The 63,999-nt window shown below is 35.6% G+C and overlaps 2 protein-coding genes and 1 pseudogene across 8 annotated transcripts; 1 reads left to right on the forward strand and 2 right to left on the reverse strand.

The window, feature by feature from the left end:
• Positions 1-31,129: 31,129 nt before the first annotated feature.
• On the reverse strand, positions 31,130-46,607 carry LOC105038957 (uncharacterized). Of its 7 annotated transcripts, none has more exons than XM_073242902.1 (9): positions 46,361-46,535; positions 44,858-44,954; positions 44,138-44,779; positions 43,956-44,050; positions 43,795-43,885; positions 43,261-43,692; positions 41,351-43,177; positions 36,897-38,351; positions 31,130-32,036 (listed from the first exon to the last, which is right to left on the reverse strand). In XM_073242902.1, the coding sequence occupies exons 2-7, from the start codon at positions 44,945-44,947 to the stop codon at positions 41,702-41,704; spliced, it is 2,826 nt and encodes a 941-aa protein (XP_073099003.1). In that variant the 5' UTR covers positions 44,948-44,954; positions 46,361-46,535; the 3' UTR covers positions 31,130-32,036; positions 36,897-38,351; positions 41,351-41,701. The 7 variants fall into 7 exon arrangements, with proteins under 7 accessions (XP_073099003.1, XP_073099000.1, XP_019704184.1 ...); XM_073242899.1 differs by having other exon boundaries at positions 36,897-37,125; positions 37,306-43,177; XM_019848625.3 differs by having other exon boundaries at positions 36,897-43,177; positions 44,858-44,947; positions 46,361-46,607.
• Positions 31,400-35,487, reverse strand: LOC105038956 (uncharacterized). Its single transcript, XM_073254561.1, has 5 exons — positions 35,287-35,487; positions 34,871-34,939; positions 34,590-34,677; positions 31,610-31,782; positions 31,400-31,513 (listed from the first exon to the last, which is right to left on the reverse strand). Exons 1-5 carry the CDS (start codon positions 35,485-35,487, stop codon positions 31,400-31,402), a joined length of 645 nt encoding a protein of 214 aa, XP_073110662.1.
• Positions 46,568-50,727, forward strand: LOC140856618 (uncharacterized; annotated as a pseudogene).
• The last annotated feature ends 13,272 nt before the right edge of the window (positions 50,728-63,999 follow it).

Here is a 63,999-nt window from a genome sequence, read left to right on the forward strand (position 1 = left end):
GATTCAAAATTTAATTCAAATTTGATTTGAATTGATAATAAGGATCCACATTTGAAATTGAACTGAAATTACCTTTCTTATCCTTATCTTCCATGGGATGCCACCCCTAAGAAGGGATCAGTTTTATGCGAGAAAAAGAGTGACTTTTGATATGAGAAACCTTAGAGTTAAGGCATGAAAAGCTGAAAGTGGATTGGGCTTCTGTGCATGAGAAACAGAGGAAGTGATCTTCCTATCGAACGTGAGATGTAGGATGGATTCTAGGGTTTCAACTCTAGATTTTATGAGAAGAAAAATATAAAAATGAGTCTTATTCAATCTCCCACACCACTATCTCCTTGTAAAGCTTCATCTTCTGATACAGAATAGTCTGAAAGATTCAAAGAAAGGAGCTTGGATCAGCCATCCAGAGCCTTCGATGCGAGTTAGCACTCCTATGAAGGAAGATCCGATCAGGACTTCGAGTAGACGATCTATAGAGGTCGGATAATCTGTGCGGCTACTCAGCATTAGTAAGAGCTTTGTACCATACTTACCAGCAGTGAAGATTATCGATCCATGAAAAGATGATGAGTTCTGAACTCAATCAATGTGATCTAAAGATTAGATCATATTCAGGACATCGATGTGATCGATGTAGTTTTTTATTTTATATTAAATTTTATATATAAATTTTTTATATCATAGATCCTTAATGATAGTTTAGATCTAATCCAAGATATATTTAGAAAATTAAAGTATTTAATCTTTTATTTTTTGCAGTAAAATTTTAAAAATACATGCTTTAAACTATCCATTGTTCCTTCAAATGATATCGGAACCCAATTTTATATGACATAATATTATTTGCATTTAGATCTATAGTTTAATTTAGATTAGATCTGATATATGATATTTAGGTCTAAAATTAATTATAAATCTGATCGTACAAACTGATATAAGGTTGTCCTACTGTAAGATTTATCTCTTACAGTACAAAAGTTATCTTAATTTGTGCTGATCTTTATAAAATTTAATTTTAATTATTTAGATTAGATATAAATAATTAATTTAGAATCTGAGTAGTATAATAATTTGATTGGATAGATCTCCATAGCCATCCGATCATAGGAGAAATTAAAATTTCATAACCCTATTTATCCATTTGATGGGATCTCCTATGGCGTGTAGGAGTGCTGCATGATCTTTTCCATGATGATGAACAATGAAAAAATTTTAAAATTTTATTTTAGATCTAAAATAATATATATTAGATCAAAAATTAAGATTTTAATTATTAGATGATTGATTGTAAAAATATTTTATAAAATTAAAAATTATTTTCAAATATCGAATCTGAATCCATGTCAGTCCAAAACTTAATTGAGAAGTAAGTGATCTAGATTTGAGAATCAAAGATCTAAAACATTAATTTCATAATTCATGGGTTAATGGGTTAGTTCGAGTCAAATCCATTTAACTGGGTTAGACCTAAGGTTAGAAATTATTGATAATGGACCATATTAGTAATTGATCAAATCTAATTAAAAGTTAATTCTGATTAGATCAATTTCTTCTCTTGATCAATTTTTAATAGTTGTAGTTGGTCAAGTCCATGTCTTTGATTAGATCAATATGGATCTTGATCGTAGCTAAGTGGTCGAACTCAAGTCTATAAGTTGATCAAATTGAAAATGACTAACCAGTTGGTGTCTAAGGTAAGTATGGCTGCTTTGATCGGTGGTCATTAATTGGGAGCTACTCGCATAAGTTGAATCTATATCGAGTTAATGGCATATCTCTCCCATCGATCTCATTTACCTGGCCAACATGGTGAATTATGTTTTGATTAGATCGCTTAATGATTGGGGTTGACCCATGCTAATTAGAAAATCAATATGACTGATTTAGATGCTTCTAATTCAACTTATCTTGAGTCCTTTTCACGGCTTGATGAAGTCAATGGAAGGATTTATGACTGGTTCGCTAGACCAGCTTATGTCTAATCTTCTTTAATCTGACTTGGTGAAGTCAGTGAAATGATTAAGATTAACTGGTCAAGTCTTTTCTCATCTCTCAATTCAACTAATTAAATCTTTTAAAATTATTAGATCTCTAAAATAAAATAGTTATGGTAATAACTAAATCATAGCCTCCCGTTAAGTTGGATGATAATGAGTCCAACAGTTTAGATGATCATTAGAGATGCCATACACCTAGTCCTCATCTGGCTGTCGGAATTATCATTCATAATATGTTGATTTAGTTGTCTTTCTGATGATGGTCAGGTTGGCTGAGCTATATTCGGACCTGATCCCTCATTTGTTAAATACACAAAATTCTAACATATTAATAGTTGGACCTAACCAGAACTTTCAGTAGAGGTACCACACACCTGCTAAAGAGGTGTTTGGGACAAAATTGAATGTTAGAAATTGTTTGGTGAAATAATTGGTTAACAACCTATCCATAGGTGCGCAGGGGTTGGTCGAACTACACTCGAGTCCGTGTGTAGTCCATGTGGATTCCAGTACCTACTAAAGAATTAGTGTAATCTTCAAATTAGAGGTAAAAGCTACTAATTCGAATAAAATAGTGAGAAAATCTTTAGACTAAAATTTATATTTTTAGGCTTAATCAATTTACATACTAATTAGATTTTAATTTTTTTTTTACAGTTATGGCCACTACCTTGTCGCTCCGATCACTGTTAGATAGTGATAAATTGATGGGATCGAATTTTGATAGCAGGTATCGAAAGCTCAAAATAGTCCTGGAGCACGAACGGATCTTGTATGTTGTGACAGATCTGACATTCGAGAAGCTAGCTCCGAACGCACGTAGTACGATCAAAGACACTTATCAAAAATAGCTCAACGATCGAACTACGATTCACTGTATTATGCTGGCGGTAATGAATGATTAGTTCAGCCATCGTTTCGAGAATGCTCAGCCACAGGACATGTTGCAAATGTTGAACAAGTTCTTTAGCATATCCGACGATGTTGAAAGGTACAAGACTAATTGTGCCATCTTCAATGCTCGAATGAGGAAAGGAGCGTCAATCACTGATCATGTACTGTATATGATCAAGATGATTAAGCGCTTATGCAAGCTCGATTTTCTCTTGCATGAGCAGCTAGGAAAAGTGTTATTCTGAACTCTCTATCCAAGTCCTACCTCTCTTTTTTTACTCATTTTTTATGACAAAGTCTGTGGTTAACTATCATAATTTGCTGGGATTGCTGCAGAACTTTGAGAAGGATCATCAAATCCATAAGAAGTCGGTGAATATTATGGGAGGGTCTTCTTTTGGACATCGATCCTTTAAGAAAGAAAAGAAGAATAAGAAAAACAAGAAAAGGATGCAAAGTGCTGGGGCACCCAAACTTAGTCAGACCAAAAAATTCAAATTTGATCAGAGTCAGACGGAATGCTTCTACTGCAAGAAGCAGAGGCACTGGAAGAGAAATTATTTTCAGTACATTACCTCTCTGGATCCGAATAGATCAAAAAAGAAGTAAGTTGTTGCTAGATAAGGTAATTATATGATAACACCTTGTAATTTCTCAATTTGTGATTCTACTATCTGGATATTAGATACCGAAAGTCCTTTTCATATTTATAATTTATTGCAAGTGTAGCTCTATGAATTGATTTTGATGATTACAAAATATTTGAGGGGGTTACTAATATTTTTGGCTTGAAAAAAGATTTATTATATTTTATGGGCAAAATCATAATTTTATCAAGTTCTGATTTGAAAGCCTCAAGAGGAAGAACAGAAGATTTGTGATCTATTGGAAGTAATTTTATATTTTTTGGATGTATATTTTGAGAGAAAATTAAGTTTAAAAAAAAGGATCGATCCCTAAGTTGACACCTATCAAAAGGGGCTGAACGGCATGCTATTTTTGGTTGGCGCACCCAAAGGGGATGACCCTAGGGTCGACCGCTGTTGTTTGTGTAAATCAAAGATACAGAACAGTCACTTTTTGTTCTACGCCACAAAGATCGACTCCTGGGGTCGACCCTTGTGCAGGGGACGACCCCTAGGGTCGATCTCTGTGACGAAAAATCTCCGTAACGACTAGTTTTCAGCTTATTTTGATCGCATTTAATGCTCATTTAAAGCTCTCCAATAGCAAATCTGTCCAAATATCTCTCTAGCATCTATTGAAGATATAAAGACACTTAAAGGAGAAAAAAAGAGAAGAGATTCAAGCATTCATTTCAGCCCTAAGCAAAAAGCCCTCTTCAAGCAAAAGAAGCTTCATTTTAAGTTCACCAACCCCTCAAGAGCTCATTCAAGTCTTCAACAATTTTGAGAAAAATCAGAAAAGCTTCCTCCTTATTGTGTAAAGTGTACTTAAAATTTTATTTGCTCATTAAAGGAGCTAAACTTGTATTTCTTTATCATTAACTCTTGTACTCTATTTTTATCTTGATTTTTAGTTTTGTAAGGGTTCCAAAATTTGGATAGGTTGATCTGAATCTTGAATCGAATTGTATTGGGTTGGCTTGTATCCAAGAAACAAGTGTTCTAGCTTGGGATAGCTAGAGTCGGAGGTACTGTCGTTGTATTCTTGTTTAATACGTTTTAGTGGATTTAAATTTCCAAGTAGGAGCTTAGGGAGTAGATGTAGGTGTAAGGTTGGCATCGAACGACTATAAACCTTGATTATTTATGATGTGCTTACTTGCTCTCTATCTAAATTTTTTTATTTTCTTGCATTCTTGCATCTCATTTCTATACTTTACTTAAATCACTTACTACATATAACTTGCTTATTATTACTTAATCTTTGTAGTTCTAAATTAACTTTAAAATTTTAAAAATCTAATTCACCCCCCCTCCTCTTGGGTTGCATAGCTAGGCAATAAGTAGTATAAGAGCTCAGTGCTCTAGTCCTACTTTGATTTAACTATTAAAAAGCTAAAGATCTATAGTAGCTCAAGTTGGTGCTTCACTAGCCGAGGGGCAGTCCACAAACCGACCTCTACTTTTCAATGGATCAAACTACACCTATTGAAAAGCTCGGATGAAAATTTTTATTCAAGCACTTGACTATGATATGTAGAGTATCATAGTTAATGGACCACACACACTCACTAAGATAATTGATGGTGTAGAATCAACCAAATCCAAAAAAGAATGGGATGAGGTTGACAAGAAAATGGCTCAACTCAATGCTAAAGCCATGAATGTTTTATATTGTGCTTTAGATACTAATGAATTTAATCGCATTTCAATATGCATGTCGACTAAGAAAATATGGGATAGGTTAGAAGTAACACATGAAGGCACTAATCAAGTTAAGGAATCAAAAATTAACATGCTTGTGCATAAATATAAACTCTTTAAAATGAAGCATGATGAATCAATAACTAAAATATTTACTCATTTTATAGATATTATTAATGGTCTAAAAAGTCTTGGTAAGTCTTATTCTAACAGCGATCTTGTAAGAAAGATTCTTAGGCTTTATCGAAGATTTGGGAGGCCAAAGTGACTGCAATCTAAGAAGCCAAAGATTTGAATATTTTATCCTTGGAGGAGCTTCTAGGATCGCTAATGACACACGAGCTAAGTATGAAACAACATCAAGAAGAAGATGTCCAAAAGAAGAGGACAATCATCCTCAAATTCACTGCTCAACTCGATGAGAAATCTGATAGAACAGAAAATGAAGAGTAAGATGAAGAAATAGCCCTCATTACTAGAAAATTTAAAAGATTTTTGAAGATAAGAAAACAAAGGATGATGAAGAGACCACCTACAAAAGGAGAGCATAGCAAGAAGAAGGATAAGGAACAGCCCCTTATTTGTTATGAATGTAAGAAACCGGAGCACTTTAGGTCTGAATATCCACAACTTAAGAAGGGCCCCAAGAAGTACAAGAAAAAGGCTATGGTGGCTACATGGAGTGATAGTGATGAGTGAAGCTCCGAAAAAGAAGATTCATCTAAACAAGCCAACTTGTACCTTATGGCACATGAAAATGAGGTAAATGCTGAAACTCCTAATGATTTTACTTTTGAAGAACTTCAAGAGGTATTTTATGATCTAGTTGATGATCTAAAGAAGTTAGGAGTAAAGAACAAAGAATTAAAATCAAAGAATCAATATTTACTAAAAGAAAATGAAATTATTTTAAATAAAAAATTGATCTTGACACAAAAAAATCTGAACTTAAAAAATAAAATTGCTAAGTTAAAACCTATGGTAGAAAAGTTCACTCTAAATTTAAATAAACTTCAAATGATACTTGATAATCAAAAGGCCGTTTATGATAAAGTCGGTCTTGGCTATAGCCCTTTAAAGAAATAAAAATTTTTAAAAAATATCTTTGTGAACTCATCAAGTAACAAGTTTTTAAATATTACTTGCTTTAAATGTGATAAAGTAGGATACAAATTCTATACATATTTCTCTAACAAATCTGAAAATTCTAATGTGAAGAAAATATGGGTTTCAAAAAGAATCATTGTGACTAACCAAAAAAGATCCAAAAAAATTTTGGTACCTAAAGTCAAAACTTGATTTTTATATATAGGTGTGTTTTGCATCCCAAGAAACAAATCGAAAATGATATCTTGATCGCGGATGCTCAAGACACATGATCGGTGATGAATCCCAATTCATCACACTTGATGCAAAAGATGGAGGGATGGTCACCTTTGGAGACAATAGCAAAAAAAAAATCATCAATATAGGTAACATTGGTATCACTCCCTCCAAGTATTTTAAAAATATTTTATTAGTAGATGGTTTGAAACATAATCTATTAAGTATTAGTCAATTTTGTGATAAAGGGTACAAAGTTATTTTTGAATCTTCATTATGCATAGTAACTAGTCCCAATGATGAAGGCATTAAATTTGTTGGGCATAGATATAGTAATGTTTATATGATAGATTTGTATGATCTTTTCAAGATAAACATGCAATGCCTAGTAGCTTTGAATATCAAAATTAATGAGACTAGTTGGCTTTGACACCATAGGCTTGCAAATATTAGCATGCATTCACTTTCAAAACTTATTAAAAAGGAATTGGTTACCGGTTTACCTAAATTAAAGTTTGAAAAGAATAGAATTTGTGATGCATGCCAACTAGGTAAACAAACTAAAGTCTCATTCAAATCTAAAAATATTATTTCAACTTCTAGGCCATTAAAATTATTGCATATGGATTTATTTGGACCCATTGAAACTACTAGTTTAGGTGGAAAATGATATGACTTTGTAATTATTGATGATTTCTCTCATTTTATATGGATTTTCTTTTTGGCACATAAGGATGAAACCTTTCATATATTCTCAAAATTTTATCGAAAAGTTATTAATAAAAAAAAAATTTAATTCAAAATATTTGAAGTGATCATGAAACCGAATTTGAAAATCAAGATTTTGAAAAATTTTATGATGAAAAAAGTATTGATCATAATTTTTCAGTACCTAGGACATCCTAATAAAATGGAGTAGTAGAAAGAAAAAATAGAACCTTTAAAAAAATGGTCCGTACCATGCTATGTCAAGCAACCTCCCAAGATACTTTTGGGCGGAAGTAATTAACACGGCATGTTATATTTTAAATCATGCTTTAATTAGATCAATTCTAAAGAAAATACCCTATGAGCTTTGGAAAGGAAGAAAACCAAACATTATATTTTTTCATATTTTTGGTTGTGGATGTTTTGTTTTGAGCAATGGTAAAGAGAGAATAAAAAAATTTGATGCAAAATTCGATGAAGCTATTTTTTTTTAGTTACTCTTCTTCTAGCAAAGCTTTTAGAATTTTTAACAAAAGAACTTTAGTAGTAGAGGAGTCAATACATGTTGTTTTTGATGAAACTAATGATCTTCCTTCAAGAAAGAGTGAAGGTATTAATGATGCAGATCCTCTTATAGAAGAGATGAAGGAGCTCACCCTAAAGGACTCAACAATTCAAAATGAAGAAGAACATGAAAATAAATAAGAGGATGAAGGTGAAGAATAACAAGAACAACCTTAAGGTACAAATGATTTACCCAAAAAATAGAGGTATGATCACAATCACTCCAAAGAATTAATCATTGGTGATCCTACACATTGAGTAAGAACTCATTTTTCACTTAGAGATGCATACAATCATTTTGCATTTGTTTCTCATTTTGAACCTAAAATCATAGATGAAGCTGAAAAGATTATAATTGGATAAATGCAATGCAAGAGAAACTTAATCAATTCGAAAGAAATAATGTATGAACTTTAGTATCAAGACCTAAAAATTATCCAGTAATTGGCACAAAATGGGTACATAGGAATAAATTGGATGAACATGAAAATATAATTAAGAATAAAGCAAGATTGGTTGCAAAGGATTATAATCAAGAAGAGAGAATTGATTTTGATAAGATCTTTACACCTGTTGCTAGATTAGAAGCAATTAGGCTTTTACTTGCATATGCATGCTTTATGAATTTTAAGTTATTCTAAATAGATGTCAAAAGTATTTTTCTAAATGATTATATTGCTGAAGAAGTATATGTAGAACAACCCCTGATTTTAAAAATCATACTTTTTCTAATCATATTTTTAAATTAAACAAAGCATTATATAGTTTAAAACAAGCACCTAGGGTTTGGAATGAAAGGTTAAGTAAATTCTTGCTTAATAATGATTTTTCAAGAGGAAATATAGATACAACCATTTTCATTAAAAGAAATCATGATGATATCTTAGTTATACAAATATACATTGATGACATTATATTTGGATCTACTAATGAAACTCTTTGTCAAGATTTTGCTAAGCTCATGCAGGGGGAGTTCGAGATGAGTATGATGGGAGAACTTACATTCTTCCTCAGACTCTAAATCAAATAAACAAAAGAAGGGATCTCCATCACCCAAAGCAAGTACACAAGAGAACTACTCAAAAGAATTAGAATGAAGGGCTCCAAAGCAATTGGTACCCCTATGAGCCCATCATGTAAGCTTGACAAGAATGAAGGAGGTAAAAATGTAGACTCAAAACTTTATAGAGGCATGATTGGTTCTTTATTATATTTAACTGCTAGTAGATCAGATATTATGTTTAGTGTTTGTCTATGTGCTCACTTTTAGTCAAATCCAAAAGAATCACATTTTAATACAGTTAAAAAAAATTTTAAATATTTAAAAGGTACACAAACTCTAGGATTATGATATTCTAAGGATTCATCAATTGACTTAATAGGATATTCAGATTTTAATTTTGCTGGATGTAGATTAGATAGAAAAAGTACTAGTGAAACTTGTCAATTTTTAGGAGTTAACTTAATCTCTTGGTTTAGCAAGAAGCAAAATTCGATGGCACTGTCTACGGTCAAGATCGAATACATTGCAGCTGAAAGTTGCTGTACTCAAATCTTGTGGATTAAGTAACAACTTGAAGATTTTGGCATCAAACTCGATGAAACTCCCATAAGATGTGATAACACTAACGTTATTAATCTAACTAAAAATCCAATTCAGCACTCTAGATCAAAGCATATTGAAATTAGACATCATTTTATAAGAGAATATATCCAAAACAATGATATAATTTTTGATTATGTATGTACTGAAAAATAATTAGCTGATATCTGTACCAAGATCTTAAGTGGAGATAGATTTTATGAAATTAGGAGAGAACTAGAAATTCTTGAATCTTCAGCTTAAGTATCTTTCTGATTCCAAGTTTTTTTTGTTAAAATTTTATTGAACCAAATTTTGAGCTCAACTCTCATTTTTTCTTTATTAAAAGCTCAAAACTATCCTTCATATGATCAATCTCTTAAATAGACACCCTTCTCTCAAGTTTTAAATTTTTTTTAAATTTTTTTATTATTTTTTTAAATTTTTCTAGCTATGAGTCAACCCTATGAGTCGATCCTAGGATAAACTTGTAATTTTTATTAAAATCCATCGGGCGCTCTGTTTTATTGGAAAATCTCTGTTTGTTAAGGGGTCACCCTTTTGCCTTTCGTCTTCCTCATCCTATCGAACAAAAATCCTCTCCCGCTCCACTCTCTCAGCCACAAAAATTTTCCAAAAATCCCTCTTTCCATTGGGTTTTCCCCTTCAAATCATCTTTTTAGGAACTAAATCTCTTTTCTTTTTCTTCTTCGTTTGGGCGGATCAAGCTTACCCTAGCTTCAAATTCTCTTCTCCAAACCGACGGTCTATCTCTCCAAAATCTTTGTTTTTTCTCTAAAATCTTTTTCATCCTATCTCTCATTAGGTCTTCTAAGGTGTTTGCAAGTCTCTCTTGTCCGAAATGGCTCCCAAATTGAAGCTACCACAGAGAAGAAAATCTGCTTATGGGTTAGAGGAGGAAGTGCACAGAAAAAGAATGGCAGCCGAGCCCTCTCCTGCTCCAACCCCAGTTTCAGATCCTGCTTCAGCTTCTTCACAGTCTCCATTTAGTCCAAGTAAGGTACCACTCTTCAATCGAAAAGTAGAACCCGGGAAGAATATAGATTTTAAGTTTTTTGAAAAAGAGGGGTTCTCAATTGGATCAAAAATTAAAAATCAATGATAGAAGTTTTACTGTCTTTTGAAGAAAAATACTTATGTTGATTTGGTCAGAGAGTTCTATTTGAATTTAAGTTACTACAATGGAACAGTAAAGTCTTTAGTGAAAGGTATTAACATTATTCTTAATCCATTGTATTTGAGACAAATCTTGCACTTGCCTTACAAAGATTATACTCATATGGGGCTCCCAATCAAAAAAGAGGGACTAAGTGTTATTTTAGGGATAGTATTTACTGAAAATTTAAATAAATTAGAAGCAAGGATACTTTCAGTAGAGATGAGACTTTTGCATCACATGGTGATCAAACTTTTTGTTCCTAGGAGTGACAGGCATGACCTCTTATTTGGTAGGGATATATGTATCATGTACTATGTGATCACCGAGAACCCCTTGAACCTTCCTACTCTGACGTTTGAGGCCATAAGGGAGATCCTAAATAGGTCTAAGGCTCACTTGCCTTATGGTATGGCACTCACCCTGATCTTTAGGAGGTTCGAAGTTTGTTTTGAGGAGGAGGCAGTCACTAGATTATCACATTCTGACACCATCAACTGTCACGCACTACACCGCATGGGTCTTTCAAATATTGATGGCGGTTGGTCGAAGGATGTTGAGGAGAGAGCAGAGGAGGAGGAACCATCTTCACCTCGTCGTGATTACAGAGCATCTCCTGATATTCAGTTCATGCCTGATCACGAGACTGGTCCCTCAGAGTCAGTGAGGAGGGATGCTTCTGTACCACAATCAGAGAGCAGAGTAGATCCTTCAGTGATCAGACTTGCAAACGATCAGATTTAGTTGATTTTTCAGCAGGTTGCTTTCTTCTTATCCCAGTAGTTTGCCACCTCAGATTTTACTCAGAGGATGATATCTCAGACTGTTTCAGACCAGACTATGATCCCTCATGTCTCTACTGTCTTTCAGATGCTTACAGCTCAGTCCGCATGACTTGAGAAGCTTAAGGGATGTATTCTGAGACTGACGGGCAGAGTTTTAGATTTACAGAGACAAGTATTAGTCTTAACCCATCTCCAGCCGCAAGAGGATATCACGGAGGTCTCCAACCTGTCTGCAGAGGCGGTTAGGCTTCGAGGTGTTCTGAAGAGTGGCTTTGATTTTTTGAAGAGAGAAATCAGGGACTCTAGTGAGGCTGTCTCTACTCAGATTGGTATCCTGATACAGTCTATGTCGAGAGCTTTAGAATAATTAGACAACATCAGACTTGCTCTCCGTGCACAGTCCATATTTTTCTAGGCTCCAGGACCTTCTCGCCTTTCTGCTCGTGCTGGTACTTCTACCCGTGGCCAAGGTAGATGTGGTCGAAGACGTGCCCATGGCTTTGATCCTGAGTCTCCTCATCATATCTCTGACTCTTCTGATTCTGATGCCTCTAGCTATGATATTTATTAGATCTAGCATAGTTAGTCTTTTATGTCTAGGATCTAACTTATGGCCTTTGTATTTGTTGGCTGATTGACTCATGGATAGTTGTATTTTTTGTTACCCATGACTTTTGTATGGCCTATGTATTTTGACTTGACTCTTATGTATTATGATACTTATGTATCTGATAACTCTTCAGTCATATTTTGGATATATATATATATATATGCTTTTAACTTCTATGAATGTCATTTGGATTAATTTTTATGAATGATATCAATTGAAATGTCTTAATTATGTGATATGAAAAATACCTCATATATGTGCTATGAAATATTATGAATGGTAATATCTTCTATATGAGCAAATTGAAATGTCCTTTATGATTGCTATAGTGAGAGAGAGTCTTTTGCATTTTTCTTTAAAAATTCTTTAAGATCTTAATTGATGTTATCAAAAAGAGAGAGTAGAGAAATAAAATCGGACAATAAGCAAATTTATCAAAGAGAATAATCTTATAAAAAAAATTTAAACTAATCTTCAAACTACTCATGATGTATTTTATTCAAATAATTAGCTATAATATTTAAAATGATGCATCTTCATAAATTTGAAATTCTTAGTCAATACTTTATATATGTTACATTTTATTTTTGCTCAAGTATTTTATCATCATCAAAAAGGAGGAGATTGTTGCTCCATGAATTGATTTTAATGATTACAAAATATTTGAGGGGTTTACTAATATTTTTGGCTTAAAAAAAAATTTATTGTATTTCAGAGGCAAAATCATAATTTTACTAAGTTCTGATTCGAAAATCTCAAGAGCAAGAACAGAAGATTTGTGATCTATTGGAGGTAATTTCATATTTTTTAGATGTATATTTTGAGAAAAAATTAAGTTTAAAGAAAAAGATCGACTCCTGTCAAAAGAGGATGAACGGCACGCTATTTTTGGCTGGCACACCCAAAGGGGACGACCCCAGGATCGACCCCTATTGTCTGTGAAAGCTAAAGATACAGAACGGTCGACCCCAGGGTCGACCTCTATTGTCTGTGCAAGTCAAAGATACAGAACAGTCACTTTTTGTTCTATGCCACAGAGGACCCCTGCGCAGGGGACGATCCCTAAGGTCGACCCCTGTGATGAAAAATCTCCATAACGGATAGTTTTCAGCTCATTTTGGCCGTATTTAATGCTCATTTAAAGCTCTCCAATGGCTCTAAATCTGTCCAGATATCTCTCTAGCATCCATTGAAGATATAAAGGCACTTAAAGGAGAAAAAAAGAGAAGAGATTCAAGCATTCATTTCAGCCCTAAGCAAAAAGTCCTCTTCAAGCAAAAGAAGCTTTCATTTCAAGTTCACCAACCCCTCAAGAGCTTATTCAAGTCTTCAACAACTTTGAGAAAAATCAGAAAAGCTTCCTCCTTGTTGCGTAAAGTATACTTAAAATTTTATTTGCTCATTAAAGGAGCTAAACTTATATTTCTTTGTCATTAACTCTTATACTCTATTTTTGTCTTGATCTTTAGTTTTGGAAGGATTTCAAAACTTATATAGGTTGATCCGAACCTTAAATCAGATTGTATTGGATTGACTTGTATCCGAAAAATAAGTGTTCTAGTTTGGGATAGCTAGAGTCGGAGGTACTGACATTGTATTCTTATTGAATATATTTTAGTAGATTTAAATTCTCAAGTAAGAGCTTAGAAAGTGGATGTAGGTGCAAGGTTGGCACCAAACCACTATAAATCTTGATTGTTTATGGTGTGCTTACTTGCTCTCTATCTAAATTTCTTTATTTTCTTGCATTCTTACATCTCATTTATATACTTTGCTTAAATCACTTACTACATATAACTTACTTATTATTACTTAATCTTTGTGGTTCTAAATTAACTTTAAAATTTTAAAAACCTAATTCACCCTCCCCCCCTTTTGGGTTGCATAGCTGGGCAACAACAGGGTCTGCAGGTCAGTAGAAGATTTGAAAAAGGTGAAAGATTTCTCAATGTTGGAGATGAAAGACTAGTTCTAGTTCTAGCGTTAAGGATTATTAAGCTTGTATTCAAGTCCAATGTAATTGTTCTTAGTGAATGTCGCTTTTGTCCTTCATTTTTATTGAACATTATTTCTGTAGGCCTCTTGACCATGTATGGTTATAAAATTTTAATAAAAAAAATAATTTTAATATCATTATGAATGATGTTAATGTGATGAATGGATAGCTGAACAATAATATTTACATATTGTCACAACCTGTTAGTATAATGTACACGTCTAGTAAATATCCTAAAATTAGTGATGTCTCCGATATCTACCTTTGGTACTATAGGTTAGGTCATGTTAATAAGAATAGAATAAACAGGTTGACACAAGAGAGAATCCTCGAAGTCAGTGATTGTGAATCACTTCTAACTTATGAGTCCTATTTTCTTGAAAAAAATGACCAAGTCATCTTTTACTAGAAAAGATGAGTGAGCCAGTGAAGTTCTAGGTCTGATACATACTGATGTATGTGGATCGATGAACACCAATACCAGAGGTGGATATTATTATTTCATTATATTTACGGATGATCTATTGAGGTATGGGCATATCTATTTAATGATGCATAAGTCAGAATCATTTGAAATGTTCAAACGATTATGTAATGAAGTAGAAAAATAAACTGAAAAGAGTATTAAAACTCTTCGGTTCGATCGAAGAGGAGAATACCTCTCCAGTAAATTTTTGACATACTTAGAAGAGAATAAGATTCTCTCACAATGGATCCCTCCTGGAACACAGCATAATGGTGTATCGAAAATGAGGAATCGAACCCTATTAAATATGGTTCAGTCCATGATGGGCTTTGTAAGTCTGTCGATCTCTTTTTGAGGATATGCACTCGAGTCGATTTATTATATTTTAAATAAAATTTTGAGTAAGTCCGTAAGTAAAACACCACATGAGATGTGAACAGGACGTAAGCCAGCACTCTCTCACCTTAGGATTTGGAGATGTCCGACTTATATCAAACATTTGAAAACTGACAAGCTTGGATCTAGATCTGATAAGTGTTTATTTGTAAGATACTCAAAAGAGATCAAAAGATATTACTTCTACCATACTGATGAACAGAAGGTGTTCGTCAGCACTAGGATAGTCTTTCTAGAAAAAGAGTTCCTTGAAGAAGAAACTAATGTCTCAAAGATTGAACTTGATGAAGTTAAATCGGTAGAAGAATCGACACAATCTAGTAAACTCATAGAGTCAGACTTGATTAGATCAAATCCAGAACCTGTTGTAGAAACATCTTTAAGGAGATCTGGTAGAGTACTACATCAATCGGATAGATACTACAGTTTCTTGATCTAAGATGGTGATCCAATTGAACTCGATAAGAACAATAAGAATCCAATTACCTATATGGATGCAATGCAGAGGGCTACTCCGATAAGTTGCTGGCATCCACGAAATTTGAAATAAAATCCATGAAAGTCAACTATGTATGGATATTAGTTGACTCACCTGAAAGGGTAAAATCTATAGGGTGTAAGTGGATCTTCAAAAAGAAGAGAGGTGCAGACGGAAAGATGGAGACCTATAAAATCTGTCTGATTGTCAAAGATTACCGTCAGTATTATGGTATTAACTATGACAAATATTTTTTTCTATGGCAATGCTCAAGTCCATTCGAATCATGCATACGATTACAGCACATCTGGACTATGAAATCTGACAAATGAATGTAAAAACAGTCTTTCTAAATGGAGAACTGAAAGAAGAGATGTATATGACACAACCTGAAGGTTTCATATCCACAGATGAATTTAAGGTGTGTAAGCTTCAGAGGTCTATTTATGGACTTAAGCAGGCATCTCAGAGTTGGAACATGTATTTTGATAAAGTGATTAGAATGTATAGCTTCATTAAGAATGAAGAGAAACCATGCATGTACGAGTGAGTTAATAACTTTTTTATAGTATTTTTTATTTTGTATGTGGATGATATTATCTTAATCGAAAATGACATCCCTGCATTATAGGGAATAAAAGTTTGGTTGTCATCACAGTTTTTCATGAAAGACTTAGGAGAAGCATCATACATTTTAAAGATGAAGATCTATAGAGATAGATTTAAAAGATTGCTTAGATTATTCCAATCGATGTACATTGATACTGTGCTGAAAATGTTCAGTATGGAGAATTTCAAGAAAGACTATCTTCGATAGGCCAAAGAATTTTTCTCTCAAAGAGTGATTGTCCGATAACTTCTCAAGAGAGAGAACGTATAAGTAGAATTTTATATGCTTCGGTAGTGGGATCTATTATGTATACCATAACATGTACGTGATTGGATGTGGCATACTCATTAGGGGTAGTGAGTAGATACCAGTCCAATCGAGGTAAAAATCACTGGAAGGTCATAAAGACCATCCTTAAGTATTTGAGAAATACTAAAGATCAATGGCTTATATATGGAGAATCTAACTTAAAACTTATGGGGTTTACAGACTTCAATTTTCAGTCAGATCATAACGACAGCAAGAACGTATCGGGATATATTTATATCCTGAACGATGGAGAAATCTGCTGGAAGAGTTTCAAGCAGCACACTGTGGCTGACTCTATTTATGAGGCAGAATATATCGCTGTATTCGATGCTGCAAAGGAAGCTGCATGATTATGAAAATTCATCAACAAGCTCAGAGTAGCACCCTTCCTTGATGGCCTCATCTTGTTGTATTGCGACAGCTCTGGCACCATTGCTCAAGTGAAGAAATCGAAGTTACATCAGTAGATCAAGCACATTCTGTACCATTATCATCTGGTCTGAAAGATCATGGATCGAGGTGATGTCGAACTTCAAAAGATTGATGGAAAGGAGAGCATGACCGATCCATTTACTAAAGAACTTGATGTCAAGGAGTTCAAAGACTATAAATAAAAAATGGATATACGATACTGTACCGATTGGCTTTAGTTCAAATAGGAGTTATTGGAAATTATGTCCTAAAGTCAATCGTCAGTCTGATGATGGTTGAGCTTATTATTATAATTATATATAAATTATTAAATTAATAAATATTATTTAATTTTTTCATCACTGTGTACATCTTATTTTGAACTCCTGTTATATGATAAAGTCTTTAAGACTATTTGATTTGATATAAGAGGATATATCATTTAGTCCTTAAATCTTAAGTAGTTCACGACCAAATGATATACTATTATTAGGACAATAGCTATATCAAGTATAGGTCATTGTGTGCCATGTACATTGATTGTCCTCTTAACCAAAGAGTGTGAAGATACTGGCATTGCATGCAAATGAGACGTAGGAGTATATCTCACTGAACGTGATCTACTATTGAGCACTCTGCTGTCAAAAGTAGCTCGCGAAGGATATGGATATAAGTGTCCCTCCGATATGAAATTGCCATAGTGACTTGCAAGCAACTCACTGTGCTTTGATACCGGACTATCTGAATTTTTAATTTAGTGATGAAAAATTTTTAGGCACAATCAAGTACTTATGAAGTCAGTGTGTGAGTCAAGATGAAATTGACCCCTCCAAATAAGTAGGAGTTAATGTATCAATATGTTTCAATTCAGTAAAATCTCGATTGAAATAATCCATGTGATAGATTTAAAAAATTAAAATATAATGTAGATAACCATATCAAGGTTGACAGTTAAACCCTAGGTCTCTTTGAGTATTTGGGTCAAAGGGATGAATTATACCATAACTATATGCCAATAGATTTTTGAATGATGCTTTGCAATCTTTCGACCTATCCGGACGTCAGATATCATTACTAGATGGTCACTTTGATTCATATAGAAAGATTATTCCTATACTACCGACTTAGGTTCGAACCTATGGGGTCACACTCAAAAGATATTTTTGACTGATCATATGGCTGATCGATGATTAAAAATTATTCTAGAATAAAACAGTCAATTCGATTGATGATTAACCCTATGCAAAAGTTATAATAAATTAATTTGCTAATTCTTGATGAATTGTAGGAGGATTGATTAGTAATTAGATTGCTAATTAGCTTAATTTGATTGAGCATTGAGGTTTGAATTAAATCTCATTGAATTGGATTCAATTTAGTTCGATCCGATTAGATTATGAGATAATCTAATCACTAAGAATGTTCGATTTCTGATTTGATCAGAACTTGAGTTTGATTAATTTTTGATTTAAGTAGAATTTAATTGAGGCTATATGTTATCTAATTAGATTAAGTTTAGTGATCCAATTAGGTCTGACCTAATTTGGTTGGATTAAGAACCTAATTGGATGAAAAATCAATTCGAATTTAACTCCCTTGTGCCTTCTTTCTTTGCACCCTCTTATTCTTCACGCAAGAAATTTTTTATGTGAATTTTTTTCTCATGCCTAGAAGTAGTTTCATGCCCACATCTGATCTCTTTTTGAATTAGAAATTGGTTGGTTTAAATTTGAGTTCAAATGGTTTTGAATTTGAATGAAAACCTAAAGTCCAAATTGAGTTAGATTCTTCTCTTTATGCCATCACCTTTCTCCACGCAAAAAATATTTTTGCATGAGATTTTTTGCACCATTCTGATGTTGGTTGACTATTTTTTGAATTTTCAAGAGGAAGATAAAGTTTAGTTCAAAATTTAATTCAAATTTGATTTGAATTTGTGATAAGAATCAACCAACGTTTGAAATTGAACCGAAACTACCTCTTTCTTATCCTTATCTCCCATGAGATGCCACCCTTAAGAAGGGATCCATTTTGTGTGAGAAAAAGAGTGATTTTTGGTGCGAAAAATCTTAGAGTTAGGGTGTAAAAAGCTAAGAGTGGGTTGCGCTTCCATGTGTGAGAAACAGAGGAAGTGATCTTCCTCTCGGACATGAGGTGTAGGGTGGATTCTAGGATTTCAACTCTAGATTTTGTGAGAAAAAAAATACAAGAGTGAGTCTTGTTCAATCTCCCACACCATCACCTCCTTGTAAATCTTCATCTTTTGATCTGGAGGAGTCCAGGAGATTCGAAGAAAGGAACTTGGATCAGCCATCCAGGCCTTCGATGCGAGCTAGCACTCCCGCGAAGAAAGATCCGATCAAGACTTCAAGTGGACGATCTGTAGAGGTCGGACGACCTATGCGACTACTCGATATCAGTGAGAACTTCGTACCATACCTACCAATAGTAAAAATTATCAACCCATAAAAAAATGATGAGTTCTGAACTCAATCGATGTGATCTAAAGGTCAGATTAGATTCAGGATATCGATTTGATCGATGTAATTTTCTATTTTATATCAGATTTTATATATAAATTTTTTATGTCATATATTCTTAACGATAGTTTAGATCTGATCCAAGGCATATTTAGAAGATTAAACTATTTAATCTTTTATTTTTTTTGTAAAATTTTAAAAATACATACTTTGAACTATCTATTTTTTCTTCACCTTTATGGTTCCCTACACGCCCTGATTTTTCCCCCACCCCTCTCTCATTTTTTTGGTTGGCTCCCCCACCAGTGATCGACCCCCTCCCCCCAATTTTTCCTTCTCCAAGCCTCCGACTGCCTCTCCAAGCCCCGGGCCCACCTCCCCCTGGCCGCATGCGGTCCCCCTCTTTCCCCCACTATCGGATTGGGCTTTCTCGAGCCCCCGACCACCTCCCTGAGCCCCGAATCTCCGACCGCCTCCTCGAGCCCCCGTCTACCAGATCCCAAGCCCCTCAGTCACCTTCTGCCTCCCCAAGCCCTGGCCACCTTCTCGAGCCCTCGGCCCACTTCCCCTCAGCTACCTCTAGTCCCCTTCTTTCCTCTACCGTCGGATCTGGCTTCCCCAAGCCGTCGGCCATCTCTCCAAGCCCCGAGCCCCCAGCTCGCCTCCCCCTAGCCCCCAGCCACCTCTTCGAGCCTCCGACCACTTCCCTGAGCCCCTAGCCCACCTCCCCTCAGCTGCCTCCCTGAGCCCTCATTCATCGGATCTCGAGTCCCCAGCCGCCTCCCTAAGCCCCTAGCTCACCTCCCCTGGATGCCTCCTCAAGCCCCTATCCATCGGATCCCAAGCCTCTCGGTCGCCTCCTGCCTCCTCGAGATCCGATCATCTCTGCCATCGCCTTCCTCCCCATCGACGTCAGGCTTTCCCCTACAATCTCTCTCAACTGCTTTCCTTTGTTTTCATTGATTTTTCCTATATTTTTCTCATCTTTCCCCCATTTTTTTCATCCTCAGGAGTCCCAAGCCGGTGGGAAGCCTGGAGCGGCCGAATAGGGAGGCTTAGATGATGGCTGGAGCTTTGTGCTGGCTAAGTTTTTCCATTTTTTTCCTTTCATTTCTCTCTTTTTTTTAGATCTATGGGAAGGAAAGCATTTGAGGAAGATCTAATCTAACATTAATCTCATCCTAACTCTAACCCTGAAGAACTGAACCTACTGCTAACACTCCTCGAAACCCTAAACATAACCAAACTCTAACCCTAATTCCTCCCTAACCCTCAACCGAACCCTACTGCTAACCCTCCTGTGAATCCTAGACCTAATTCGCATAGATCTTTGAATAAGAGAAAGAAATGAAAAGAAAAAAAATAAAAAATAAAAAAAAAATAGAGGGGCAACTATGCTCAGACTCTTTCGTTTGAGATTTTTTTTATGGACATGATGGAGAGCTGCTAAATTCTAGCAGCAATCTCTATCCAAGTTCATGGGCACTAAAAGACTACTGCACCATTATGGCAACCGTGCTTCAAAATTTTTTTCAAAACAGTAAGGCTACTGCATCGCGCCAACAACTATGTCTGGACCCTCTGACTACCCCTCTTCCCAAATGACATTATAAAATAAGGAGTGGAAGGATGTTGTTACTAAAATAGCAATCCTTCTATATAGCTGATGAGAAATCGAATTAGATTTCTCGTATCGTGCTAAAAACTACATGATACTGATGGAGAATAAAAAATTAACTAATCCTGCTCTAGCTACAAACTCCCTTGCTCAAAGCAAGGTATGGTTAGTGGGATTATTTCTTACTGATTGTTCTTTTCTTTTTTCTAATTGTTGTTCATTTGTTGTTTCATTAGTTTACTCGAGAACAAACTCATAGAATTGAGCCAGGAAATGTGAGTTGCATATCTTTTTCTTTTTTTTGTTAGTTTGTTTGATCATTCATTATGTTTTGTATTTCCTCATTAGCTTAATCGAATGATGTCGATACGAATCTGACAGCTTTTAGATTCTGGAAGGAGAGTTCAATACAGCATAATGAAGTTGAGGCTTAATATATGAACTTAAGGTTTGACATAATATAATAAAATTAAGATTTTCATTTTTTTAAATTTTAAATATTTGAAATTATATTTATTTGATTATTTTAAATTAATAATATTTAATTTATTATAGACTGACTCTGATCTGCTTATCTACTCTGAGGACGATCGGAGCAACTCAACAATTGAATTCTAAGCCCTAGGCTCGGATTGAAACCTAAAAAAGAAAATTTTCAATCCAGACTTAAGGAGGCCAACATGATACCTTTAAAGTTTACAGTGAAATTAGATTGGTTTAATGTGAAATGAAAAAATAAAATTAGATAGATTTAGTTCGAGAAGGAGATGTAGGGGGTAAAAATTTAATCTAACCATTCAATCGATAGGTTGGAAGTGTCTATAACTCCATATCATCGAATAGAATGTATAGGAACAATCTATTCGAGAATCGGAGTAGTATATTGAAATATACACCTCCATATCGATATATACATTTTTGTATCAAAATTTATTAATAATATTTTATTTTTTCATTATGAAATACTGAAACATCTGACTTTCATCCACCAACTGCTGGAGAGGATGTAGAAAAACAGAAGAAGGATGAGGAGGATGACGGTAGGAGTTCAAGGTCGGGACGCCGACGATGCCAAAATTAGATGCTCTGGGCCTCATGCGTGCTACACTGATGTATTCAATGAGTCTATAGGCTTGGCCGATAGGTCTGGATAATCTTCAAAAATTTCATCATGATGGGGATAAATCATTACAATTATTATTCTTCAATGCGATAAACTCTACTACTTTAAATATTCTCTTTTATATTATTTTATCTTTTATTATCTAATATAATATTCTTTATGATATCTTGATACTCATAGGTTCAGATGATGTGGGGTCACCAGAGCAACACCCAATTCTCAGAGCAGGTGAATCTATTAATAATTTTTTTATTTATTTTAAATATTTATATTTAAAAGCTTCACATGTTTAGACTTGAGTCTAGGAAGGAGATCTAAGGGGTACAAATTTAATCTAACCATCTAAACGATGGGTCGGGAGTATTTATAACTCCGTATTATCGAATGAAACGTATAGAAATAATCTATTCGAGAATTGAAGTAGTATATCGAAATATACATCTTCGTATTGATATATACGCTTTCATATCAAAATTTATTAATAATATTTTTTTTCATTACAGGATGCCGGGATATTTGACTCTCATCTACCAACTGTTGGAGAGCACATACAGGAGTAAGCTAGAGGAGGATGAAGAGGACGATGAGGAGAATCTTACATAATTTTTTTTATATGTATATAATTTTGATACTTGTAAAGTAGTATAAATTTATAAAATTATATAATTTATATTTTTAGTATAATATAATTAATTTTATATTTATAATTATATTAAATAATTATTATTTTATTTATAACAGATTATAGAAAATATTATTGCTTGTTAATGTGATTAAATTAGTTTTTAAAATATTTAATTATAAATTTTTTTTAAAAAATTAAAAACTATTAGCGACAGCATCTACCGTCGCTAATAATTTTTTAAAAATTTTATTAAAAAAATTAAAAAATTATTAGCAATGACAGTAGCAACGATAAGGACCGTCGCTAATAGTTTTTTAATACTTTAATTTTAAAAAAATTAAAATTATTAGTGACAGTTTCTTATCGTTAATACCATCACTAATTATCATTATTAGTGATGATGAGTTTGCCATCTCTAATAATGATAATTAGCAATGATATTATTTTTGTCGGATTTTTAGCGACAACATGATGTTGCTAATAGCATTAGTGACGATAAAATGACTATTAGCGACGGCAGTTAGCCATCGCTAATAGTCTTTTTTTTATAGTGATCTATCAGTTTGTAATCTGAAAAATTAGTTTTGATACCGCACCATCAGTAATTAGAATAATGGTATTTGGACACCGTTATCTGCTCTCTGATCCATGCCATTGAGTTACATGGCCATAGCCAAACGTTGGAGCTAGTATTATTTTATGGAAAGCAAGCTTTGAAAAGTAAAAGAAGTATTATTGTTTGATATTTGTTATTATTGAATTTTGCCTAGTCAATTATATCTGTTTAGTTTTATTGCAAATTAATATGCTTTGACCCACCTTGAAGTATTTTGTTACTTACTGGACTAGTATAGCTCATTATTATTTTTTCTCTATTTTTTAGATTTTGATTTGGGGGAGCACGCTAGTTGTCTGAAGCATTTAGAAATCTTAATTTATAAAGATCAAGGTTAATTATCTTGTTATTAATTTAGAATTATTATGAAATAGTTAGATTTATTTATGCAGCATTAGTTGCACGCTCGATTTGAAGCGTGATCGATTTAATAGTATCAGGGCTTAGGTTTAAGATCACTAGGGATTATGATCAATTATGCTGAAAATAGCGATAGTAGAGTCTAGATTCAAGGATCCTTAGGACTCTTTGGAAAGTTGAGATTTGGGTAGAAATTGGGTCATGAGATGTCTCTATTTGTACATATTTTTTTTGTCAATAAATATATATTATTTTGTTTCAAATATTATTGTGATGTTTACTTTATTTTTTATTGAAATCAAGAATGCCGTTCTATCGAAGTCGTAGCCGAAGAATGAGCGATTTGATAAGAGGTTCTCGGGGTGAAGTTTTTCGTGAATTAATGGCTGAAAACCCACCAGATCAAGAGCATTTAAATCAAAATGTAAATCCTAATGTTCAACAAGAAGTGGTAGTGGATTAGTCAGTTACAAATCAACCGATCATGACTAGGTAGTAGTTCCATCAAAGAATATAACTGAGAATTCAAATCAAATGCTTGAATTAATTCAAGAGGTTGTGGGGTTGGTGCATCAATAGAGGGAGTTACGTCAGCAATATTGCACTCACTATCACAGAATCTTGGCCCATCCGATCATAGAAAGAGTATAGTAAAGTTCAAAAAAATTACCCCTCCAACCTGTAAAAGTACTGCTAGTCCCCAAGAGGCTGAGATTTGGATAGATGAGATGGAGAAAGCCTTTAGAGTTATGGAATGTACTAATGAGTAAAAGGTCATATTTGCTACATATATGCTTCGGGATAAAACTCATCATTGATGGAAGTCTGTGGAACATACTCTTAGTTTTGGTTATGGATCAGTTACATGGCATAGGTTTTGCACTGCTTTTTACTCCAAATATTTTCCTACTAGCCAACTAAGGGAATTGAAAAGAGAATTCCTTAATTTATTAAAAGGAGGAATGACTGTTGATGCATATAAAATATAATTTGATAAATTATCCTGATTCGCTCCCACCCTTATTACAGATGATGAGTCCAGGATGAGAATGTTTGAGGAAGGATTGAAACCACATATTCAAAGGGGTCTTGTTGTAGTGCACGATCTAGTAGACAGGGTTAAGAATATTGAAATCCAGAAGGAAACCCAAAATATAGAAGAAGAAAAGCCAAAGAAAAGAGGCAAAGAATTTGAGACTTGTCTTGAGCAAAACAAATTGAATTTAGGGGATCTATGAAATTTTGAGCAATTGAAGGTTCTGAATATTCAACTGATTTCCATCAGAAGAAACAAAGATTTCATGGTAAGGTTAATCAATAAGGCGGGCTTAAGTGTGTACTATGTGATGGTGTCCATAAGACTAAGACATGCAAGAAAGCAAATGGAGCTTGTTTCAAGTATGGTCAATAGGGCCATATAATGGCTGAGTGTCCACAAAATATTTTAGAATCTCAATTAATTCAGAACCATCGGTTCTTAGAACTCGATCATTTCAAACTTCGGCTGCTCAAACTCCTATTGCTCAGACTCAAGCAGCTCAAACATCTTTTCAAAAGTGATAGAAAGAGAATAGACCACTTAGGGCTGTGTTTATGTACTAATTTTGCAAGATGCACAAGCTTCCAATGTTGAAAGCTTGGAATAACCCAGCTTATGATATAGTATTAGGCTATATAGCATTAGGCTATGTAATAGTTTTGAATATGTTAACTAAGTTAAAGGTAAATTATGATAGGATATGTCTGAGGTAAGTTAGGAAGAAAAACTCAAAATTTTGTTCGAGTTTTATTGTAAATTACGGACCTTCTTAGTTTGAGTGAAAATTAATTTTTTGAGTCAAAAACTATTTAGAGAACTTGAAAAAATTTTGTGAGTTGGATCAGAGTGTGTAGCAGAAGTATGATGCACGGGTTAAATTATTTTAAAGTTTGTCGAAAATAATATTATATATTAATGAATGTGATATTTGGATAGATGATTTATGATTGTGTTAGTATGTGTGTGAAAATAATTGATAATTAAGATATATTAAATTTTGAAAATAAAATTTAATTAACGAAGGGGGATATGATATCCGGGCCCAGCCCCTATCCTTAAGCGGCACCGCCATGGGTGGTACGTGGCAGCAGTGGGAAAAAAAAAAAAAAAAAAGGAAGAAGCGAAGTGGGTGTGCGCCCTTGGAGCGGCCACGCTACAGGAAAAATAAATAAATAATAATAAAATAAGTGGCTGAACAGGGTAAGTGCCTTCTTATTTCATTTAACTCATTCCGCAGCCTCTCATCTCTATCTCTCTCTCTCTCTCCCCCCCCTTCCGTTTTTCCGTATCTCTCTCTCTCTCTCTCATTTTCTCTCCCGTGGATCTCTCCCTGTTACTCTCTCTCTCTCTTTCCACCGTATGTTCTCACTCTTCTGAATATATCTCTTTTCTTTCTACTCTGGGCTAGCTTCTGAGGGGCTTTGCTTCCTTCTGCTCCCACCCCATGATCAGGTCTACCTGTGATAAGAAGCAGGGTAAGGTTGATATCCATTTCCCCCATTGAAAATTAGAGATTGATCGGATTTTTGAGAATTTTAAAAATTATTTTGAATATTAGCGTGTCGTTGAGCAAATCCAATTGTTAGGTCTTGAAGCATTTATGTGTGTAACCAGATTAAACTTATCTTAATTCTTATCATTTGTGAGATAAGTGACTTAATACTTTTTGGCATGCTTTTAAAATAATTTAATAATTTTCATATCTCTTTAATTGAATAGTCCAGCATGCTACATTATTTTTGATTTATGAATAAATACATATTTTGATATTTTCACAAGTAAATGATTGGAATATATGATCTGCTCTGAGTAAGGATTTTACAAAAAACACGACTAAGTAACTTATGAAATCACTTTCGTATACATTTCGTATGGCTATGATCTATTCTGATCCCACAAATGGAGATTATATATTGGATCTGTCGATTTGTAATCTGAGAAACTAGTTTCCATACCACACCATCGGTAATTAGAATAGTGGACATTTATCTGATCCATACCACTGAGTTACGTGGCTATAGCTAAATATCGGAGCTAGTATTATTTTATGGAAAGCAAGTTTTGAAAAATAAAAGAAGTATTATTCTTTGATATTTGTTATTATTGAATTTTGCCCAGTCAGTAATATCTGTTTAATTTTATTATAAATTAATATACTTTGACTTATCTTGAAGTATTTTATTATTTACTGGGATAGTGTAGCTCATTATTGTTCTCTTTTTATTTTTCAGATTTTGATTTGAGAGAGCGCGCTAGTTATCCGAAGCATTTAGGAGATCTTAATTTGCAAGAATCAAGATTGTCATGTTATTAATTTAAAATTATTATAAAATAGTTAGATTTATCTATTTTTTAAGTCTGTCTTGCATATCTGTAGGGTCCATCTCACAGATATGCGGTGTCTGTTGCAAGCTCGGTTCGAGGCGCGACACCCAGCATAAAACAAGTCTTTAGGGTATAGCTAGAAAGAATTCAAGCTAATCAAAGTAGCTTAGTATTGGCTTGATCATAAGCTCATTTAACTATAGATTGCTAGGAAATGAGTTGAGCTCAAACAAATTCCGAAAGCTTGGCTCCTAAATCAGCAAAGCCTGGATTTTAAAAGCTTACAAAATATATGAAAGCTTGGTGTAGATCTTGGATGAGTCGAGTTCGAACACCTTCCATTAAGCTTAACTCACGTTCGACTCATACTCAATCAGCTCTTTTACATAGCGCTCAATTAGCATGGCTTGTTCACCCCCCAAGCCTCAGGTTGTGATGGATACGATGTTTAACACTCCCCAGAAATAATATAAGATACGATAAAAATATCCGTTAGAAATTAAAAAAAGTATTGAAGCTGATTTTTGGGAAGCCTAGGAGCTTTTCTATAAAAATCACAAAATTGGACGAGCTAGCAATACATAGTTTTCAAAGATCACTTGCAATAGAAGGGGACAAGATAAAGGTCTGTAAGACTGGTAAGCCTCCTTTATACCTGGTGACACGATATCTCACGTGACCACCGGAAAGAAATAAGCATGCCATTGTGTGGATGGATCCTTTGATCTCATGCAGGGATCGAAATGGGTCAGGTTCTGGTTGGGTTGAAACAGGTTCAAAAGAAATAGACCAATATGCAGGTGTCGAAATGGGTCGGATTTGTATTGGGTTGAAACAGATTCCTGTCAAAAAAACACCCAACCCATACTCATTCATAAAATGGATTGGTATCGGGATTGATAATTACTGACCTAAACTTAAAAATAGCCAACTTGAACCAGTATTGGTTTGGGTGGGTTCATGCGGATTGAAAGTTGGAGTTGGGTTTTGCCGGCCTTAATAATCTTACCGTCCTAAAATATTGAATTTGAAACTTTGATGAATGCTTGATCGTCCCACCAATATCCATAAAATTTTGCTATGGTACTCTATAAATATTATTTTATTATAAAAAATATTTAAAATATTTTACTATCATATTTTTATAATTTTATTATTTTTCTAAATATAATATTTTATTTTTAAAATTTTTCTTCTTGTTCTTCGTAATTTCTTTTGGCCGGCCGTCTTTCCACCGCCACCCACTGCCCCCCATCCTCCTCCTTCGCCCGCCCTCCCCTCATGACATCACTCACGGCTTCTCCACTCCCATCCGAACCCCCGATGCCACCCGCAACTCCTCCGCCCCTCCTCTCCCACCCCTCCATAGCTCCTCCGCCTTATGCCCCCCAACCTCCACCGTCGGCTTTCCCTTCACCAGGTGCCGGTGGCTTCTGTGCACCCACCACCCCCCCTCCATTTTCACCCAGCATGCACTCGCGATTTTACCCCTGCATCGATGGGTTTTACAGCCTACCACTCCCCCTCCTCAACCAACCCCTCTCTCCGACATTCAGGAATTCTGCAACCAACCCCCATCCACAAGCACTGGTGGCTTCTGCACGCCCACAACCCCCACCCAGCACGTGCTCGCAGTCTCCCCCCAACCCCACCTCTGTCGACCACCCTCTTCGATGCTAGGGCTTCTCCGACCCCCCTCCTCCCATGCACGGATCCTTCGATTCTAACCTCCCCTCACAACCCTGTCCTGCACACGCCCACATTTCCCACCGCCACCCCCATCCACGAGCTCCCTATTTGAGATGCTTGTGGTTCTTCCAACCTCAATGCCGAAGGCTTCACGGCCCCTCGTCTAGTGTGCGTCTGCAACTTCTATATGCCACCATCTCTCTACCCACAGCTCCCTCATCTTAGTGGTCATGATGAAGATTTTTTTAAAAAAAATTAATTTAATAATAATATAAAATAATTTTAATTTTTAAAATATTTATTATACTAATTATATACTTGGATGACTTATTGAGTTGAAATTCACATGATTCGTAATTAATTTGATGATCAAAAATAAATAAATAATAATAATAATTAAAATATTTTTTAAAGTACCTCAGCAAAATCCATGCCCATATATCGGATAACACAGAGGTAGGGTTAACAAAGTCAATCAAGTAGGTGAATTTTATATGCAACCCACGTACGGGTCTCGAATCTGGAAACCGCGGCAGGAGATTTTGGAATGCATCCCGACAACAGTGGCACGACGTCGGGCCCACCAACGAACGTCGAGCAAAGCGTCTCACCCCCGGGTCAACATCTTCCACAATACACTTAAAAAATAGTTTTCCATAAAAAAAATAATACTGTGTATTATATATTGCAATTCTCCAGGGAATCCTAAATCTGGTGGTAGGTGATGGTCCAACCTGAAGTTTTCATGCCTGAAATGGCAACTAGTGTAGGGTTTACGTCTATATTTAATCTATTTGACAAAGGGCTCGGTCTAGCCAGCTACGGCATTGAGCCTGTTCAACTTTATGATTTAAAACCATCCGTGAGAAAGAAAAAAGTAGACATTACATATCAACTAGATTTTATAAGCCAAAAGTTCCTATGAGTTCCTTTTTTTTTTGGTTTCTTTTAAATCATCTTTTATTTAGCCATACGTATATCCTGGCCAACTAGGGAATGTGGTCTAGATTTTGAGTATAATCAAGCTAAGATTTTCTCTGCCTTCATGTTTCGTCTTCTTGACAATCCCAGCTCTATAGAAACAGCTCAAGAACCTACACGTTTCCCACATAACTTTGGCCAAGGGAGCCATAACAAAATACATGATATTGCTGTTTCTGCTTTACAAAAAGTTGTGGCGGTTGTTTTTGAAAGCAGCAATTCAAAAAGAAATTATTGACACCCCCCCACCCCACACACACACCCATATATTAGACTGTCCAATAACAAATGAGTATATTAAAGTACACAATTATCCATAATTAAAAATTTTAAATGATAAAAAGTTTCACTGCTAACTATGATTGGTCAACCAATAGTTTCTACTGTTTTGAATGGGAAAAGATCCATTCTTTTGGATGGTGCAATGACTTGTTATTGGATGGTCTAAGTTATACATGGTTGAATCATTCTAACTAATAATTTCTCCGATTAAGATAGGTGAACCTCTGTAGAACATTGAACTAGACCAATTAAAGAAGGCCAGACAGGCAAAATCACGTATCAGTTACTTAAAAGTAGATCAAGAGCTAAACTCCATACGGGTAAGGTGCAGGTCTAGCATATTTGAACCAAACTCAGCTGAGACCAATGAGCCATTATATTCTCTACTAAAACCAGTTCATATGTTTACCTTATAACAACAAATAACATATAACTTCACTTATAAAACAGCCGTGCCGGTCATAAACAGGTTTGACTTGTAAAACTATACCTTGGTTTTATATAGCTTCATCTAAACTCTATAACTATTTTACACCTAAGCCGACAGCAGTCCCAGAATGAGTTTAGATCACTAAGAACAAAACCCCAACCCAACTCAAAAAGGAAAATGGATAGATTGGATCTAGAAATGTGATGAACTAGCGCCCCCAGGCTCGTTTCAGTCTCAGAACATTATTAGACCGCCATGATTTTCATAGAGGAAAATTAAAAAGAGTTGCACATCCTATTAGAAAGCAGGAATAAATCATTCACAAATCCGGCAGGCAAAAAAATATATTTTGTCATTAGAGATGCATCAGATATTAAGATGGTTCATCACTAGCGTGTTAGAGCAAAAACAACTGATATCATACCTCCACATATAGCGCAGAACCCTTTAAAAACAACGCAACACTTCTTTAAAACTATCACAGAGAATGTTACAGGATTGAATATACGATCAAAAATTGAGAAGTTCGCTTACAGTTTATCATCCCAAAGGCCTCAATGCAAAACACAATGTTGAACTAGAGAGGATCGCTTGCAGTGATATCAGAGGCTTCAAGTACAAAGGGTCAAAGCAACATATTACGGTTTTTTTGGCAGGAAGCTGCACGTCACCCTTCAGTTACCTACTCCATCAGCCTCCCAACCAGCTTATACAAACTGCAAGAAACCATCTCATTTAAGTTTTACTGCGAGTAGAAGAGTATTTGGTCCCCTATGCGCAGGTCACTGCACTCAGAGCAACTGACACCCAGAAAAGGTTTTCAATGCGATCTAATCAACACAGATATGATAATCTTTATCATGATTTTATGAATGCAGGTATACACCATAGTTGATCTCTGCGACGAAGTAAATAAAAAAAATTCAGCAAAGTAATAAAGGATCAGTCTTTATTGAAACAATGATAGAGAAGATCACGGTCCTCAAGAGTGATGTACAAAAATCCAACACTTCAGAGTAGAACTTAACAGCAAATTAGTTTTTTCAGGTGTGTAACCGATTTAGTAAAATTCATAAGCCTTTACAAAATAATTGAGAAAAAAAATGGACAATTTGGTAGTGAAAATTTTTAGGGACTTTATAGGAGTCTCTTTTACAGTGACTTGCCACTGTATATTAGGGGTTACACATTCCTAGCAGCTAAAGCAAGAACTAGCATCTTTCAGTCGCCCTTGCTGCTCATAAATCTGCATATAGGTCACTGAGAGAGCAACCATTTGTGGAAGAGTTTCTGTTACATGAAGGTCCTGCATCTCAAACCTGACAGTAAACAAAGTTCAGAAAGCCATCGAATTTTTCAACATAAAAATAAATCTCAAGCTTCAGACTAGCCAAAAGAAAACCAATAGCTCTTCTGATTTACGCTGCACGAAAACTCTATAAGATCCTTCGCCTGGCTTGCCACCATGAACAATGTTAGCAATAAGATTATACTTTGACTGCAGCTTCTTGTTCTCCCTTGGTGCCGGTAATGGAATATAATCCTTCAACTCGAGATTCTTAGCCGGAAACTTAACTGGTAAAGAAAATGATGCAATTTAATATATCATAGACAATAATAAGACATAGCACAACTGCCTCATGTAATTGTGTCGATACCAAGAGTAGGATTCTTTTCAATGAAGAAGTTATATGTTGCAAAACGCCCCATGTGGAGAAGCAGGTACTTAGGTGGTCTAGTAACACGATATCTCATCCTTGCAATGCAAGACACCACAACCTCAGCGACGTCTCACCATCAAATTTCTTCAATATATTAAAAAGTGGAACCTGAAGAAAAGAAGAAAATATTGAATTTCTAAAATAAACCACTGGAAAGAAAAGGCAAGGCATCTCAGAAGCAAATCTTTAACATAAGAAAACGTCAAGTGAAAATATAAACAAACAGCACTATAATTATAAATCACATGAAACAACTGGCAATCTACAAAAGGACTGAAAATGATAATCATCACCCATGTGTTGAGTAATCATTCTTTTAGTTGCTTCTAGACTCCTACCTACTTTGATAGGTGTTGCCATAAGTGGCACTATGCTCAAACTTCAGCTCCTTTTGTTACACATCCAAATGGTCAACAAGACATATCACAAGTGCTGAACTAGAATATTATGAGTATGACCAAGGATGAGGAAACAACTTGTGAACTTGGCAGAAATTCAATATGTCAAAACTCATAGCCCAAGTCCTAAAAATTCTAAACAAAATTAATAAGTCAGGTAAAATACTGCTATAATAGAAATACCTGAAACCCAATAGACAGGATACAAAATTAGTGGGAAAAAATTAAAATCTCCACTTTTAGTCCATCAGTAATAGATTCTGCAGCACTACTTTCCCCAGAGCTTGCTTCAAAAGAGGGGAGGGGGGGTGTTGGTAGGCAGGGTGGAGAGAGAGCAACTACCAATGAGATTGATACATGGAAGAAGATTGCGGGCAAAAATTGCCAATAGTGTCTGCAAATCAAGCAGAAATTAGTGGAATTAATGGTGGAGAGCCACTTGGATATGGTCTAGAAGATCATTTGGGAGTTCAGACCACCTGGACATGGCATTTTGTCGAACAATATAATCCTTAGAGGTAGTGAAGTGCCCATGTAACAAGGTTCAAAATACCACTTACCAACCCCATCTCAACTAAGGGTGGGTACAGTATGCACTCTACCACATGCCATGTCGACGTAAGGTAAAAATCATATAATTGGAGATGCCCAATACATCCCTGGTACAGCCTATATTTGCCACCATTTTTGTTACATTTATTTTATGTTTTATTGTCTTGATGTTATATCTTTGCTAGGAGGATCGCTTGAAGCTTTTTAGTCATGATTTTTCATGTGCCCTGAAGTTCTATGTTTTCTTTTATACTACATAACGTCTAGGGGTGAAAGTAGTAATGGATATTATTCGTTCGGATCCGTTTTCATATCCGAATCAATCCGGATATGGATAGAAATTTGAAGATTTGCCTAATATCCGTATCCATATCCATCAAAGAAAAATGGATATGGATATAGATAGACAACTATCCGATCCGTATCCGAATATCCAAATCTACGTGTAATCCTATATAATTTTATATGATACTTATTAATTTTTAAAAAAAATATACAACTATATAAATATGTTATTATTTAATTTATCATCTATTTAGTAATATCTTGATTATGTAATCATAAAGTTTAATTATTTAAGTAATATCCGTTATTATATCCATACTTCTAATATCCGAATTGTATCCATATCCATTTAAAACAAATATGGATATGAATTTTTGCATCCGAATAATATCCATATCCGTATTTGTATTCATCAAACAAAACAAATATGGATATGGTGGTATCCGATCCGTATCCGATCCATTTTCAACCCTAATAACATCACATATCTTGCTATTTAAATATATTGAAAGCATTGGTTTGGATTGACCATTGAAATACAATCAGTTTAACAGAAATGATTGAATTAATGAATTTATGTTTTCAATTAACAAACAGTAGGAAATTATTTCATACACACATAACAACATTAAATTGATTGATGTTATGTTTTTATCAACCACAAGAAATCATCTCTGATGAACATAACATTCATTAATTTGATGCAGTTTATATTTCATGGAAATCATTGAATAGCATTAACGATTGCAATGCTTTTATAGGATTAATTTTCTATATATTCATCAAATCTGAAAACACATCCAAGACACATCTATAACATAACTGGTAATCTACTACCATTTTTCCTTCGATTTGATCCCGCATTTATGCTATCCATCAACAAAAAGTACCCACATTATTTTTTCAATTAATCTTTAGATAATTCTCAATCTTTTCAAAGAACACAAATAAGGGTGGAGAGAGAGAGATGTAGAAAGCTAGAATGCTTTTCTAGACCAAAACTCAATGTTTTTCTGCTTAGTGGCATGGAAACTGCATTTAAAGAACTGTAGGCTTCTCTCTATGCTTGTTCTCAACTTGAAATGGTTGAAAACAAGCATTAGAACCCTTAAACCACACTGGCCCTTGCAGCTTCTGGTAGGCACAAGCAGAATTTGAAACTCCTGGCTATGAAGTAAACAAGTAAGACTGAAAGGCTTCCTATCCGCTGGCATATTTGTACAAAAAAATTTATATGGCTTTCAGGAAGTTCTATCTAAAATGTAAACCATGCTAGTGCACATGAGAAGAAGCATGGATAACAGTGATAATATGAAGCAATATTTGCCGTCTCGGTACCGGATCCCGTACCGATAAAATCCTGCTGTAATGTCAATATGCGGTTCAATACGGTACAATAGTGTCGGTACACTCCGAGATGGCGTACCAATACAAGACCGGTATGGTACAGGATGGCCCATACCGGGCAGCATGGGGCGGTACGGCATTCCATGATACGAAGAAAATACTGATTTCTGCAAATTCATAAAGGCACTTCCACTTTTAGATGGTTGGCTCCTCTCTCTCCCTCTGTCCCTTAAGCAATAGCTAAATTAACAGTGGTGTATTATTTACCAAAGAAAAAAGGGGTATGTTATCTCTCTAAAACAGGATCATTGGTAATGAAGCTCAGAAAAAATGTGTCATGATGGTATAGATGAAATAGACCATAATATATGAGGAAAGCATGGATGGCAGCAACTCACACCCACTTTTAGCTGGTTCAATACCCACCCCCTGGAAAAAAAAAATGCCCAAAAAATAAAACAAAGAAAAAAACACTCTCTTCTTTGAAAAAGAGCTAAACCAATAGCGGTGTATTTTTCACTAGAGAAAGAAAAGTGTATATATAGATCATCTCTCTAAAAGAGACTCATCCACAGACAGGCTTAGCAAAATATGCATCATGACAGTATAGAAGAATTAGACCATGCTATAGTTATGGTATCAATAAAATCTTACTAATAACTTGAGACTAGGGAAGGATACTTTCACTTTATATAATCATATAATAGCAATTTATGACAATAGCATTTATTTAGCAGATGCTATTAAAAACAGTCCAACATAACTAATATGCGAACCTGAGGTATGATTTTTTTCTCCATTGCATCTTTAAAAAGAGGGGGAGAAGGCAAGTCAAGACCAAGCATTAAGAAATTCACTTTAGATGTTTCTCTCACAGCATTGTCATTTGTTGTTCCACCCTCTGCAACAGCTGCATTGTTCTGTTCGTCACCGTTTTCTTTCTTTTCTGTAAGAACTTTCTTATGGATCTCCTTCATATTTTTATATCTAAACCATGTATCTTGGATCAGTTTCAAATCAGGTTATCAACCTCCACTGACACCCCTATATATGATGAAAGCAAGTAGTTTGAATGGTTGTGATCTCACAAGATTAAAGAGTTTAGCTGGTGAATAGCTCGTGTCTTACCTTTAAATAAAGTAATAACATTATCAAAATATGATATCATTACAAGTAACAAATACAAAAATATGCAAAGTGAGAGGAATGCCAATCATGATGTGCATAACAATGTTAATTTATCTTGCTAGTAAGCTACTTCTAGGTTTGAATCCCACTATCAATATTATTCGAAAGCTTAACAATACTCGGGAGAGGGCTACCTTGATTGGATAATCCATTGTCTATCAGTCTCTTATGCAATAAATGAAAAAAATAATAATAATAAGAACAAAAGTTTAATATTTCTGAGAAGAACATAATGACATTGAATATTTTATAGCTCAAATTATATTAACCACACAAGGCAATGCATCCACTAAATACATGAAAAAACCATATTGATTTTATAAGAAAACAAACAGTATGTTAATTGAGCTGTGTCTCATTAGTCATCTTTTGGGGGAGGTTCTCAGTTCCAGCCTTAGATAGTACATCCCTAAATATCTAGATTGAAATAATTTACCTTGGATCTCTCTCTCTCTCATGGGTGACTAAGAGGGGCTAGCCCAACTTTATATCGATCCCGTCTAGGGGGCCTAACACCAAACCATAATCAAATCCTTGTCCCCTTGCCATGCATGAGGCGATATAATCCAAGCAAGTGCCTGGTAGTCTTTTCCCCTACTCCCACAGATAAATTTACCGTACTGCAGTCAATAACAAACGAATACTATAATTCTCCAAATAAATTGGTTCAAAAATAAATATAAATACATTTGGATTCGTATCTACCCAAAAAGAATAATGGATATGTACAATTACACTTAAGAAAATACTTAAAGAACCCCAAATCATGCAACCAAAATGCTTAACCAAGATCAGTGCTTGTTAGAGTTGGTGTTAGTAGCCCTGTTCTTTACAAAACCTCCCATGAAACACCCTTTTGTTGCCTCAAACTCATAAAGCTAATGTGTTGACTTGGACAATGTTCCGTTGCATACATCCAGTAAGAGTAGGTGTACTACATATTTCTGATATGTATATTGTTGCATGTGGCTCATAGTTTTAGCAAAGGCCAAGCATTTATTCGTAATGCTGCATCATAGCAGCCTACGTTTTCCTGCAGAACTAACACATATTAAGATGAGAGAAAACACTTCATAGATACTACAGATTCCAGCAAGTCAAGGGTATAGCTGCAGAAGCCAACACCAAATTAGCATCGTCTAATCCAAATTGACAGGCAACAGAAATATCCAACAAACAGAGAGGTTCCAATTGGCACCTTCTCTCCTCGGCACTTCTCCTGCAGCGAGGTTCCAAAATTTCCAAGATGAATGTAATGGCATCAAAACATTTGGATCAAGATGCAAGTTCAACAAAAATCTACAGCTTCAACCTTCAATCTGAACAACAAAGCCAACTTCTCCCTCAGAGTGTCATCATATCAGAACTTGCTGGTAACCAAATATATTTTAAGTTACATGTGCGAAATAGCAGCTTCTTCGATTCAACTGCAAAAATAATAAACATTTAGTGTAATTTCAGTTTTTAAGCCAACCATAAAAGCATGCCAGAATGAGGGTTGTCAACCAAAAGCAAGAACACAGTGAACCAGGAGGAAAGCCCTTCAGGAATCCAAGCTAGCCCAGATGACTACTGCTGGCAAAAGGGATACTCCAAGTTTTACTTACATTGTAAAACAATCAAATGCTTCATTCATCGTTTAATATGTAGCTGCTCCTCACTGACAAGTCATCTAGGCCTTCTGTTCTGTTTTATACCAGCAGCATGCATCTGATTATGATGGTCTTCCATGCAGACTATGATCGTTTAATATGTTGCTGCTCCTCACTGACAAGTCATCTTGGCCTTCTGTTCTGTGTAAGACCAGCAGCACATATCCGATCATGATGGTCTTCCATGCAGACTATGATCCATTGATGTTTCTGCCCTTTGTTGTACACCATAAGAACTACAGAGTTTGGATACCATATCCAGCACTGCCAGTTCCACCAGCGAGCACTTCTTGTTTGAAGAGTACCATTAGCACTATGAGTACCAAGTCAATCCCATCAGTCAGATTTATGGTACTCTAGGTAAAATCTCCAAACTCAAATTATGAACTAGCAAATACCTTAACAAATTTCTCCAAGGGAGCTTCAAAAGTGACCTGCTGGACTTAAAAAACTTTCAGAGCTGTTTTAGTACTCACTTCTATGAGGAGATGAATGCTCATGTCAGACCACCATTCTCTCTATTCATGCATCATCCTTGCATTTTGATTCTCTTCAAAAGAATTACAGAGTATGGTTCTTGAAGATCTTGTGTCCCTCTCACCTAACCCTTCATATTCATCATCAAAATATTCTTTTGCTGGAAAAGCATCTGCAGATCCATCTTTTTTGTTCCTTCATCAGAAGACTCTACATGCTCCTAGGACACGTGATCGTGCCTCATGCTAACTGTCCCTTGCTGTCCAGTTGTGAAGGTTCCAGATAGAGTGACACTGCTTTCAAATTTGAAATTCTAGTCTTCATTTGCCTATCACTGACATCAACAAATCCAGGGAACAGAAATGTTTGACAGAATGCAAAAGTTGCTAATCATCATCACAAGGCCCAAGTATATCAGCCTGTAGGAACATTATCTAATTTCTCTAACATACGTCTGCTGAAAGTTTTCTGCAGTTCTAGAGACTAGCTCAAATGGTGGATCTTTGCAACTAGTCGAAAGGAAACTACAAAACAAATTTAAAAGCGCAATCAGAAATATTTATTTCAGATTAATAACAGATGATTCCTCAGTGGTGCCTTTCAAACTATGTTAACAGGAGGCAGGCAAAGGTCAACACCATCTCTTCTTCAGATAGATAAGAATAAGGTACATAGGCTTAAAGTTATGAGGATGAACTTCTTGGCACAAGATGCAAACTCATCCCAAAAGGAGTCTTGATCCTCATGATAATGTCCGAGATAAATAAAATGAGAACCAGTCTGACAAAAAAACAAAATAAGAAACTTAAAAACTATGATGATACAGGTTTCTACTTAATTTCATGGTCAGTCAGTAAAATAAATAACATGCATAAGAAGGTTTACTTTTCATTCAATTGGGACCCAGTAGGAGTGTCTAATTTAGACATCTAGCAAGAAGAAATTAGATCACTGTCTTTGTCAATATGGTGATAGTCCACAGAACATTTGCTACGTGGTTATCATGTTGATGTTGGCTGGGCCTGCTAACTTTAGTATTAGAAATCCTATTCCCAATCCCACAAGATTATCAGAGTAGGCCCTAAGTTGTCACTAATTTAATGTTTTACTTATCCTAAATCTGTAAAGAGACGAATCAGGGAAATCACTGAAGATTTCCTTGAAAAAAGGGGAAAAAAAAATCAAAGGGACTATTAGCAAACAATCTATTTCTAGGCCCACAGCTCACTAGACCATTCCATACACATCTGTAAAGAGGAAGAATCAAGTAAATCACTAAAGTTTTCCTTAAAAAAAATCAAAGGGACTACTAGCAAGCAATCATTTTCCAGACCAGCCCATAAAGACTCGAATTGTATTTATTCTTTGCATATCCATATGAAGAATGAATACGTCAATATACCATGATGGAAATACATTGTGATGAGATAAAAAAAAGCTCACAAGCATCTAGAAGCAGGAACAGAAGCATGTTTGAGATTTCAAAAATATTGTAGAAGCAAAAGGAGATATATAACCTTCTAGAAGCTGGGCTGAAAGCAGATGCAAGATCCCATAAGCATTTAGTATCAACAGGTGAAAGCCAAGCAAGCATTCATATACATCATAACAAGAAAAAATTGATCTGATTACCCAGTAGTCTTCCTTGTCAATAAACAAAATCTGTGACTTCATATCTGCTTTTTGCAAAGATCATGTCACTCTGAAAATCAACTGCTAAAAAATTTTGATCAGCAAGCATATAAATCATACTCATATTCTATGTAGCCCAGAAGTTTCTTTGATCTTGCCTTCTAAATAATTGCACATAATCCTGGGCGAATCTGCAGGTACATAACTGTCCAATTCAACTTGCCAATCCAAAGTCCAATCATAACTACAATATTCATGCAAGGTGGTGGCATTTACGATAGGCATGCACCAAAAATAAATTGGTTGAAGTAGGGAAAAAGGAAATCCATCCTAACCTACCAAATTTGAAATATATAATCCCATGGTTTTAAGTACCAACATGTATCGGCCAGTTAAAGGTGTAACATACTGACCTAGAACGGTATCAGTATGAACAAGGGCTCAGTACACGGCCGTACTTAGTATAGCTGTTGTGCTAACTTCGGCAGCATACTATGCTGGTAAGGGAGGTAGGGATGGCAATAGGTCAGGTATGAGTCAGATTAGCCAATACCCATACCCGCCCCATAATTAAAAACACCATACCCATACCTGTCTCAGATTAGGTCAAGTCAGGTCGGGTTGCAAGGAACTCATCATATAAATATTATAAAATAATTATAATTTTAAAAGGGGGATTTAGATTAAAGTTGTATCGGGTCAGGTTTAGGACGGGACATATCACCATTCATACCCAAACTGAATCCACTTCGGATATTTTTTTTACTAGAACCCATACTCGCCTCAAGTTCTAACCAGGTCGGGTAAAACTCGCACCATTCGGATCAAGTTAGATCGGGTCGGGTCGAGCATCCGGTGGGTTAGCTAAAATTGCCATCCCTAAAGGGAGACGCATTACGCCAATCAGACCAATACCAATAGGTTACTGACATGGATTATAGTACCGACTACCGAGACTCAAAACATTGATATACTATTCATATTGTATTAATAGGTTCAATTAAATAAAAAACTTGGGGACAACTCAAGAGATACCTTAATCAAAAAGCAGTCATGCAAATCAAAAGGATATCAGAATACGAGCACGATTCTAGAAATCATCTTGCTACCAACAAAGCACATAATATCTAAATCATTTGAAGTCCAAATGCAGGATTGTCTCAAGGTATTGACATCAATCTATTTTCTTGCTACCATGACATCATTTACAAACAAGAGATGTCAGGCAATAAACTTTTCTAGCAGAATATATTTCACATATATGATGGTTACATATGCACATGTCACATGCTGATACAAATGGTGATGTATCTACTGCAAGCATCAATCTACAGCGACAAAAATAAAGTAAAGATGGAAAAGGCTTATTTCTACTAGTTTTGTGATGGTCATGTAGAGTCAAATTCACTTTTGGTCCTATCCAGTGCCACCTTATCAATTTGCGGCAAGGGATAGCATCCTATATAGTCACTAGACCTATTTAACGCCAACCATGCTCAGGTAGGCAGAGCTTCAGTAGAACACAGATCAAACTGCAAGCCATTAATTAAAGCAATTATCCTGAACACTGCAGTATAAAATTTTTCATAAAAGAATTTAAGCAGTATGTGTTACATTCAGACCAGACTTGATAGTGGCTACAATGGAAACTTCACAAATATTTTTTACCAGCAAATTGCCAGTCATCTACCTTGCATAAAAGATAAATCAAACAATTAGTAGAATTGTCATATTTACTTTAGAAGGAGGCGACATTCTGTGCACCTTTGACCTTCAACTACCTTTGTAGCATTCATATTTCATCCGGTGCATAAACTATAGATACATAAAATGAATAACATAAATGGACTGCTTAAACTTCTTATAGTTTTAAATTCTATAATAACTCTACCAGAGTTGAAAATCTAGTTCAGCAACCAGCATTACTAACGGCAAGGTCTTCCTTAGGCCAAGCGATCACAACTTTCAAATGAACAAATGTTGCGCCCCAATTGCATTAAACATTTTTTTCATTAGCATACTAGAATAATTCAAACCACAAAACAGAGCCTGCTTTCCAAAGGAAATCTGACATCCTCCAATGAGATTGTGGCTGAACTCCTCATGAAGAACTTCGGAGGCAAATAATACAGCGTGCTTGAGGATGAGCACCAACATGATGAAGGGCAGATCAAGGGGCCAGAGGTTCCTAAAGAACCCACCAGAGGCAGGCAAGAAATGAAACCATTCCAAGGTCAGGAATTCAGTGTGGGGCAGAAGAGGTTTGTTGATAGACCCTCCTCTTCCGCTTTCTCACAAAACTTCGAACATGACCATGACCGTGGATAGGCTCACTAGCCTCTTTGGTTCCATGCACATTGGCCTCCATGTGACCATGAGCCTCTTGGGACTCAATATCTGTAACCTCCTGCATCTTAACATCCATTGGCTTTTGCATCTCAGCTCCCTCTATATGAGCATTTGCTTCATGAGCCTCCATTTTCACAGGGTTGCTACTAGCCTTAATGTCACAGATCTCCTCCGTGCATTTATTAGTAATAGGGGCCTCACCATTCTGAGAATCCTGCTGGATAAGGGACTGAACAGCCTGAGTAAGGATAGAAAAAGCACTTGGAGCCTCAATATGGGCGGAGACAGATGGTGCTGTGTCCATCATAGAGGTGGCAAGAGTGGATGGTGCTGGCTCCTTGAAAACAGGGTCAGGAGTGGGTGAAGTAGAATCTGTGATGGTTGGAGTCGAAATAGGTGGAGTAGCAATAGTGGGGACAAGAGGGGATGATGCAGGCTCTGTAACAACAGGAGCAGGAGAAGGTGGCACAGGCTCACCTGAAGCCAGAGTGGATGGTGCTGGCTCAATAATGACAGTGGTAGGAGTGGATGAAGAAGTCTCTGGAGCAGCAGTAGGGGTGGGTGGCACAGGCTCGGCAGAGGTTACAGTGGAAGGTGCTGTCTCAGTAATGACAGAGGCAGGAGTGGATGAAGTAGCCTCTGCGGCAGCAAGAGAAGGGACAGATGCAACATGCTCAATGAAGGCTGAGCTTGATGGCTCAAGCTCTATCATGGTTGGGGCAGGAGCAGATGAAGTAGTCTCTGCAGTGGCAGGAGCATGTATGGGCATGACATGCTCAATGGAGGTTGAAATGGATGGCTCCATCTCCAGAAGGGCTGGAGCAGGACTAGATAAAATAGGCTCAATGGAAGTGAGGGTGGGTGTTGCATGACCAGTGGATGTTGGAGTGGATGGAGTCAACTCCATATTGTGGGGAGCAAGAGAGGATGAAGCAGGCTCTACAACAACAAGAGTGGGTATCTGCAGCAAAGACTCGGTGGAGGTTGAAGTGGATGGCAACAACTCCAGCGTGGTGGGGGCAGGACTGGATGAAGCAAGCTCAGTGGCAACAGCAACGCACGTTGGTAGCACAGTCTCAGTGGACGCTGCAGTAGATGGCACAAGTTCTGTGTCTGTGGCAGTATCTGTGGAAGCAGATGGCAGAATATGATGATGTGTACGACGTCGTATGGCAGGACGGCGATGGGAAGCAGTAGGGTGGACATCATCATGTTGTTGTGCTGGAAGAGGAGCATCAAACGGGAGGGTATCTAGGACTGTGGTGATGCGGTTCTCAATCTGAGTGAGAGTCTCAGAGACACTCTTAACCACTGCCTTATTGACTGACATCTTTCTTATTTGTTCTCGTACATCAATTATTAGATCGACCTACAAGATGATTCAGAGAAGTAAAAATAAGTCAGATATATCATATAAATTAAGCATATATTTCCACGTAAAAGATTACATACCAAAACTTTCTCAATGTTAACTCGTGGCTGATCAGATATTGTAGGACGATCAACAGGTGTAGAAATCCACCGACGAGTAATGCTCCAATACCATTGCATATAACTCTCTAATACTTTGACAGGGTCTGGATCTGCGAGCTCATGTTCTGTTACCACAGTAGATAATCTGTCAGTCCATCGCGTAATATACTGCTCATGATACACAGACCAATCCTCATCAGATCTACCCTGCCTCGTCAATCTGTCCACAGCCTCAACAGTCTCTGGGATATGTTGTAGCATCCCAAATTGTCTTAACACACGGTCTGGGACATGCATCTCCACAATCTCATAACAGATCAAAGGTACTCTAGAGCGCCACACCTCAGATCCAGCAATGCAATAAGCTGGTAGCCTTGCCATCAATTCTGGTGTATACGGATCCCATATGACCTACAGTGACCAATATTTGAATGCTCACTATATGAGCATTACTCACATGATTTTCACATATAGATGTGAATTGACATGTATCATAATATTGTGCAAGTATACCTGAGACTCCATCTGGGTATCAAGCTCCTTGCGATAAAACTTAATGTCCGAGGTTCTAACATTCTCAAAGCATCGTAATGGGACATTCCACCTAAAATACATTCATTTGTAAGTGACATTTAAGGAAACCATGGATTCAATAAAATATGAGAGATTATTACCTAGATCCTAGTGGTTTGTCATCTAGGTTGCCATCACCCTGTGAATGCTCTAAGCGTAGAGGGCAACCTACATGAAGGTGCTCCCATGCCCATATCTAAAAATAATTCATATATGAAATGTTAGAAAATATGAGACACCATATATATTATTTCATATACTTATCAAAAGTGATCTATGTCACCTGAAGTAGTGTCAAAAACCCACAGCACTCAGCCTTTCCAACCAAACTGGCCTTTCCCAACTCTCTATATAGATATGCAAGTGCTGCAGCACCCCATGCCATTTGACCACACATGTCAAAATCTCTAAGCAACACCAAATACTTTAGGTGGACTCGGTTCCCACTAGGGTCTGGAAATAAACTGCATCCTATCTGATACATGATGTATGCTCGAGCAGCAAACTCAATCTGAGCTTGCTCTGCATCAATTGGTGTTGCATGGAAATGTTGATAAAGCCAGTCAATTTTGACACAACCACCCTTTACCTGATCAGGGGCTTGACCTAATAATTCCATGCAAAGCTGCTCCCAGTCATAGTTGGTCTTGCCAGTGACTGGAAGTCCATCTACAAGGAGGCCTGTCAGTATAGCCACATCTTTCAACAATATAGTCATCTCTCCATGCCGGAGATGGAATGTCTGTGTTTCCCTTCGCCATCTCTCAATCAATGCATTCAGTAGTGCATGATCCAAGTGTATCCGCTTTAAGCGGGATAAATAATAAAAGCCAGCTCTCTTAAGGAGATCTAGCACTCCTTCATGCTCCACATTCCACATATTCAATTTGCGACCATGTTCAACAAATCTGATAGGTTTCAAAGCCTTCAAGACAGTTTATGTATCAAAATATGATATAAATAAATGAAATAACAAAAAATAACTCCATAGATCAGCTTTTACCTGCCCAGATTCAATAATTGCTGATCTGTGGCGTGCCTGATCTGTGAGTACAGATTTATCAACTGGACCTGGCTGTAAACGATTTGCCATCTGGTAACTAGGAATATAAGAAAAACTTAAATTGGGAATAGAAAACTTAGAAGGTAACATTGAAAATACAACAAACATCGGTGAAGAAATTATAATATTATAGGCACATTTCAAAATTTATAAACATGGAATGTTAAATATACATATATCATAAACACCTCATACACAAAATGAACTACAACTCTACTATATCTATGATCAAATAAGAACATGCAAATGAAGATATCACTCCCCTCCCCTCTCTCTCTCTCTCTGCGTGATAGAGAGAGAGAGAGAGGGAGAGAGATAGTGGATTAGATAAGAGTTACAAAGAGAGAGATAAAGTGGATTAGATAAGAGTTATAGTTAGATACTTAGATGTGATAGATGCCTCATCCTACTTTCTAATAGATTGCTTTATGCACGATCAAAACAAACAACACAACTAGGCAAGTAATTTAATATAGTATATAAATTCAGTAGATCAAATAATCAAATGAAATCCACGACTATAAAAAACTCTAGTACTTCCCTAACTTAAATGATCCAAAGAAAAAATTTTCCTTCATTAACATAGCTTTAGAAGAATGAAAAACAAATTGTGCAAGCTTCGAAAACATTTCCTTATATGTTGATCTCATATGAAGATGTCTCCAGCATTCTACTGTATATTCCTTATCCTTTCTTAATCTTTATGTTTTCTGAATTTCTCCCCAGCTTCTTTCAGATAATATGTTATTAGCCTCACCAATAATCCAAAACTAAAACTTTGAGTATGCTAAATGCAGCCATTAACACCATCATCTAACAAACAAACATCAAAACAATGCCATAGCCACCAGAAATATCTATGCAGGCACATCTTCAAGCAAAGGAAATTAATCATCACCAAAACCATATTGAAAGCCAACTATCCTTTAAAATAAACTGCAAGTGTCCAGAGGTGCATGTATGTGTATGCACGTATTCAATTTTTTGGAAATTAGCATGTCAAGACAAGTTCTTGAACAACAGTTATCTCCCAACTAGCACTCCCAGATTACATGTAGCAAGTTTCTAGTGCCCTGGAACGTAATGAGGACCAAAACAAGCAAACAAGTAGATCTCATCGGCAGACATTTGGCACCGCCAATAACAGAGCAAGAACCCACGAGGAAGAAAACAACAGGGCAATAACCCACAAGAGACCCATAAGCAAGAACCATGACATTACACTATTTATAATGTCCTGAAAGCAAGCAAAAAATAAAAGCAACCAAACAACTAAATCCCATCACCAGACATCAGCAACTATTGACAACAGAGCAGGAACCCAGTATTTCAAGTTTAAAAAAAAAGGACATACACAGTGCAAGTTAAATCACGTATCAATCAATTAAAAGTAAAAATTCAATGAGAAAAAGAGAAATAAAGGATGATAGAAAGCGATCATACCTCTTGATGCAAAACTTGAGCGAAAACAGTGGATTCTTGAGGCAAGAGAAGGGCTAGGGTTAGGAAGTTGCTGATGGTAAGATCGAAGAGCGGAAAAAGTAGCGTCTGTCGCTGTCTTTCTCTAAGGGAGAGAGATAGAGGGAGGAGAGCGCCCGCAAGAGATGAGGGAGACTGGAGGGAGATTTGAGAGGGAGAGCGAAGCGAGGGATGGAGAGGGGGCGGGCTGTGGGGGGAGAGGTGGAGGGTGTCAACGATAACTCGGCAGTCTATTTTGCCGTGTTTTTTAATATATACCTGTGTCCCGCACGTGCGATCGACGTGATTGGCGATGGATGGGAGCGTGTGATTGTCGGTTGTGATTTCGTGGATTACGGTAGAACCTGTCTTTGATGCACCTGATCAAGGCGACGGCCGACATGAGGGTGATTAAGAAATCGTCCAAGCATTTGACGAATTTGCCATCTTACTTTCTCACAGCGTGCCGTCCAAAGAGAAGTGAAAAGCCGAGAACTTCTTGAACTATTCCACATGTCCTCCTAAGGTCAAACAATTTGTCTATATGCTTTAATTGTTTTAATTGCTAAGGTGTCAAACTCTGTCGCTTTTGTGTCTCGTATGAGTATTCTCATATGATCAAATACTAAAAATTTAAAAAAACTATTTTCTTTTTATTATAATTCGCAGTTAGCTGAATCCTTTCCAAAATTTTAGCAGTTTTGTTTTTTCTTTTTCAATTACAAATCTATACTCCTGATCTATTTAATTCTAAACGTCAAACTTGTGACTGATGTAGCCTTGCTTTGTACTTCTCAAAAATTGATTTATGTTACTTCTCAATGGATGGGCCTGTTCAATTGCCAGCAGATTCAGCCCATTCGAGGTCCAAATAATTTTAGATGGGTCTGGATCTGAATTTTAAGCTCGCTGGGTGTCTCAAAACCTATGGCGACTCAGGTTACTCCTCCCCTTGTTCTTTTATCCAAATACCCAAAGCCAAAGACAGTGCGAGAAGAGAAGCACGCGTGAAGGATAGAGAGAGCTCCATCACCATGGATTGCTCCATTCCGTCCATCATCTCCTTGAATCCTAGGGTTTTCCCTTTCAGGCCCTTGGCTCCCATGGTATCTTTGCTGCAAAATGATACGCTACACGTAGTAGATCAATCATAGCCTAAGATCCAAAACAAACACTAAATAGAAAAAATATTTGCAAAGAATCACAAGAAAAAATAATTATAGAAAAATAAAAAATTAAAAGAGAAAAATAATTTATTCAAAGAAGAATAAATACCAATACTTCATAAAGATTTCACAAAAATGCCTTGCGAACGAGTCTCCACGTGCACAAATAATCTCTCCTCTCTCTTTTTTCCTACACTAGTTCCCCGACGATTCTATACCCAAAGAAGACACCCAAAGTCCCTTTGAATAAAAGAGAATATAATTGTCGGTCCCTCCTTTGATTCTGCTTTGACAAAAAATTTCTGTTGACTAAGATTCTAACTTCCGATCCCTCGTTTTAAGTTTACCATAATAGAACATTCTTTTGGCATTATTTAACTTTACAAAATGCCTAAGTTACCCTTTGACGGCGGTCCTCTTTTAGATACATTTCTTATTCCCTAGTTTCCAGATTTTTTGGACATTCTATTACATCATAGAATCTCGTTTGTTAAGATCAAAAATAACAATTGAAAACGTTGCCCGTTTAGCTGTTGTAAGCCTTGCCTTTTTGATGAAGTTATCTCATTTGAAATTCTGCTTAGCCTTGTCGAATCCCATTTCATTCGCGCTAAAATTATTATGATACTAAAATTCAGGTATGTATTAAGTCTCTCCTTCATAATAAACATCTTTCTTCCTGTTTCATTGACTTGTTTAACTTCTAAAGATCTTTTATTTTTAAAAGACTTTATCTAGGTTTCTAACAGTCATGGATCGTAAGGACATTGAAAATCCTATTTTTATGGCCATGTGCTCTTATAGTATCGAAGCTCATATCATTTCAATTTCATAAGACACAACTCTCAATTATATTTTGAATGAAATAATGGAGAGATGGAAGCATTTATCCTCTATGATTTAAAATTCTATATTCTTAATAATTCGAGAATGCTTGTTATGCTCATAGCGAATAAGAAAGTTAGGAATATATACAAAATTATTTAAAGTTAAAAGCTACAACAATTGACATAGTTGTATATTATTCTACATCGGTGATGGATTTGCCTAATGTGATAGTCAATATGAGGTAATACAAAATTTATTTACAGTTTTTTTTAGTATTTTTTTTTCTAATTAGATTGAATCCCCTAATGTGATAATCAAGATAAGTTGACCTTTTTACATTGCAGGGATAGCGGCCCATCCCAAAATGCTGAACCTATACATTATTCTAAAAATTGTTAGAAGAGCAATTTATCTTGTTTTTTCTTATTTGACAACTCGAATAATTATATTCGAGTAGTCAAAGAAATAAGAACTACCATTGAAGATGAACCAAATCCAAGAAATACATTGGATGCTTGGAAGAACTCTATAAAGGATGTAAGTCAAGAATTCAGAGATGTCAAAGCCCTTCGTAATATGATTCGTAATTTCTGTATTATAAATTACAGAGATTTTGTATTTGTAAAGAATGATCCTCAGCGTGTGACCATTGAGTATGCATATAAAGGATGTGGATGGCGCATTTATGCTTCTCACTTTGAAAATCAAGATAGATTTATAATTAAAATAATGAATAATGAACATACTTACAAAGTAAGGTTACAAGGTCGATCTCATCCCAAGACTTTGAAGCATTGAGTTTCAAATATTGTCATGGACAAAATTCAAAATATACCTTTGTATAGGCCAAGTGATATTGTAAAAGATATTTGTTATAAATTTGGTGTGGAATTACCATATCATCAAGCTTGACATGAAAAAAAGATTGCTATCAAAAAGCTCTATGGTCAAAGGCCAGCATCTTATGAATGGATAGGATGGTATTGTGATGCCATTCTTGAGATGAATCCGGACAGCATAGCAGTGTATGAAACACTTGAAGATTGATTCAGATGTCTATTTATTTCATTTAAAGCCTCAATCAATGATTTTATAAAAGGTTGTAGACATTTGATATTCAAAGATGCAACATTTATTAAGAATAAGGATAGAGAAGTTTTACTTAGTGCTGCGGATAAAGATGCGAATGATGATATATTTCTCATAACATTTGTTATTGTTGATATAAAGAATGATGATTATTGTGACTGATTTATTCAAATTTTGAAAGGAGCCTTAGAGTCTTGTGTCACCTATCATAGACAACCATTTACGATTATAACAAATAGATATCAGAGGCTTATAAAAATATTATCGAAGTACTTGACTGATAGCTACCACTCCTATTGCATCCGTCATATCATAGATAATTTTAAAAATCAGGTATACAGCATTCTCTTCCAAATTTTTAAGTTTTATCTTTAAAATAGCTGAGTATGTTAATATACAAATACTGTACATATTAACATTTCATTATTTTATATGCAGGTGCTCATCCATTATTGTGCAGTTGAAAAGAAAAAGTTGGTTGATTTATTCAACGCTGCTACATTTACTCTAAGGCTGAATATTTTTCAGAAATTAATGAGCAAACTTATAGCAGAAGTCCCAGGTGTAAGTAACTTTATAATGCATGCGAAGTCAGAGCATTGGGCAAATTCAGTCTTCCCAAATCTGTGCTGAGGTATCATGATATCTAATTTGACTAAATATTTTAATAGTGGATCTTAGAGGCTCGACATCTTCCATTCCTTAGATAGTTGATCATATAAAGCTCCAAATTATGCAATTGATGCATAATAGATGAACTCGAGGTTACAGCATCCAAACTTATCTTTTTTCGAATCCTGAAAAAGAATTGCAAAGAAATGCAGAAGAGGATCAAAGGTTATCTGTCTTTATATCAAGCATCATGATTTATGATATAAAGGACACAAAATACTCATATAAGATTGACCTACAGGAATGCACTTGCTCTTATAGTGAATGGCAAATCTTACGAATACCATGCCATGTAAGCATGCATGTATATGCATTGAGAACGCTGGTAGATCATTATATCACTTCACTGATAATTATTTTTAGACTAAAATATATAAAAGAGTATATACAGAAACTATTAATCTAATTTTTGATATTGAGTTGAGTCCAAGTACATCAGATGAGATACATATTTTATCTCCTATTATGAATACTTCTCCTGATAGGCCTAAAAAGAAGAGAAGAGCTTCACAAATGGATTTATTAAGAAATATAAAATGTAGACGATATAGAAAAGAAGGACATAATAGAAGGACTTATAATGAGACTATTGGATAAGATATAGGATTGGAGTTGTTTTCTAAGGAGTAGAATAGTTGAATGTTGTGAAATTGCTATTTATTATAAATTTATAAAATCTAGTAATATATATCTTTTTTTAGTTATTCAATTACTTTTGACTTGAACTTATATGTTTTTTTTCTTATTGTCAATTTTATGTTTTATCTTACTAAATTATAAGAATACAGATCAATGAAACAATTGAATTTGGTACACTGTTAATAATAGTGCTATGTACTAGCACACTCTAATATCTCATGGTATGGTTTGAGCTGAACTCTATTTGGGACTTTATTATTTTTTTATAATGTCTCCTTACGCTCGATGTTCGATCATAGGCTTAAATTGGACTGCCTTGCATGTTGGACAATTAAAGTATCATTATACAATGTTAATTTATCATTATACATAGTTTTATTACATAAACTTTGCACACAGATAAATTAACATCGTACACAGTTAATTCAATACTACACATAGTTAAATTTACATGGTACATAGTTAATTTAACATGATACATAGTTAAGTAAATATGGTATATAGTTAAAATAATATGATATATAGTTAAATTAATATGATACATAGTTAAATTGAACCATGCACACAGTTAAATTAACATTGTATACTGTTAATTCAATACTGCACACAGTTAAAAAAACTCTGTACATAGTTAAATTAATATTATACATAGTTAAATGAACCATGCATACAATTAAATTAACATTGTATATAGTTAATTTACATATAGTTAAAAAAATTATGTACATAGTTAAATTAACATTGTACACAGTTAATTCAACACTATACATAGTTAAAAAAAACTATGCATACAATTAAATTAATATAGTACATAATTAATTTAACATGATATACGATTAATTTAATATAGTATACAGTTAAATGAATCCTGCACATAGTTAAATTAACATTGTACACAGTTAATTAAATATCGTACACAGTTAAATTAATATTGTACATAGTTATATTAATATGATACACAGTTAAACTAATATGATACATGGTTAAACTAAAATGGTATACAGTTAAACTAACATTTAAGAGGTCTTTGGAAGGTTAAGGGGTGATTTTACAATATTTGAAAATCAAAAAATGTGAGAAAGTCACTTTTCAAGCATCAGAAGATCTTAAGGGATGATCTCTGGGTCATCTTCTTTGAAAAAGGGATGTTGGTATGCTATTTTTAGCCTGACACACCATAAGAGACAACCCATGAGATGATGCCTATGTCAGGGGCGACCCATGTGTCGACCCCTGTTGTGCCATAGGCCCTAACAGAGGGCTAATTTTTTATGTGTCCATAGGAAGTATCATGGCTCCGAATACATCAGCATATATACTCCGTAATTTATGATATTATGGCATATAATTAACTAAATATGGTACACGATTAAATTAATATGGTATATAGTTAAACTAACATTGTACACAGTTAGATGAATCTTGCACATAGTTAATTCAACACTATACATAGTTAATTCAACACTGCACACAGTTAAAGAAACTCTACATATTTAAATTAACTTATATACAGTTAATTCAATACTGCACTTAGTTAAAGAAACTCTGTACATAGTTAAATTAAGACTGCACATAGATAAATTAACATAGTATACAATTATTTTAATATAATAAATAGTTAAACTAATATCGTATATAGTTAAATGAATCCTGCACATAGTTAAATTAACATTGTATATAGTTAATTCAACATTGCATATAATTAAAGAAACTTTACACACAGTTAAATTAATATTGTACATAGTTAATTCAACACTGCACACAGTTAAAGAAACTCTATACATAGTTAAATTAACATTGTTAACCCTGAAGATGATTTTGATGATCATAAAATATTAGAGCTCAAAGTTGATCTAATATCTCTCAAGTATCTTAAAGAATATTTTTGTAGAAAGAAAGCACTATTCGAAAGGGTTGGAAATAATTGAAGATCATTTGAACCAAGAAGGATTGAGTTTGGAGATAAATTCTTTGAGAAAAGTTATTTTAAAAAAATAGAGTCGACTCTTGATGGAATCGAGCCAACTCTGACACGCTCTAGGCACTGACACAGTGGCTTGACAGATAGTCGAGCCGGCTTCAAAAAAATTTGAGCCGGCTCTCTCAATCGGATAAAACTGTGTTGCGGATTTCTATGATCAAATCGACTCGAAGTCAGTCCAAGCCGACTCGAAAGACAATCGAGCTGACTCTCTCAGAGGGATTGAAAGTTAGATTTTTCTCCTAAGAATGCAACCTAAGATCCTTACTTATTAAAGAGGACTGTATGAGGATTAACACCAAGAAATAAATACATAAATACCAAAAATTGATGTATCTCCTTTTGCCAAAAGAGGCAGTAGCCAAAAGATAATAAATAGTTGCCAGCAGTTGGCCACAACTAAATTTATCCATAATAGTTCTACATAATCAAGGTGACTTTCCCTCAATTTATCAATGCTTAATCTTATATACAGAAATTTTCATAAAATTGTGTTGAGGTAGATCCAAAATATATAAATATATATTTCAAGTATCATGGTACATAATTGATGTATCACAACATGCAGTCGAAGTATCATGGCATACAGTTGACGTATCGTAGCACATAGATGAAATATCATGGCACACACTTAAAGAATCACGGCACTTGAAGTATTGCTGCACATACACACACACAATAACTTAAATCTCTGCACAGTTAATTTTGGCTAGTCAACTTATACTACATCTGACATACATACACATCCAATTGGCAATGAGGAGCTTGAAACTATCGAAACAGAACATGATATCAATTGCTTATATGAAGGAACTAAAGTTTCATCTTTAAAAAGGTAGAAGCTGAAAGACAAGTAGGAGATAATATCAATTACATACATACACATACACTAAACTTAAATAGGTAGAAGTTGAAGTTTCATCTTTAAAAAATGATACCTTCAGCACCACTGGCACCGGCACACATGGGTAAAGCAGTCTAACCAGTACATACTTAAATTAACCTGGTATACACTGAATGTTGCATGGTTAACAATTATATTGCCACATATACATGATGAATATAAAATTAACCTGGTGCATATTTGAACATGTTATATTGCAGTTAATTTTTTGATGATATTAAATATAAAATATGTATTAAATTAGTATAAGAATGGAATTTACAATTGACATAAACTACGAAGATTATTTATACAACCATCATGTCCTAATATTTGGTCCTTGGCATCTTCTTCTCATACCATGATCAAAATTCTTTATATGTAATACAATACCCATGGAATAAAATATTTCCCGCAATCCAACTCTGATATAAAGATGCATCCTTGAAATTATTGCACAGCGATCTTGAGCTACCTCTTATGAGGATCTCTGCAAATATCAGCAAATATACTCCACAATCTACAGTATCATAGCTCTGCTACAGATAGTCACGAACATATCGAACTTGAGCTTCAGAGATATTGAATCCTACTCGTTTTAACAACAAAAAGTGCACGAATATTACCTACATAGTAAAATTTTATGTATGTTATTTAAATATAGTGTGTCAAATAGTGTGCCAGCACATAATAGCTATATGCCAAATGAAAATAAGTGTATGCCACATGAAGATAATGACATGCTACAAAAAATTAAAATGAATGTAGCAGAATCTCAATTATCTGCAAATGCATTATAAGTGTGTACAAGGTGGACTTTACTATGTACCGGTATATAACATGTGTGTATCAAATAAAAAATAATATGTGAGTTATGTAACTAATATGAAGTACAGAAAATAGAAAAAAATCAGATTTTATACATGCCTGCCCCTGTATCGAAAGTGTCCCCTGTGGCCTTCCTTGTGATAGGAGCTGCGCCTCATCCTCCGTAGGCTTTATCCTATGAATCACCTATCATTAATAAAAAAAATTAAAAAAATTAGTTATGCTTCAATTGAATTGTGTATGATGTTAGATACAAAAGCTAATACCTCAAATTTTTTAATTTCTTTATGGCTTGGTGATCGTCTCCACCTTGCGAGGGAATAGGGCGTTGCTCCAATGCAAGAAATGGAGATAAATGAATGGTGGTCTGTGCTTTCCAAGTAGACTATCAGCATGCTCAACAGCCCATGTCTGCACAAAATAAATAATATAAGTATTATATTTTAGAGGAATCTAATTATGTATCATATCAAAACAATATTAGATTAACTATATACCATAATAAATTAACTGTATACCATACCAAAATAATGTTAGATTAATTATATACCATAATAGATTAACTATTCACTATGATAGATTAACTATGTAACAATAGAGATTAACTATACATTATAACAGATTAACTGTGTATCAATATATATTAACTATGTACCAATATAGATTAACTATGCATCATAATAGATTAACTGTGTACCAATATAGATTAACTATGTATTAATATAGATTAATTATGTATCATAATAAATTAACTGTATATCAATATAAAATAACTATGTATCAATATAGATTAACTGTGTACCACAACAAATTAACTGTGTGCCATTCTATATTAACTGTGTATCATACTAGACTAATTGTGTACCATATTAAAGCAACTGATACCATATCAGATTGACTATCAAATAATTGAATTGAAAGTAAACATAGACAAGCTTACGACCAGAGCCACCGTATATCCATCCATATATCCAGTAGAGCCTCTTTTAATTATGTTTCTTATGCACGCACTCTCTGCTAAGCTAGGGATCTGCAGTTGAAGGAAACAAAAAACTACAAGACCCCAACTATGTGATCCTAGATGATCCAAATCGTTAAGATATGGATATAATACTTTTGGAACATAATATTATATAGTTAGAAAAAGAATAATTACAAAAGGATAAATAATCTAATACTTAGTGAAGTCCTCTACATCCTGCAACCCAGATCTTCCAACAAGAGATATCAATTTATTTTTAACTAAATCTTAAGTAGCCTTTTATGGTCACCATCAAAAAATCGAGTGATAAGGTCTGACTGAACCCTCCGCTCCCTATACAATTCAACCTCATCACCCATAGCCCTTAAACCAAGGATGAGGACAATGTCGGTCTCCATAAAAGGAACCATTGTCCTATCCAACCTAAAGCCCTCCTTCTTATCACTCTAGAAGGAAAGCAATGCATTTAACAATGGCCTGCTCTGCTTGATATATAAAGGTCGGAACAAATGGCCAAATGGAGTCGCAGCGATCTTTATCTTCTGCTCTTCGAACATAAACTCCATAAGTATGTCCATAACCTCGATATAGTGATTCAAATAGCACCTTCCATTTACCATTTTTATTGGGCCAATACAAAATTCTTTGACTCTTCTTAAACCAGCCATCGTAATACTGCATTACAAATTAAATTCAAACGATATATATTAGGTTACATTATCATAGAAGCTAATTTTGACTAACAAAATCAAATTACATTTGAATATGGTTGAAACTCAAGTTGTGTGTGTGGGATTTTGGACTGAGCTCAAGCAAATTAGAGCTTGCTCATGTTTGGCATGTTTATCCCCTACTAGACAGTGCTTAGGCTAAAGATTTAGGTGTCTGCTTCACCTGCTAGTGCCAAGTTGGCAATTGGGTAACTGGTTGGGTGGTCTTTTCTGACAGCATTAAGCTTCACAACCTTATGTAATTTCATATTTCCATAAACCCATACTAGAATTTTGTGTATGTATAGTGGGCATGCAAATTTTTCATATTGGGGCTAATGTAAGATAGAGAATATATATTTCTTTTCTTTGAAGCATTAAGACTTCATTAAAATAAGATTTATAAGTTTTATGAGACCTAAATTAAATCTTCCTAAGAAAATATTAAGTCTAAGGTCTTCCACCATTGTGGATATACGGGCCCTTCCTGGGGTTGATTGTTCTCGACTGGTTACAGTGGCTCAGTTGCACCGGAAAGACGCAACCATGTCCATTAGGCATTGGATGCTACGGATTAGAGGATGGATTGTGCTCAATATTCCGGATACGGTGTGGGACCCAATCAGGAATCTAATTCGTGCAAATGGTCGGTCTGACTTAACTAAGGATTGGACTAATATTCTGGGCACGGTGAGCTTCATGAATTAGAGACCAAGTTCTGGGTGCACCATGATTAGAAAATTATTGGACAAGAGTTGTCCACTCATCGATTGACTCATCACCAATAACTATTAGGTGAGGTGGTGAGCCAGTCGGTGAGACCGCACCACCCACTAGAAATCACTAATCACGGAGATTTTCACATCTCTACCTAGGGAGTGTAGGGATCTGAAAAAATAGTGGGAGCCTAATTTGCTTAAAAATAAAATCTCTAAACAAATTGGTTAAGTCTGATTACAAAATCAAACTAGAAACTTTTGACTCTCTACAGGAAACATGTCTGCGTCCAACCCCCTGACCAAAATATTAGACACCCACAGATTAACTGGACCTAATTTCAAGGACTGGTTGAGAAACTACAGAATTATTCTGAATTTCGATAAACTGACTCATGTCTTGGATCAAGACCCACCTGCCATACCAGTACGTCCGACTGCTGAACAGAGAGCGTCTCTGAAAAAATGGACGAATGACGATAACAAAGTCAGGTACTACATATTGGGTGCCATGTCTGATGACTTGCAGCGTCAGCATGAGAACATTATGACTACCCGCCAAATGTTGGCTCACCTATAAGAGTTGTTTGGTGAACAAAGTCACGCAGCCAAGTATCAAGTTTGCCAAAGGCTTTTTAAGGCTAAAATGCGTGATGGACAGTCAGTCCAAGATCATTGTTTGACAATGATCAAGGACCTTGAGGAGCTTGAGAAGCTCGGTATCATCTTAGACAAAGATTTTCATATTGATGTGATCCTTCAGTCCTTGTCCGATGCATATGGTCAGTTCATCATGAACTTCTATATGCATAAGATGCAGTGTACCTTGGCTGAGTTAATGAACATGTTGGTTACGGCTGAGCTTTCTTTGAAGAGTTCAAAAAGCTCAGTCCTTACTGTGGAGCGGACTTCTTTCAAGAAAAAATCTTTTAGAAAGAAGAAAAAGTCTGCGAAGAAGCAGAAGGTAGATGAAAAAAAGAAGAAGACAGAACCGAAGAAGAAGGCTACTGAAAAGAAAAAATATTTTCACTGCAATTCAAACGGCCATTGGAAACGAAACTGTCCTCAGTACCTGGCCACCCTGAAGAACAAGAAAGATGGTCCTTCTGGAGGTATGCTCGTTATAGAATCTAATCTTATAGTTTTTTCTGCATCCAGTTGGGTACTTGACTCTGGTTCTAGTACTCATTTGTGTACTTCTATGCAGGGTCTTGAGGAGAGCAGGAGGCTGAGAAATGGGGATATGATCCTACATGTCGGGAATGGAGCAAAAGTTGCTGTTGTGGCCGTGGGAACCTACCCTCTACGATTACCGTTAGGATTAGATTTAGTTCTTAGAGATTGTTATTATATGCCTGCAGCAACCAAGAATTTGATTTCTGTTTCATGTTTAGCACAAGAAGACTATGTGATTAGCTTTCATAAGGACCATTGTAACATATTTTATGAAAATAATAAAGTTGTAAATAATTTTCTTATTAATGGTCTCTATCAGCTACATATTGATGTATCTGTATTTAATATCGAGAAAAATGTGAATGCCATGAAAATTAAAAAGCCTAGAGATAGTCTAAATGATAGGTATTTATGGCACCTAAGGCTAGGTCATATAGCGGAAGACAGGGTTAACAAATTAGAGAAATCTAGGCTATTGAGTCCGTTGACTTTCGAGTCATATCCAGTTTGTGAATCATGCCTTCAAGGCAAAATGACCAAGCTTCCTTTTACAAGACATGGAGAAAGGGCCACAGACCTACTTGTTCTAGTACATACGGATATGTGCGACCCATTTGATGTGCCAGCTAGAGGCAACTATGTCTACTTCATTACCTTCACCGATGATATGTTTAGGTACGGGTATGTGTTTCTAATGAAACACAAGTCTGAAGTCTTTGAAAAGTTTAAAGAATTCAGACATGAGGTAGAAAAACAAACAGGAAAGCCCATTAAGGTTCTTCGATCAGATCGAGGACGTGAATACCTTAGTCGGGAGTTCCTAGACTATCTTAAGGATAATGGTATAGTCTCTCAATGGACTCCACCTGGAACGCCACAACTCAATGGAGTTTCAAAACGGAGAAACCGGATCCTATTAGATATGGTCCATTCCATGATGAGCTTCACGGACCTCCCTGAGTTTCTTTGAGGATATTGTCTCATGATAGCAATATATGTATTAAATAAGATTTTCTCTAAAACCGTTCCTACCATACCGTATGAGATATGGCATGGTAAGAAACCAAGTCTGAGTCATCTCAGAATTTGGGGTTGTTTGGCTCATGTCAAGAGACAGCAGGCGGACAAGTTAGAGTTCAGATCTTTTAGAGCTCAGTTCATAGGATATCCTAAAGAGTCATTAGGATATTATTTTTATATTCTGAAAGATCACAATGTGATTGTGAATCGATATGCTATTTTCTTGAAAAACAGTTTACTCAAGATGGTGGCATCAGAAAAATAATTAAGCTCAAGGAGAATGTCTCCCAAGAGCAACGAGCTAAAGAACCTGAGGAATCCAATCAATTAGAACTAGTCCTAACACAACCTCTTTCACCTTGTAGATCGATTAGGATTTTTCGTCCTCCTGAAAGGTACTTAGGTACCATACAAGAGGATGTAGAGGAAATGTTCCTCACGAAAAATGGGGCTCATAGTGATGACCCCAAGACCTATGATGAGGCGATATCAGATATCGACTCTGAGAAATGGTTAGAGGCAATGAGATCAGAAATTGACTCGATGCACTCAAACCAAGTCTGGACCTTGATAGATCCACCTGAAGATATTGTACCTATTAGGTGTAAATGAATCTTTAAGAGAAAGATAGATGCAGATGAAAATGTGGAGATATTCAAGGCTAGACTCGTAACGAAAGATTATAGTCAGCGTGAAGGTATTGACTATCAGGATACCTTTTCGTCCGTAGCCATGCTAAAATCTATCTACACATTACTTGCTGTTGCAGCCTATTTCGATTATTAAATATGGCAGATGGACATGAAAATGACATTCTTAAATGGATATCTTGAGGAAGATATCTATATAGAACAGCCGCTGGTTTCACATCCAGTGATGATGATCACAAGGTCTGCAAACTGCAAAGGTCTATTTATGGACTTAAGCAAGCATCTCGAAGCTGGAATACTTGTTTCAATGATGTGATCAAAATATTTGGTTTCATCAAGAATGAGGAGGAACCATGTGTGTTCAAGAAGGTCAGTGGGAGCGCAGTTGTCTTCCTCATACTGTACGTAGATGACATCCTCCTGATTGAGAATAATATTTTCATATTGATCTCAGTCAAAATATGGTTGTCTAAGAAGTTCTCTATGAAAGATCTAGGAGAGGCATCCTTTATACTGGGTATTAAGGTCTATAGAGATAGATCAAATAGGATACTGGGACTTTCACAGAAGATGTACATAGAGGGGTGCTAAAAAAGTTTAGCATGAAAAATTCCAAAAGAGGTTCAGTACCCTTTACATGGCAATCATCTCTCCAAAAAGATGTGCCCTAGCACACCTGAGGAGATTGAACGCATGAGCAAGATCTCTTATGTTTCGGCAATAGAAAGCCTCATGTATGCCATGCTACGTACATGACCTGATATAGCCCATGCTGTGAGTGTCACAAGCAGATATCAGTCAAATCCAGGCAAAGAGCACTGGACTTCTGTGAAATATATCCTTAAGTACTTGAGAAGAACTAAGGATATGTTTCTAATCTTTGGGAATGGAGAACTTCAGGTTCAGGGATTTACAGACTTAGACTTTATGTCTGATATAGATGTCGAAAGTCGATATCTGAAAGTTTGTTCATTTACAATGGTGGTGCAGTTAGCTGGAAGAGTTTCAAGCAGACGGTAATTACTGATTCTACCATAGAGGCAGAGTATATTGCTGCATCGAAAGCTGCGAAGAAGACATTCTGGTACAAGAAGTTTGCCGTAGAGCTTGGAGTGATGTCATCGGATGCCATCCCTCTTTACTGCGATAATAATGGCATCATAGCCCTAGCTAAAAAGCCAACGTCTCACCAGAAGTCCAAGCATATCGAGCGATGATTTCATCTGATCTGTGATTACTTCGAAATGGATTATGTCAAGGTTAAGAGAGTCGACTCCACAGACAATGTGGCAGACCCACTAACAAAGCCATTAGGCCAGCAGAAAATCGAAGCCCGCCTTGAAAAGATGGGACTTAGATATGTAACTAATTGGCATTAGGTCAAGTGAGAGTTTGTTAGATGTGTACCCTAAATGTCAGATTGACTGACATATTTTTGTACAAATGTAAGGGCAAATTTATAATTTTGACTATAAATAAATAAAAAGATTATTCTACTATCACATTGTGTACATTATGTCTGTAATACATCTTTTAAGTTAGTAGGAATGTTAATTCATATTTTCAAGAGTTGAAAATTTAAGGCATGAATTTACATAACTAACTCATAAACAGCTCCTGACCATAGGATTATCATGAGGATGGTGATCGATCCGGAAGGTTGGTGTACGATCGCTTCCTTAGGATAGATGTGTCTTGAGTCTACGGTGTGGAGACACCGGAGTGAGAGTACAGGTATTCATTGAGAACGAGAGTACTGAGCGTGACCACCTCGAGCAGTCATAAGAAAGTCTACCTTTTCGTCGATGACTAGTTCAATACTGCAGCTATGTGTCTAGTTCTTTGACCTGAGGTGCATCGACAGTTCACCTTGAGTGTGTTATAGTTTGACTACACCATAACTTGATCTCCTAGCCATTCAAAATCCTGAGATGTATGTTGACTATAGCATATTCATTGTAGGAACCAAATCCCACCAAGATGGGATCTATCAACCTCGGTAGATAAAAGGAGTAGTCCTATGATGATCGAAAGATCGAGTCCTTAAGCCCATGGCCATGGCAGAGTGAAATAATGAAAAAGAGTTTTTCATTGGGATTTCACATCAGACTCGGATCGATCGATTGATTCATATGACTAATGTTGGGGTTGATGAGTTCACCTTAATCCTAATTCAATCGGGACTCATAATAGAGGAACTCAATCACACAGGTAGCTGCACCAAGAGGTTCATCTTCATTTCTGATGGATTGCCACCATATACTGCTAGGTATCACTGATGGATTTTGAGAGCAATTAAAATGATCTTGATGATCGATCATTCTAATTGTCTGAATCAGAAGAACTCTGGTCCATCGAAAAGAGTTTCGATGATGAGATCAGGACATGTCTCATTATCATACGGAAATGAACCTAACTGGATCACACAAACAAGAGTTAGGATCTGGATGTCCTCAATTGAGCTAGTCGAGTTTGATTGATTTGGATTAGATCCAATTAGGTTCAAGGAAATCGTGATAGCACACGATTGAGCCTAACTTTCTCCTCGTGTAATCTTTTCTATCTCAACTGAGCCAAATGTGATTTGACTCACCCAGAGAACCTTGAGAAGGTTTCTCTCAGTCTGACTGAAGTCAGTCCAGCTCAAAAAAGTCTTATCTTAATTTATGAGATGAATTTAAGACAACACCTGTCAATTCCTGTCACCTTCCATTTTTGTTTTAGGACATCAGTCAAACATTGACTTATGGATCTTAAACTGAAGGCCACTTGGCAAGAAATTATTGGAGAGTTTTTGTGGAGTGTCCACCTGCTAAATTAAGCCTCGAAGTAGGCACCAAGATCAGATTGGATGTGCGCCCCAAGTGGATAAGGATAGAGTCCCATGAGATGAGGACTCTGATCCCTTGATCGACTTGGACTGTGAGGCGCCAATCTCACTGTGTTTATCCAGTGTTGGCACCAACAGTGATGGAAATTGAGGAGATTCTTATCTGATATGATCAGATGATATCACTCCATCAATCAAAATTTTTTCAGAATTAATTAAAATTTTTTGATTGATCGAATGATGTGGCACTGCATGGCGCAGCAGGGTCTATTTAAACCCTGTTTGCGCCTAGGATTTAGATATTCTGCTCAATACCTAGCAAAAGCCTGATATCCCTCCACTTCTCTCTGTCTCCTCTGGTCCTCTCTCTCCCCTCTTCACATCCAAGAAGTTGGACATCCATCTGGTGCTTGTCCAAGGCATGGTGGCTCTCTGATCAGAAGGCTGCAGGGATTTGTCGAGAAGCTGCTGCTCCAGCTTCAGAAGATCTTTTGAAGATCTTCCAGATCAGATCCAGATTTGATTTTTGGAGCAGAGATTCACAAAGAGAAGATGATCCAGATCCTACTTGAGTGGATACCGGTAGAGGCCAGGCGACTGCATGGCTATTTTTGAACATCATACATTGCTGCGATCATCTACAGGGTAATCTAGTTATCCTAGAGGTATTTCTCTAATCCTCAAGTTTTAGATTTAATTTTAGATTAAATATCAGATAATAAGAATCAGATCTAATAGACCTTAGATCTGAAATAAAGTATGATAAATTTTTTAAAAAAAATATTCCGCCCCAGATCTCATTAGATCTGGAAGATCCTATAAGGAAAAAGATAATTTTTCCTTCATTTTATTGGGCCAATACAAAATTCTTTGACTCTTCTTAAACTAGCCATCGTAATACTGCATTACAAATCAAATTCAAATGATATATATTAGGTTACATTATCATAGAAGCTAATTTTGACTAACAAAATCAAATTACATATGAATATGGTTGAAACTCAAGTTGTGTGTGTGGGATTTTGGACTGAGCTCAAGCAAATTAGAGCTTGCTCATGTTTGGCATGTTTACCCCCTACTAGACAGTGCTTAGGCTAAAGATTTAGGTGTCTGCTTCACCTACCAATGCCAAGTTGGCAATTGGGTAACTGGTTGGGTGGTCTTTTCTGACAGCATTGAGCTTCACAACCTTATGTAATTTCATATTTTCATAAACCCATACTAGAATTTTGTGTATGTATAGTGGGCATGCAAATTTTTCATATTGGGGCTGATGTAAGATAGAGAACATATATTTCTTTTCTCTGAAGCATTAAGACTTCATTAAAATAAGATTTATAAGTTTTAAAAAGTTTTAAATTTTTAGGAATGAGGACAAACAGTTGGTGGGACTTAGTATTTTTATTTTTTTGGATAGTTTTTCAGTAGCATTACATTTTTCAATATTTTTTCTA

The sequence above is a fragment of the Elaeis guineensis genome, chromosome 1 (assembly GCF_000442705.2).
Source record: "Elaeis guineensis isolate ETL-2024a chromosome 1, EG11, whole genome shotgun sequence".
In the NCBI taxonomy this organism is placed as follows: Eukaryota; Viridiplantae; Streptophyta; class Magnoliopsida; order Arecales; family Arecaceae; genus Elaeis; species Elaeis guineensis.

Coding starts and splice junctions, on each gene's coding strand:
- LOC105038957 (XM_019848625.3), bottom strand. CDS start 44,947: ATGGCAAATCGTTTACAGCCAGGTCCAGTTGATAAATCTGTACTCACA. Junction 44,051..44,137: donor GGTTTTTGACACTACTTCAG/GTGACATAGATC, acceptor AATTATTTTTAG/ATATGGGCATGGGAGCACCT. Junction 43,178..43,260: donor TTAACATTGAGAAAGTTTTG/GTATGTAATCTT, acceptor ATCATCTTGTAG/GTCGATCTAATAATTGATGT.
- LOC105038956 (XM_073254561.1), bottom strand. CDS start 35,487: ATGAAGGAGATCCATAAGAAAGTTCTTACAGAAAAGAAAGAAAACGGT. Junction 34,940..35,286: donor AGAAAAAAATCATACCTCAG/GTTCGCATATTA, acceptor TTTTTTTTCCAG/GGGGTGGGTATTGAACCAGC. Junction 34,678..34,870: donor TGCTTTCCTCATATATTATG/GTCTATTTCATC, acceptor ATGAATTTGCAG/AAATCAGTATTTTCTTCGTA.